Below are 70233 nucleotides of genomic sequence, written 5' to 3' on the forward strand. Positions count from 1 at the left end.
CAAATTTTCTATTTCATTTGATCGTACCCAATTATCTTGTTGATATTAAAGTTCATGTTTATACCTGAAACATGTGGGACTTTACAAAGTCCAAGGCCTAGCTCTGAGTTACAAAGTGACCGGGTAATGAGACGGGGCTGTGAGTGTGGCACCACTGGCGACCCCCTTGACTGATGGTGGCTTTAGAGTGAGCTACTGAAGTCTGGTTGAGGAATTTGCCTATTTTTCAGGCATTTGACCTATTCCACATGGAGGGGGAAAATAAGCTGCTTACAGTCACATTAAGAGAAGATAAAAGATTGAAGGAAGTCAATGTGACTTCTGTTCATGTTTATAACCTCCTTCTGCTTAATTAGGCACTCATTCCTTTAAAAATGGACCCTTTGTTTTACAAAAGGAAATAAGTGATAGAAATCACATTCCATATATTTCTAAATGGTTTGCCCTTTACTAAAGTCATAGGCATGAAATTCAAGACATGTTTATAGTTAAAAAACAAAGTTCCCCCTTCCTATTGGAAAAAATGGGAATTTACAATTCACACTAGTATTTCTACTCTGGGTATGATTATGTGACTTTTTTATTCAAAAGAAAATAAACATGAAAAACATTCAATGCTTGCAAATAAAAAAAAAAAAAGAAGGGTGCTGTAATAAATTCCAAAGGGTTCTATGAAAGTGTGTCGACTGGAGGCTGAGATACTTGTCTAAGCTATGTGTCCTACTTAGCTTCCACAAATTTGACAGCTGGACAGTAGCCAAGAACATTCTCTCAGAAATCTGTGCAAACAGTATGGAGTTTTTAGGAAAAAAATAATAGAAATAGAGCTACTATATTATCTACTTCTGGAAGCAAAGGAAAGGAAATAAAATTGTTGGAGACATATTAGCAGTGCCACATTCATTGCAGCATTATTCATAATAACCAAGATACAGAGGTAACTAAGTGGATGAGCAGATAAAGCAAATGTGGAATAAATATCCAAAGGAATATGACTCAGACTTTAAAGAGACCAGGGTTGTGGCCTAGCACGGAAAACCTGCAACAGGGGCAATCTGTACATCCTGGTTGTTCCTCTTCTCATCCAGCTCCTTACCAACCGGCTCAAGTGTGTGACCCAGATAAAGCTTCTGACGTTGGCTTCTTATGTTGTGGCTGCTTGGCTAGTGAACCAGCAAGTGGCAGGCCTCTTCTTTCTCTGTGACTTTAACTTCCAAATAAATAAATCTTTAAAAAAATAAATTTTGTCATTTGTGACAACAGATGGTCTCAGAGGAAGATATGCTAATTAAAATAATCAAGGCAGTGAAAGACAAATACTGTGATCACTTACATGTGGAATCTGAAAAGTGTGGAGGCAGTGAGTAGAATGATAGATACAGGTGCTGAGTGAGGAGGGGAGCAAAATGGGGAGGTGTTGGTTAAAAGGAATAAAATTTCAGTTGGCAAGAATAAGTTCTAGAGCTGTGTTGGATGACATGGTGATTAGAGTTAATAAAAATATAATGTATGTTTGAAAATTGCTGAAAAAATAGCTTCTAAATATTCTCAATACACATGAAACTTAAGTGTGAGGAGTGATGGATAGGTTTCATTAACTTGACTTAATGACTTCACTATCAAAGCATCAAATTAGACGTCATAATTACATAAAAATTTTGTCTATTTAAAGAGAGTTGAAACTTGAAAAAAGGAAAAAATCTATGACCTAAAGAGAAGGAAAGAAAAAATAAGTCAAAAGTACTGAGTCATAATGCCTTTGACCCAGCAATAACAACCTTGAAAGTTGACAAGGGAAAAATGCTTCAAAATATTGAACAAAGATATTTTATATGGTAGGATTCTGTAGTAAAACCATTCATCAGGTGGTAATATAAAGACATATTCAGACACTCAAGGTCTCAATCCTATACACTTCCCCATGAAACTACTGAAGGAAAAGATACATGAAACACTTAACATAGGAAAGAAGTGAATCCAAATTACCATGGTTAAGCCATTTTATGTTAGGGAAAGCTAAGGACTGTGGTTTGGAAGAGGGTGAACACAAGGGATAAACATGATGGGAACTTTCACCAACGAAGACGCCCCATCAAGCGGAGGCACGTGCCTTTCTTCAGTCTTTGGATTGCCTCCTCTTTTTTGTTACCTGCTGACACTCGGGTTTTAGCTTCCATGTCTCCCAACATTTCTGTCATACATTTCATCTTCTTGTTCTATGATCCATATGACTGTCAACAGCTAACTCCTTCATACAATTGCTATATAGGCAGATATAATGTTAATTTTGGTGCTATAACTACTAACACAAAATCACTTTGGGTTTTATAATCTTTTCCATAATAATCTGTTCCTGATTTACTGATATTTAAATTACTAATACACATTTGAAAGGGTAAAGATGATTTTCTTTTAAAAAGTGCTTCCTCTAAGACAATTAGTCTTAATTGTTCATTTTATCGTTCATGTCCTCACTGTAATTATACTCAAGACCATGTAATATTTCAGTGTCAATTGCAATTTACAAATTAGACTACAATGTAGATATGATCTATTTGTATTTCAGATCTCTGTTGAATTTATTCTTTTACATTATGTTCTAGCTGTTAACATCTTCTAGAAGCTGCTTTGTATTATATGTTTATATAGTCTCTCCCATTATTCATGCATTGATGTCTTAATGCTAAAGTGAAAGTTTATGGGAGGCAATTAGGCAAGCTATAAAGGTGGAGCCCTCATGAATGGGATTAGTGCCTTTATAAGAAGACAGAGAAAGCCAGCTTGTTCTGTTTTTCCACATGCAGACAAGCAGGTTGATAGCCCTCAGTAAAGCAAGAACTGACCATCTTGACATCTCAAGACTAGTAATCTCAACGGTGAACAATAAATATTAACCATCTTAGGTCATCCAGTCTATAGCAAATTGTGAAAGCAGTCTGAGCTTGACATCCTTTTACTGTAACACTTTGTGATCACCTCTATCTTGTTCTCCTATATTGTTAAAAATTAAAATGTAAGAAAAGCATAAAAAATATTTCCTCTGAAGGACTGTATCATAATAGGGGGAATAGGTTTCTGTCCTTGATTTGTTATTTTAATCCAATCTCCCCGTTCTGACCAGTGAGTGATTCTCTGTTTATTTGTGGTTCCTGTGTTGCTTCCAGTTCTTTTAGATCTGAGAGCAGGATATTACTGGAGGCCTTGAATTCTTCCTGGAGTTGGTAGTTCATTATAGTTTGTATTTCCTGGGCTCTGACTAGCCCACGTGGCATTTGACATCCCCCCGTGGCTGGCTGGTTAATTTTGTAGAATTAGCTTCCCTTTTTAGGGAAGTATTTCTCGTAGCCATTAATTTTTTTTTAAGATTTATTTTTATTACAAAGTCAGATATACAGAGGATGATCTTCCATTCGATGATTCACTCCCCAAGTGAGTGCAACGGCTGGTGCTTTGCTGATCTGAAGCCAGGAGCCAGGAACTTCCTCCAGGTCTCCCACATGGGTGCAGGGTCCCAAGTCTTTGGGCCGTCCTCAACTACTTTCCCAGGCCACAAGCAGGGAGCTGGATGGGAAGTGGAGCTGCCAGGATTAGAACCCGTGACCATATGGGATCCCAGTGCGTTCAAGGCGAGGACTTTCGCCACCCATATGGGATCCCAGCGCGTTCAAGCAGAGGACTTTAGCCGCTAGGCCACCACGTCGGGCCCCATAGTCATTAATTCTTAAGATTTTTATTTCTAGAAACTCAGTGTCTTCTTTACCACTATTACAACTACACATTTCTAAGACCTTTTACGAAAAATTTTAAGCATACTAAAAATACTATATTGAATCATAATGTAACCAACATGCAGCTCCATGAACTAACATAAATAGTCTACTTTTGTCTATATTGTCAACTTTATTTTGAATGAAATACAAAGTTATTTGATTTGCTCAGGGTTATTTTATTAATATGGTGATAATGACCTTCTTGTAACAAACCATAACAGATTTCACTTTTCCTGATGATCAAAATTGAAGTAAAAGATATCCAGTTATGGGCCCAGTGTGAATGAGGAGAACTAAGACCATATACCATTATATTATTTTTTAATCATGTAAATATGCTTTAAAAAGAAAATCTAAAACATTATCTTATATATCTAATAGATAAGAATAAATGGCCTGGCGTGATAATATAGTGGTTAAAGTCCTTGTGTTTAAAGTGCCAGGATCCCATGTGGGTGCCAGTTCTAATCCTGGCAGCTCCGCTTCCCATCCAGTTCCCTGCTTGTGGCCTGGGAAAGCAGGAGAGGATGGCCCAAAGTCTTGGGACCCTGCACCCACCCATGTGGGAAGAGGCTCCTGGCTTCAGATTGGTGCAGCACCAGCCGTTGTGGTCACTTGTGAAAGTGAATCATCAGACGGAAGATCTTCCTCTCTGTCTCTCCTCCTCTCTGTATATCTGCCTTTCCAGTAAAAATAAATAAATCTTAAAAAAAAAAAAATAAAAACTAACTTCTTCCAACATGCTCTATTTTCATACGGGAGCTAGGAAAATTCTATGATCAAATAGGATTGAGTATTGCATAAGATGAATATCAAAGCTGTTGTCATTTGGACAAATATGTAATTTTAAAAAATTACCTTTGATCTCATCTGCTTTGCAGTAGCTTTAATCCTGCACGCCAATTAAGTTTTTAAATAGGTATAGTTTAGTAAGTTTTGCCTGCTCTCAAACCGCATGCGTCTCCTTGCAGACAAACCCACTCTCCTTCCCTGCGATACACAAACAAGAGCCACAGATTCTACTTTAGTTTTGCTTAACTTGGCTCAGTCATTTTTTTCAGGTTTAGCTTTTACTCTTTCTTTTGAATCCAGTGATAAAAATTACTATGCATTTTCTTTTCTCTTTTTTTTAAATAAAGATTTATTTGTTTTTTATTAGAAAGTCAGATATACACAGAGGAGCAGAGACAGAGAGGAAGATCTTCCATTCGATGATTCACTCCCTGAGTGAGTTCAACGGCCGGTGCTGCGCCGATCCGAAGCCGGCCGCCGGGCCCTTCTTTTCTCTTAAAAGAGAGTATTTCTAGAAAGAATGAATTCAACCTAATGAGTCTCAGGGGCCCGTGTGTGCTTGTCCTCTGAGCTCAGAACCCAGCTGGGATTCGTTTCACAGGAGCAGCTGTTCCTCAAGTCTGGAGTACAGTGCAGTTTAGTTTACATGGAGTCTTTTTTCCTACGATTCACTTATTTTTATTGAAAAGGTAGATTTATAAAAAGAAGGGGAGAGATAGAAAGATCTTCCATCTGGTTCACTCTCCAAATGCCCACAGTGGATGGAGCTGAGCTGATCCAAAGCCAGGAGCCAAGAGCCTCTTCCTGGCCTCCCAGGAATGTGCAGGGTCCCAAGGCTTTGGGCCATCCTCTGTGCTTTCCCAGGCCACAAGCAGGGAGCTGGATGGGAAATGGCGCAGCCAGGATACAAACCGGTGCCCATAATGGGATTCCAGCACTTACAAAGGGAGGTTTAGCCAATTGAGCCATTGTGCCTTGTATGTGTCAGGCACTGATGCCTGAATGAAAATATTCCTGCTCTGGGAATTCAGAATTCAACAGAGGATACAGATAAGAAAGCAACTACAACCTAAATGTTTCAATATTGCGAATGGAGGTCAGCAGAGCCTGCAGCAAAGGAGGAAGTTAAAATAAACCAGGTTTTCAAGCAACATTATCTTGTACATACAAAAGCTATTTACTCAACCAAAAATCTACTGGAACTGGTAAGTTAAATCAATAATGTCACAGGCTACAAAATAGACATATACAAACAGTAGCATTTTTGTGCACTACTAATGACCTTGTGGAAAAATAACTGTCATTTGTGGAAGCTATAAAAAAAATTTAACTTTCAGGAATATAAAGTAAGAGACTTCTACAATAGAACTTACAAAACACTGATGGAAAAAATTATATAAAAAAAGATATTTCTTATTCCTTGATTGGAAAATATCATTAAAATGTCTATACTAAAGTATGGTACAGGTTCAGTGTGATTTCTATCAAACCACCAATGACATTCTTTACAGAATTAGAAAAAAAGCAATCTTAAAGTTCACATGGAAGCACAAAAGACCCGAATAGCCAAAGCGATCTTGAGCAGGGGAGAAAATCAAGCTGGAGGGAGGGATCACAAAACCTGATTTCAAAGCACTCTACAAAGCTATAGTAACTAAAACAGCCTGGTAGTGGCATAAAAACTGACACATAGGCCAGTGGAGCAGGCTAGAGACCATAGACATGAATACCTGTACATCCAGTCAACTGATTTTTTTAAAGATTTATTTTTATTGGAAAGTTATATATATAGAGAGAGGAGGAGAGACAGAGAGGAAGATCTTCCATCTGCTGATTCACTCCCCAAGTATTTGAAGCCAAGAGCACACAGCCTCTTCCGAGTCTCCCATGCAGGTGCAGGGTCACAAGGCTTTGGACCATCCTCAACTGCTTTCCCAAGCCACAAGCAGGGAGCTGGATGGGAAGCAGGGCTGCCAGGATTAGAACCAGCGCCCATATGAAACCCCAGTGCTTGCGAAGTGAGGACTTTAGCCACTAGGCTATTGCGTCGGGCCCAGCCAAGTGATTTTTGACAAAGGCTAAACACTGGAAAGAAGATAGTACAATGTAGAAGAAAAAAATCAGATCCCCACCTCTCACCATTCAAACAGCAACTCAAGATGGAGCAAGGATCTGAATATAAGAAGCAAAACTACGAAATTGCTAGAAGAAAACATAGAGGAAAAAGTGCAAGACATTGATATAGCCAATGGTTTGTTTGGATTAGACCCAAAATGCAGACAAGAAAACTAGACAAATTGATCATAACAATCTGAGAAGCTCTGTATAGACAGGGAAGCAATCAATACAGTGAAGTTAATAACCAATGAAGTGGGAGAAAATATTTGTAAGCTACATATCCACTGATGGATTAATATCCAGACTGTATCAGAAACTGTTTGGGCAGTCCTCGACTGCTTTCCCAGGCCACAAGTAGGGAACTGGATGGGAAGTGGAGCTGTCAGGATTAGAATCGGCGCCCACATGGGATCCTGGTGCGTTCAACGGGAGGACTTTAGCCGCTACGCCACAACGCCGGGCCCTATATCAGAAACTCTGAACTCAACAACAGCAACAATAACAGCAGTCTGGATAAGAAATGACCAAAAGACCTAAATAGAAAGTTCAGAAAAAGATATACAAAATGACCAATAAACAAACACCTCAGTATCTCTAGCCATCAAGGAAACACAATGAGACCCTTGTCAGATTGGCTATTACCAAACCCTCACCCCCGTCAGAGTGGCTATTATTCAACTAATGCTGGTAATAACGTGATGAAATGGGGACACACTGTTGGTGGAAATGAGAGTTAGCGTAACCACTGTGGGAAATAGTATGGAGATTTCTTAATGAACTGGAAACAGACTTACCATATGATCCAGCAGTGCCACTACTGAGTATATACTCAAAAAGACACAAACTCGTTGTATCAAAAGATACCTGCTCCACCATGTTTAAAGCAGCACCGTTTACAATAGTAAAGCTACAGAATCAGCTTAAGTGTCCATCATCAGATGAACAAAGAAAATGTGGCATATATACACAATGGAATGGTATCAGCCATAAGAAAAAGGATGAAAGACTCATTTTCTGCAATGTAGACGAACCTGGAGGCCATCATGTTAAGTAGGTCAGACAAAGGAGGAAATACTGCATGTTCTCCCCTATCTGAGGGAGCGTGTAAAAAAAAAAAAAAACCCTCAATATGCACCAAGAATAGTGAGGCTAGAAGGAGTGGGAGGGATTGACAAATATTTGAAAAAGGCAGGGAGAAGATGGGTGTGATTGAGACAAATATACTGATATGAGATCTTAATAAAGGAAGTTGGCTGTGGAATGTATGGGAACTCTGTGCTACTCTGAATTTTTTGTTTTGTAAATTGAAACACTTCTAAATGGAAACTTAGTGTTAAAGAAAGAGACAGCTGCTTCAGGTGGGAGAGAGACAGTAGAACTGAGAGGAATAAGGGAAACTTCTCAGAAAAAAACTAACATGTTCTTAGAGTAAACAGTGAACTTGACAATGAGGAGGTAGTCAAGTCTTTAGTCAAGAGTATAGAATGAAAACAAATCAAAATATGTTAATTGTGCAGAATTCTAAATAATGTTTTGAGAATGTGGTGCCACCAAGATTATCACTAGGGAATAAGGTGCAGTTCTGGGAGAAGCTGTAGAAGACAGAGAACTTCTTCTAGCTTATCTCACCCTTGGGCTTTCCATTATCTCCTAACCCAGAAACAGGGGAGGGATTTCCAATATCATTTCAAGTCCTCAGGGAGAAGACACAAAGTCTCTGATACTCAGGATTTAAACATTTCCCCTGAGTGTCATGCAGGGGAACAGTGGATGATCTGACCCTTCCACAGTTGACCAAGTTCCATCATTCTCATTGTTAATCCACATTCTGCAGCTGCCTGGCTTCAGGTGCTTGACAGATAGATGCGGAATATACCTCTTGTTGCATGAAAGGTCAGTCTCCTTTTGAGATTTAACAGGCGTAGGGTCTTGGGAATTTCTGTTGAATCCCAAGTCTCCCTTGAGTCTTCTAGGAATTTTCTTCTCACTCTCTAGTGGTCTCCTCATCCTCTGGGTTATCTTTCTCCAGAAATTACCACTGCTAGCCAATGTCTGGCTTAATCTTCCTTTGGGAGCATTTCCATTGCAAGTTAGTTATGCACGAAAGATCTAACATTCAATAACATGGACTGATTATAAACCAATGACTTCTTCAGCTTTCCACTTCCCTGTATTCAGGTGACTGCCTGAATGCAGGGAGGATAAATTCTAAAAACAAAAACAAAAACAAAAACTTGTAACTTTGTATATTTGTATATAAAAACTACCAGCAAGTAAGTGAAGACATGGCTTCAAATGAAGCATTTTTAAGCCACTAGAGATGAAAGGGACTACTGGTAAGAATGATAAGTCATTTCAGGATATTGGTTGTCTCACAGTACAGAACGTTGAGGACTCCAGGATGATGCAGGGTATTGAACTGCAAAAAAGAGAAAGAGAAATCTTTTAAGGTGATCCCCACCCTGCCGGAGATATCAAGGCATTCAGTGCATCCAGGGGCTGATAGGAAGAATTCCTTCCATATTTAGGGATGGGACTTCTTATCCTGCCATTGTAGATATAGGTTGATTTCAATGGAACATTTCACAAGGAGCAATAGAGGAGTATAAGCAGTCCCCTGTGACATGATTGATTCTATCACATTACATTCTACTTCTTATGTTCTGTGTTTTAGTCCAAATGTACCCGTTTACATGCTGCTGTTTTTCATTGAAGATACTCCCTTCTCCTGTTAATATGAATTTTCTAGTGTTTATTTTGGCCATAACTTTTCTCTAAGCTATGATGTTTTTCTTCAATGTGACTCCTTTTCTGTGTCCCTTCTTAATACTCTGTATGCACCTGCAGGATTCCTCCTGTCATCTTAAGAGGCAGTGAGCTACATGAGAGTATCAATAACATCTTCTTCCTCTCTGAGTTATCAAATAGAGCAGCATATGTAAAAATACAGAGCAAAAGTTAATGACTTTACTGATTTAAAAACAAAACAAAACATTTTCCGTTGCTGAATGGAGAAGAGGTTGACTGAATCTCTAATGAGGAAGACCACGGAACCACTTTATCCTAGACATAAGGTACAAAAATGCCCCTACTTGTACTTATATCAGGGATGAGTGAGAAATGATACGAGCCTAATATTTGCAGGAACTAAAGACGTTAGAGGTGTGCTAGGGAACAAGCAGGCTGGCAAAGAAACGAGTTTTTCTGTAAGAGCAATTCTTTGGCTTTAGATGGCTAAGAAGACCAGTGTGCTCCTGATCAGCTGAGGCATTTTTAAAGATAATTTTTCAGAATATATCTCTGCATTGATTTTTCTAACCTGGGATGCAGTCTTCTGAACTAGAGGGACTTGAATCAAAGGGTAAGAATTTTATTTCTAAATTCATGGTTCTGTCTCTGTAAAACCACCTGCAAGACCAACTCTTAGGAAAGGGCCATGGGTTGGAAGTTCCACTGGGTAGATATGGTCTGGAAAAGTTAACATTCCCCAGAATATTTAACTTGAAGTTGACACTGAAGGAGTGTGAGTAACTGGTTGATCAAATGCATCAGTGTAGTCTATTCTCATATTGCCTTTTTTTCACATGGGACAAAATTTCTTTTTTTTTTTTTTAAGATTTATTTATTTTTTATTACAAAGTCAGATATATAGAGAGGAGGAGAGACAGAGGGGAAGATCTTATGTCCGATGATTCACTCCCCAAGTGAGCCGCAATGGCCAGTGCCTGCCGATCCGATGCCGGGAAACAGGTACTTCCAGGTCTCCCACATAGGTGCAGTGTCCCAAGACTTTGGGCTGTCCTCGATTGCTTTCCCAGGCCACAAGCAGGGAGCTGGATGGGAAGTGGAGCTGCCGGGACTAGAACAGGCGCCTATATGGGATCCTGGCGCGTTCAAGGCGATGACTTTAGCCACTAGGCCACACCGCCGGGCTGGGACAAAATTTCTTTAGAAATGCGAACACTTGAATGAGAACCAGAGTTCAGTTAGACCCTTGAATTGTTGGTGAAAAGGACAACTTCAGGTGATATGTGTACTAACAGCCTCAATTCTTATGACCCATTTCACAGTTGGGTAGTTGAAGTACAAACAGGCTGGATTCACTGATACTCTTGAAGGTTTATAGCCGGTCAAGCTTGCATTCTCATATCCTTTGTTAGTTGAAGACTGTAGACTCAATTTTTTTTGTGTGCTATTGTTTCATTCACTGCTAGTAGCACTTCAAAATTAAGGAACACCGAGAAGGTAAATAACCTTTCCAAGGCAACTCAACCAGGCAGTGGAAAGATGCAAGAATTTAGACCTATAGGGAATCTGGTTCAAATTCTAATCCTGGTAGAATGGGAATTACAGTCTTCACAAAATTAGTTTTCTACTGTTTTTGGTCAACTTGCTGTTAGTGACATCATTATAATACTGAGTTATCACCACTTAAGATCCAAGAATGGGATATTTGAAGGTAGAATTTCCCGGCTTTTTCATTCCTAAGTTTAAGTTATGCTTCGTAAGGGGTTGGTGTTTGGTGTATAAACTGCCACTTGGGATACCTGTGTTCCATATTGGAGTGTCTTACACTGAATGCAGCTGCCTGCTGGGAGAGCAGTAGTAAAGCTCAAGTAAGTGGCTCTCTGTCACTCAGGTGGGAGACCTGGATGAGTTCTCAGCTTCGGGTTTCAGCCTCACTCAACCCTGGCTCTCTCCTTTTCACATGGAAGTTAAAAATAATAATGAATAGTCTTTGCAAACATGACATTGATCAGATGATGATGACTTCAGGTGCTCCAAATCTTAATAGTGTCTGCATCTGGAGAAAGTGGGGGTTAGGTTAAATGTTTCTGGACTGTTTTAACAAGAGCTGCTTGCTCACTGTGATCATGTCCATATTGTCACACAGGTGGAAAAGATCATGGTTGCTGGCTGTAACCAGAGTAATAGTGCAACAGAATTCATCCTGGCAGGCTTCCCCAATCTCAACAGCACCAGTGCGGAACTGTTTTCTGTGTTTCTTCTTGTCTATGTACTGACTCTGACAGGCAATGTATTGATCGTGGGTGTGGTAGGTGCTGATACTCGACTACAGACCCCCATGTACTTCTTTCTGGGTAACCTGTCCTGCCTAGAGATTTTGCTCACTTCTGTCATCATTCCTAAGATGCTAAACAATTTCCTTTCAAGGCAATACACTATTTCCTTTGTAGCATGTATCACCCAGTTCTATTTCTACTTCTTTCTTGGCGCCTCTGAGTTCCTCTTGCTGGCTGTCATGTCTGTGGATCGCTACCTGGCCATCTGCCATCCTTTGCGCTACCCGTTGCTCATGAGTGGAGCTGTGTGCTTGCGCGTGGCTCTGGCCTGCTGGGTGGGCGGACTCCTCCCAGTGCTCGGTCCCACAGTGGTTGTGGCCTCGCTTCCTTTCCGTAAACAGGATGCTGTGGTGCAGCATTTCTTCTGTGACAGTGGCCCACTGCTCCGTCTGGCATGCACAAACACCAGGAAACTGGAGGAGACGGATTTTGTCCTGGCCTGTCTCGTCATTGTTTCCTCGCTGACGATCACTGCCACGTCCTATGGCCACATAATCCTGGCTGTTGTGCGCATTCCCTCGGTCTCAGGCCGCCAGAAAGCCTTCTCCACCTGCACCTCCCACTTGATGGTAGTGACCCTTTTCTACGGCAGCGCCATCTTTCTCTACGTGCGGCCGTCACAGAGCGGCTCAGTGGAAGCTAACTGGTCAGTAACAGTGATCACCACGTTCGTGACACCGCTGCTGAATCCATTCATCTATGCCTTGCGCAATGAGGGTGTCAAGCAAGCCCTGAAGGACGTGTTTAGAAAGGTAGCAATGGGCTCTTCAGGAAATCTTGTACTTGCTAAGATTTTCAGTAAGAAAGCAGGAAGGTGAAAATGAAGGAACTCAGTAATCAGTCTCAAGTCTCAACAGCCCCAGTTTCCACTCTTATCTCCATCATCATCATCATGATCATTGCAAAGTCATCAAGTCTACCCTATCTCTCTCAGGTAAAACTTCTTGATTCTGTATTATACCTAATTATACTCCACGTGGTTGTTGATATATCATGATTCATAAAACCATCATTTTCTAAGACCTTCCTACATGTGAAAGCTTAACTTAAGGGTCTATAGCCAACTTAGGAAATCTAAGGAGGGGGCTTCAGGAAATTTATAGCTACCTAAATTTCATGTGTTTGCACATATATGAATTTATCTGGGAAGAGGCTTATAGCCTTAATTAAATATTTAGATTTATCTGTGTATCCCTTGTTTTCAAAGTTAAAAAAAGATTAAATAGCTCAGTTGAACTTTCCTATTGCTTATGTAAATCAAGAAACTTTAAGAAAAATTTCCTTATAATCAAAAAAAATAAAATAGGTTATCTGGACATTTTTGTACACACTTCACAGAAGAAATTATATTCACCACTAGAAAACAGCAATAACTATTCTTGGAAACGGTAGCTGCCTTTGCAAAGGCACATCACTGAGGGAGTTCATGAATAACAGTGTTTAGTGTACTTTTCTGATTTGTACTTTATTGAAAAAATGTTAGGCATAATTTATTTTGTTGCTTGATTACATTCATTTATTTGTATTTATTTATTTATTTTTTTTGCATTCTTACATCTGTTGTCTTAAGTCTTTGCTTTAGTAAAATTTGGATTGGGCTGAGGGACTTAGTACCACAGAAAGCCTTGGGACCCTGCATCCACGTGGGAGACCTGGAAGAGGCTCTGGGCTATTGGCTTTGGATCAGTTCAGCTCTGTCTGTTGCGGCCACTTCGGGAGTGAATCAATGGATGGAAGATCATTCGGGCTCTCATCCTCTCCATATATCTGACTTTCCAATAAAAATAAATAAATCTTGGGCCCGGCGGCGTGGCCTAGCAGCTAAAGTCCTCGCCTTGAAAGCCCCAGGATCCCATATGGGCGCTGGTTCTAATCCTGGCAGCTCCACTTCCCATCCAGCTCCCTGCTTTTGGCTTGGGAAAGCAGTCGAGGACGGCCCAATGCTTTGGGACACTGCACCCACGTGGGAGACCTGGAAGAGGTTCCTGGTTCCCGGCATCGGATCAGCGCGCACCTGCCCGTTGCGGCTCACTTGGGGAGTGAATCATCGGACGGAAGATCTTCCTCTCTGTCTCTCCTCTCTGTATATCTGACTTTGTAATAAAATGAATAAAATCTTAAAAAAAAAACTTTAAACAAATTACAACCATCGTACCTTCCAAGAAATAGAAATTGTGGTTCAGTGAATACCTTAAAAGAGAATTAGGGTTTCTATTTGTAGTGTCCTTGGAAATCTCAGGGACAAATAATCATTTATTCATGCATGAAAAAAGTTTTATTAGATGTTTTTGCTGAACCCTGTGATATACAAATTTATGCTAAGGAGCAAGCAGGTCCACGAGAGGCCACGAGCCAGAGCCTGGGAGAACACCAGCAACCATGTGAGGCAGAGCAGGAACGTGCGAGCCTCTTCCCCACCATGAGCTTTAAGGGGCTGAGGAGGGGAGTGGTTATTCAACAACAACACTGGTGCCCCTTAGGTTCCAGGTAATGACAGGTGAGCATCATCTGACTCACAGATGGGCAGAAAGAATTACATAGGAGGGAGAGATGTGGCTTCCAAACTCACGACCCTCAACTAGCTAGGTACTTGCCTAGACTGTACCATTGGTGCCCTGTGAAGACTCCAAAGAGATTTCAGAAACTCTTTTCCCTATTTAGGGTGAACAACAGTTAGAACATAATGAATGTGATGACATAGGATAAAAATTCATACCACTCTAACTCTTTGCATCTTCATAGGAATTTGGACTGCATACTCCTGTGATACCATTTACAGTTACTCTATGTGGGCTTCTGGTTAGTTGCCCTGACTTTTCTGTGTCAAGCCCTCTTCCCTTTTCTTGCGGGAACTTCCACGTGAAAAGACAAAGCTCAGTTCCTGTCTCACATGAAAGAAGAATTTTGATGTAGGCAACTTCAGTGCGCAAAGCAAGATTTGTTAAAGATATTAAATATGGAAACCTCCTGCCTGAGCATGAGGAAGGGGGTTTTCAGGAGAGAAATACCTGAGAAAATGATGGAAGTGGGGTCTGTTAAGCACATCCAATTGAGCAGAACAACAGCTAATAGCGACAAGGATCCCATTGGAATTCTATCTAGCTTGCTGAGGATAAAGAGCCATCAGAAGGGTGTGACTGCTAGCTTGCCTTTCATTCTCATGGTAAAACTCAGAAGGGTGGAAAGGTACTTTGGCTTAAAAGGACCTTCTAGGCAGAAGTAAGCCTTTCATCTACTGTTAAAGTGTGCTCCTTTTAGCCCAGCTGATTGTCACCCCTCCATCATAGATTTACTCCTGTCCTAAACTTTGATGGGCATGGCTTTCCCTGGAAATCGCTCCATGCATTGCTTTCCACCCAACCTAACCCGGATTGAAGCTTTCCAATTCAAGGTTGTGTGCACCATGCTTTTAGGTACTTTGAGCAAGCGGGAGTTAGCCCAGGTTCATAAGCTAAGAGAAGATGCAGAACTGACAAGCGCCCTCATTGATGAAATCTTCCTTGAGCATTTATCATGAGGGCATATTTTTAATAAATAGGAAAAACATGTCAAAGAACGATTAAAGCATCACCTCAGTGCAATTAAGGGATGAAGTTAAAAAACACACGAGAGAAGTTCAAAGGTATCACTTAAGGTCATAGTCTGAAGATTTTGGCAGACAGGGGTCACGGTCTTGTGAAGATCAACTGTGGCTAACTCGTGACAAGAACACGATGCGAGAAGGGATTGCTCTCCAACAGACACCAAAATATCCCTGAGGGAAAGAGAAGCGGCACCACTACGCAGGATTGAAAAACTTGAGTTCTCCAGACACTTCATCTGGGCAAAGACAGGGTAACAGAGCAAATGACTGGCTATGCATGGAGCTCACGTGGGCAGTCGAGATACATTACCCCTAGCGCTCACTTGCATTCAAGTCACCGCCACACTCCAGGCAGACAGCGGTTGTGACAGATGTGACTGCTTTGTCTACAAAACGAAACAAGGAACAAACAAGCTCTCCCTCTGTACACCACCACGTACTCAACCCAGATGTTCTAGAGGGGAACTCAGACGCACTAGAGGCAAAGCAAGAGTTTTGCCGCCAGGAGAAGCCTGGGTGGTAGAGGACCACACCCTTGACGGCCTATAGGGCAGCAGCTGGACGCATTGCGGCTCCCTTGGCCGCCTGGTGAAGTGGGCCATGGCCAAGGTGAACGCAGCCAGGAGCCCAAGGCCAGGAGGAATTTCATGTACCCAGATGGCTGAAGGGCAGGGACGGGAGCAGCAGGTGTGTTCCCCTCCCAGGGCAGGAAGGCACAGGCACAGCTAGGGAGAGGCGGCGGTCAGAAGTGAACTGGGAGGATGCTGCCCCCTGGCGGCAGACTGGGAGCTTGTGCGGCAAAAACACACAGCACGTCCTTCGAGCCGGAATCGAACCAGCGACCTAAGGATGCCTACAGAAGGAAATCCCACTCTACAGTCCTCCGCTCTACCAGCTGAGCTATCGAAGGGTGCACACTACTGAGTCTGGATCCCGAGGTTTTCAGGAGTGAAGCATGACTGAGTCTGCAATCCTGTAGATTTTGACCACGGATGACAACAACATACTACCGGCAGGTGACCACAGCGCCTCCTTCGGGGCGGAGCATGAGCCCGGGGTTTGTCGGTGAGCGGTGGGAGCCGGTGGCGGTAGATGGTGGGTCTGCGGCAGTCGCACCTGCTGTCTTGCTGCTTCTCTGTTCCCAACCCGATCCCCACCTGCCCAGGTCATGCATGGGGAACAGGGGACAGAGGTCGGCGCAATGGAGGGGGTGTGTCCTAAGGGGGAGGGGTTGCTTGGGGAGCAGAGGGGAAAACTGGGATGGGCAGCGCAGATCCCTACACTGCCCGCTCCCCGCCCACCAGCACGAGGTGGAGGTGTCTAAAAGTACACCACCCCAACTACCTGACCTTCCCAGTTCCAAGTCCCCTGACCCCAGCCCTCCCACACCCACACTCCACACTCAGAGATCGTAGGCCCATTTCAGGGCGGCACAGGGAGGCTCGCTGGCAAGCCACAGAGAAGGCTTGTGATCCTGGCATGCTGCGGGTGGAGACCACATCTGGGGCTTGGGAAGGAGGGAAAATGCCTGTCTCTGCCGCCAGGGCTGACCAGGCCACTTGGCTCCTCTCCTCTGCAGTTACACACAAAATCCCCTGCCGGAGGCAGCAACTCCTGCAGCAGCCAAGGTTTGGTGGGCTTAGTTCAAAGGCAAAAAGACCAGCTGGAGGACATACATGCGCACCCTGGACACCTTCTTCAATCCGCAGTCTTTCCAAAGCCTTCAGATCCTATCTGCTGGATGCTCAGGGCCCCAACTCCACTCAGTCACTGCCAAAGATCCTGGGGAAACAGGCCAAATCACATCCTCCTGTCACTCCTGCTTCTGACGAGGCACACCTCCAAGCCCCTTGTGATGCTCTGTTACACTCTGCTTAGGAAGAGCCCACAGCGAGTGTTATTCGTCTCCAAAACCCACTCACCAGCTCAAAGCACAGAAGACAGGATTCAAAGGCCCCATGCCCTTGCTCGTCATCAGGGGCACAGCAGAACAAGATCGACAGATTTCTTTCCAGGACCTAGGAGGAGACTGAGGGACAGATACTCCCTGGTGCTCCTGCATGTGCCCACACCCCCAAATGAGAGTGAGCTGCGACCTTAGCACTCAGGCTTACAGAAAGAGTGGTGTACAGATAGAAGCAAGGGAGCCTCGGCGTGGAGACCTCCGGGAACGTTAAACTCAGCTGTATAGGGTTTTATTTTGACTTGTGTTGCTATAGGAGTAGCATGTTCCCTGACCGGGGCGGGAAGGCACAGGCACAGCTGGGAAGAAGTTGTGGGGAGAATGGCTGTGGTCCCTGTTGTGTGTCTGAGTTGGGAGGATGCTGCCCCCTGGCGGCAGGCTGGGAGCTTGTGCGGCAAAAACACACAGCACGTCCTTCGAGCCGGAATCGAACCAGCGACCTAAGGATGCCTACAAGTGGAAATCCCACTCTACAGTCCTCCGCTCTACCAGCTGAGCTATCGAAGGGTGTGCAACAGCGGCTTGGTTCCTCTTCTTTCTGAAGCAGAGGCCGCGTGCCTGCACAGTTCTAGGACTGAGCCATCTGAGCAGGTAGTCACAGCACCCTTGATAACAAAGCACATCTTCTGAGCATGGTAGTGTTGGTGCCTGGTGGGTTCTTGGCATGGCCAGAGGCAGCGGTTGCCAGGATCCCTGCTGTGGCACCTGCTCCCTGTTAATCTTCTCTTCCTGCCTTAGCTCCCTCTCCACAGGCGAGGGTGATGACCCAAATGTATATGAAAGACAATTCCTTTTTATTAATTTAATTTTTTAAAAAAATTAATAGCGAAACAAGCAGCGTTTTCAGTATGAAATACACTCATTGCGCAAATAAAACAGTTTAGTGATCACAGCAGAGGTATCAAGAAGTGGCCTGCCTTTCTTCACAGCTCAAGCTGCCTGCCTTCCTTAGGGCGATGATAAAAACATAAAGAAGATTGAAAAAAATTATGTACTAAAATGCAAATCTCACTAATGTGAGCACTGAAATATGTTACATATAAAAATGCTGATCTTTGAAATGTCATTTTGGTATTATTTCACCAGTAAGAACATAGATCTTGCCAGCCACGATAACTGTATGTGTAAGTAAATAGAGAACTCAGCTTGGGAGGTGACTTCAGGACACATGTGCCAAACCTTCATGTGATGGCCCCACTGTCATGGAGCAGCCAGTCTGCATAGCGCACACACACACACACACACACACACACACACAGACACCTTTAAAACTCATCCCACTAAAAACCCCACACATCTCTCTTCTATTTGTCCCATTGCATGTGCCACATGCTCCTTGGGACACTTGGAAGACTATTTCCATCCCCTAGCCTTAGCTTGCCAGTTCTGGTAGTGATCAAGCTATAATCGCATTTCACCCTATGGGTTTGTGCCTTTTACTTTCTACACACCATCAGTTTTTGTTCCCACTCTGACCTCATAGTCACTTCTCATTCTTGTGTGCCTTTGATAACACATTTGGACCTGATGCACTCTAAATTCCTTTGATGTGGTGTGGTGTTCATACAGCCATGGGCTCACATACTGTTGCTGGCTGGACTTGGGGTTCAAATCATCTCACACAAGGCTAGGGGAACTTGTCAGACTTGGACTCTTGCTTTCATCACTGTGAAAATGCGGTGGAATGCTCATTATTCTGATGAGCCCAACCTATGTGCATTCTCTCTGAGATGACAGACATCATGGGATTTTTGCTCTTTGCCTTAAGCAAAGTGCTACAGCATCCCTGCCAAATGTAAACATGGGGCTGAAGCCACTCACTGACCTCAGAACATCAGGCTTCCTCCATAGAGCAGGCACCGTGGCACACAGTGCTCTGCTTTGCTTCATTCCTATCAAGCAGTGCAGTAAGTCAGGTAATTTGGAGACCCAGTAGATGTAAATAATGTGGATTTTATAAAATCATGGAGTCTTTTAATTCTCCCAGCAAAGTAAGTACCACACCAATCACTTAGCTCTCCTGTACCTGGAAGAGGGCTCAAATAAAGTTCTATGAATGAAGGAATGAATGCAGGAGTGAGAATTGGCATTCAGTTCCAAGGACAAATATCTTATCAGAGGACAATTTCTCGCCCTTCAAAAGCATGTGACCTCCAGTTGTCCCCTTGGCATTGCTAGTGCCTTGGACTATCCCAGTCTTGCGCTTGCTGGCCTGCCCTCCAAGGACTCGAGGGATTTGCATGGTTCTGTGAACAAACACCAACTTTTACAGCAGTCACTTTTGGTTGTTTCACAGAGAACATTACAGTTGATAGGAAAACACAGAAAACTTCCCATACAGAAGTTATTAAGCCTTCTTATTGTCATCCCAGGAAACCCTGTATGCTCCAACTTTTGATAGGATGGAGGGAGATTGGAAACTGACAGCTCATTTCCTCATTCTCGCATCAGATCTCAGCCTCCCAGGGGAGTGCTTTCAGAAATTTCAAATTCAGGTGGCAGCTGTATCCTTGATCCTCCCCATGTCAGCTCCTTTTTCTGGACCTCAGACTCTTAGATTCCAAAATTCCTCCAGTGTACCTGGGGCTTGCTGGGTCTCTTGTGTATGCCAGTCACACGCTCACCCCAAGCCTCTCCTGATGTGTGTGGGTGTTAGTTCTTAGACTACACTTTTGTGACCAAGCTGAAAAGATGTCCCCACTGCTGGCCTTGTCATCTTAGGACCCCTTCTGAAGAGTCCTTACCAGTCATCTCTCCTGGAAGAGAATGGAGATTTTAAATTGGGGACCCAGAACAGATCTATGAGGAGTTCACCTGAAAGACATTTTGGTGCTGTGGTACCCAGATCTTGATGTTCAGAAGTTTGCTCATGGGCTCCCCTGTCTCCACTGGGGAGCAAAGCTGTGTCCGAATGAATGCCCCTGTGTTTCCAGAATCAGAGAGAAATGTAAATGAAAGCAGAGAAGTGTGGATGTGAGTGGATAGGGTGGCCATGGGTCACCTGGGTGGACCCTAGGATCCTGCAGGAGGTAATTGTGGTCCTGGCAGAAAGGAAAAGGTTGTGTTCCCTGATCCAAGCACCCCGTTAGGATGACCGTGCTGAAAGACAGGTTTTGGTGGCTGCTGTGTGTGACCTGTATGGATGCTGCCCCAATCTAGTCGGTTGGCAGCTCATGTGTGTGGGCAAAAGGAGCATGGAACATCCTCCAAGCCAAAATCAAACCAGCGACCTAAGGATACCTACAAGTGAAAGCCTGCTCTATACTCCTCCATGCTACCAGCTGAACTTTTCAAAGATGCACAGTAAATGATACAGGTCCCTTGATTTTCTGGCATGAAGCCAGCAGTCTCTGGAACAGCTGAGGTCCCAGAGTAAAAATTTGACTATTGGGATCGCTTCTCGGCCTTTTGGCTAAGATCAAGTGTAAAATTTGACTGTTGGTGAGCAAACTGGCCCGGCAGGTAGCCTCAGCACTGCCTTCAAGGTGGAGCAAATTCTGTGAGTGAGGAAGCGGCGCACATTTGGTGGGTGCCTGCTAAGTCTGAGGAGGCCGTTGTTGCGAGGTCCCTGCTCAGGGACTTGCACTTTCTGCCTTGTTGGCCTTCTGCCCCCTCCACAGGTAAGGGTGAGAGCCACAAGGGGCACGCATGAGGAAGGAGGTTGACAAAAGGTTTTGGGGGGGCATATAAGGGAACAGGGTGGGGGAAGCGTCAGTAAGGAGGGCTAGTTTGGGGAGAATGAGCACCCTGAAGGTGGTTGCCACCGCTGTCTTCCTGCCAACAGGTGCTGTTGGCCACCTAAGGGGTTGTGGTATCCAACACAGCCCAGGCCAGGGATCCCGATGCAATGGCACCCTTGCACCTGCCTACCCAGCCTTAAAGTCCTAAGCTCCCCTTCAGGATCCTACAGGAGGTTTACTGGTGAGCCATGCTGGGGAAGGAGACTCCTCGTGGGGGGTTGAAGACAACAGGATATCAGTGGTCGCAGGGACCTCTGAGGTGGGGAGAGCAGCCACTGGACCCCTGAGGACTTCTGGGAGCCACACCCACATCATGGCGGGGTCTCTGGGATGTGTCCATTCTGTCCACCATTTGTCCAGAGATTTCTTCCTAGAACGAAGGAGATTGAGGGATACTGCCTACTGTACCTATACCCCAAAGCCTCTCCGGCCGCCTAGAGCCCAAACCCTTCCCAGTGGGAGAGAGTTCAGCCCATTCGCTGCCTTGCACACGTTCAACAATCATTCAGCAGGCTGTGCAGACTCACTGTGTCCCGAGTCAGGGTGAATGCCTGTGCCCTTGCATCAATAGCTGTAGAGCAAGCTTGCTTCTGCTCTTTGCTCTTGATCCCCAGCATGCCCAGCTCTCCCGGAGTTCCTGCCAAGGCTCTGCTTGGGCACACTCCTCTAGCCGCCTCCTTACCAGCTGCAGGGCGAGCTGTCAGCTCTAAACTGAAGGGTCGGTGTCCTTTCTCTCCAGCAGGAGCCTATGCCCTCTTGCAGCAGCAAGAAGAGGTCAGGAGAGGTGAAGGGAAAAGGGCACAGCGCAGTTCTCAGCCTGATGGGAAGCTCTGTTCACCAGGAAATTGTTGGGGTGCCTGCTCACTCCCCAAAGTTCAGAAAGCAGAGCAGCAAAGAGCATGTTCCGAGTCCTTTCCTGTGTACACTGGTAGCTAAGGGAAGGCCATTGGGACCGGCCGGGGATAAGCACATAGTTTATAAAGGACTAGGGCAATGGTAGAGAACCAGGAGGACATGTGGAAATTATAAAGAGTCGATGCCCCTGTTTCCCCAACTGTTGTCATAACCTCCAGGGTTTGACTTTTGGAAGCCTGACCAGATTCCTCTCTGCGCAAGTGGTGCTGATGGCTGTGTGCAGAATGAATTGGCGATGGTGTGTCAAGAGCCACAGTGGGAGAGAGGACCACGAATAAAAGCAGAGGCGCATGGGTGTGCAGGGTGCTGGTGTCCTTAAGATGACAACTCCTGTGGATTGTTTCGGGTTTGCGCTGGAGGGATGGGACTGGAATGTCAGCGCTCCCTAGGGGGAAAGCACTCCCAGCAGCGGAGGAAATGCAGAAAAGTTTTGGTGGTTGTTGCCGGTGGGTTGTTTGGATGCTGCCACCAAGTGGTCAGCTGAAGACTCGCATGTAGCAGAATAAAACAAAGCACGTCCTTCGAGCCGGAATCGAACCAGCGACCTAAGGATGCCTACAAGGGGAAATTGCACTCTACAGTCCTCCGCTCTACCAGCTGAGCTATCGAAGGGTGCACGGTACTGAGTCTAGGTTCCTCTCCTTTCTGGAATAAAGGAGGCCGAGTTCCTGCTGCTGACCTAGGATTTGGTCAGAAACAACCAATCTGGTTTGGCAAACCCTGTGGGCTCAGTAGCTGCTGGTGCGTGGTGGGGGCTGGCCTGAGCAGGGCTGCTGCTGCCAGCGTCCCCGCTGCTGGCCTACTACTCCCTGCTCCTTAGTCCTGCTCTCTCAAAGTGACAGTCCTTCCCAGACAGGGAGGAGATGAGGGGGAAAGACAGACAGAGGGGCAGATCTACTGGGGAGAGAGATGAAGAGAGAACTATGTGGGCACCCCGGGTCCTGTGGACATCTGTAGATGAGCCTTTTGTCACATTGTTTTAGTCAAGTTGTTTTTCGCTTCCTGAAATTCCATTTATGTCTGGAGCTGTGCTTCCAAATGATCCTCCTTCCGCTACCACTCCCCAGTAAGAAACTCATTTAAATTTGATTTGGGATTGTTTGTGTTAAGAGAGTGGAAATTATGTCTGATTATGGTTTTTTGGACATGAGGGGTTTTTTTAATACATGATTAGAATTATATACTTTCATCATAGTGGCACCTCCTTGCTAACACTATGTGTTATCTTTCCAGAAGAGAGAGACAAAAGGTCGGTGCTCTGCACGGTTCTCTGTGTCACTCAGCACTGTCTCAGTACGCAGCCGCTTAGCTTGGAGCTCTGAAAGTGCGGGTTTAAATAATTTTTCACTGTAACCACTCTGTGCTTGGTACTCTTTTATTAGCAACAGAGTATGAATTAGCAGATGGGGCCTGTTGTCTGGTCCTCAGGGGAGAAGCAGTGGCAGCCATATTACCCTTTTTGATAGCCATAGTATTTTTCCAGTCATCACTAATTAGCTCAATTATTAATTAGCTGGAACTATTTAGATTCCTGGTGCCACTCACATTCTTCTGACAATGTACTGACTGTATGCTCTTATTTCCTTTCTCTTGCCTGTTTTACATGTCTCTTTCACTTTCTGAAGCCAATCAATTGCCCACTGACTTGTTGAGTGCGTGTTTATCTTGTCATCATGGGGAAGGAGATAAGGAAAGAAAAGAAACTGTCACCCTTTGTCTCACCCCCATACCAAAACTTCAGCGACTCACACTTGTTATTCAGTACCTCAGAGAGCATGGTGCAGAGTCCTGTGGTGGCCACAGGTGTCAGATGAGTCTTGGAGATGCGGTCCTTGTTTCAGCTGCCAGGGTCTGTAGTTTTTGTTGGAGAATGAGGCACTATTGGCAGCGTGCTGCTAGTAGTGCTACAGCAATTTTGAGTTCAAATTCTTGCTGTAGTGACTGGCTCTTGGCTAGACGCTGTGGTTTGGGCCACATCTCTTGCCACCACATACAAAAAAAATTCTTGGTGGTAGCAGTCTTGGTCTCTTGGGAACAATGAGTTCATCTTCTTGGGACCACAACGACTCAAGTTAGCAGGGTTGAAATGCCTTGCTTACTGGATCTCTCTCTCTCTCTCTCTCTCTCTCTCTCACACACACACACACACATACACACCACATTTTCATTTCCCAATAGAGAGATCCAGAGTGAAGACCAGAAATTCCCCACAGCAAACAGGTAGCTGGGGAGCCACCTAAACGGAGGAGCCCTGCTGAGGTCAAGGCTGTGCAGGGGCGGAGGGACAGTGGAGACCACAGGACCTGCCCCGTGCTCTTGTCAAACGAGCTATCTCACACACTGCCCACACTGCCTCTGTGGTTTTTCTTTTATGAGAAAAGGATGTCAAGTATCAAGTGCCATGCTTATGTCAGTCCTGCTGCGCGAACTGCTGCCGTGTGTGTGTGTGTGTGTGTGTGTGTGTGTGTGTGTGTGTGTGAATGTCTCCGGAAATGTGTCTCTCCTCAGACTTCCTTTCCTACCATCTCAGTAACTGCATCTGTAAAGACTCAGTGGAAAGTTATCAAAACCTTCTCTGGCACCATCATGCCAGAAGACAGGAAGGTGTTGGATTTCTAGGGTTTCCTTGAGCCACTTCTGTGGCTCCTTCTCTTCCCAATCCAGTACATTTGTTACCCACAAAAGCTAACTGGCAGTGGTGGGATCCACACTCCAGAGAGGTTGGAACCTTAATCCAGTACCTTAGACCACTTGGCCACACTATCTGGTGGCAGGTAGATTCCTGCCCACTTTGTCTGATACTAAATACCTCCTTTTACTTTTTCAGATCCTTTAGACTGTGTTCATTGTGCAACTTTAGGCCAGCATCATCATGAGCCTGCAGAGGACAGATAGGCTTAGCAAAAGGTTACTTTCCCCTGGGCTCTGCAAGTTTCCTCTTCCTCCTGGTGTGTGCAAAAGGAACGCTCACCAGAGTGAACAGATACAGAGTAACATTTGTGGTGGTGAATGAGAACTGAGTAGCTTGAGCGGCTGTGTAGAATTTTTTCCAGAGAAGATGAAATCTCAAGGTTTTATATTTTGTGGCTATGATTTTTGGAAACATCCCCATTCTGCTAATGGTAGAGGCAGAGTAGATACCGGCACCTTGGAGTGGGATGCTTTGAGGGTCTTTGAGGGTCTACGCTTTTGAAGTTCACCTTGCAAGCCCACCATCTCGGAGCCTGTTTTTGTTGCTCCAGAACTGGGAGCCCAGAGAGAGCACAGTGCTCACAGCAGAGGACTGGCTCATGGTCTGACTGACTTATGACATTACATTTGTATTATATTATAAAACGACCACATTTACGACAGTTTGTATTGTCATTAAAATGTAAAAATAGATCAATAAACAGGAACACACAGAGTCAGACATACACTGCAGTACCCTACTCCTTTCTTTCACAGAATACTCCCTGAACTTCTAGGGTTGTTCCAGGATTCTGTCCAAATCTCATCCCTTTGTCAAGGCCTTGTGGGTCCCTTGCCAACAGAAGGCAAGGAAGGGGGGAGTGGTGATGCGGGAAGGCCTTCTAGTGGTTTGGGGATTGCACTGAACTGAAAACTTGGTTCAACAGGCTGTGGATCCTTCACTCCCCGATCTCAATCCCACATCAAGTGCTGGCGTTTAGAAAAATTCGAAAACTAGTCAAGTTTACATACATCAAACTCTTTTGCATTAGGTCAAACCTGGATTGAGGGGGAATTCATTAAAATACAGTCTGGCAGCGGTGGGATTCGAACCCACGCCTCCGAAGAGACTGGAGCCTAAATCCAGCGCCTTAGACCGCTCGGCCACACTACCACCCTTCAGAGATACAAGTATCTGCTCACCCTTGTTAAATCATTCTGTCATTCTGTCCTTCCTGCGGTATGATTCTCTGGGTTCTCAACCACCAGCTTCACAAAAGGACGTTGGTGCAGAAAAGCCCGAGAAGAGCTGGCTCTTCCCTTCCCTCCTCCCTCCGTCCCAGGAAAACCTGCACCTGCCCACCCGGGACGGCTCGTTTCACGCCTCAAGCTAAAGCGAAAGATCTCGGAGCCAGACCGTCCGCTCCCAATGCTGAGCTTTCGGGATGGCGACACAGGGCTCGCATCAGCCAGGGACTAGCGCGCCGAAAGCGCTGAAGAGCAACTTTCCGCTGGACCGGGAGAGTCTCCCGCGGCAGGCACTGCGGGGCTTGCGGGGGCGACGCTGGCCACGGCGGCGCTCGGCCCCTCTGCAAGAGCCAGGCTCTCCTCCCCAGCGGCGCCGCGATCCCAATTCCGGACTAGACGTTTGAGTTCGGCGCTTCTCAGTTCTGGAGTCAATCGAGCAGCAGCCTTTGAGCGAGCGTCCAGGGAGCTCGGGCTTGTTCGTACAAGTACCGTGAAGACGAAAATTAAAACACCAACCCTGCCGCTCTGCCTCTCTATTGCGCCTAGGCCACACGATGTCTGCCCTGCAGCGCCGGGCTCCATCCCTGGCTCCCTCCGAGTCAGAAAGAACGCGCTAGGATCCAATGGACCCCTGCCACCTGACGACCCTCTCTGATCCCATTCCTGGGGACCTGTACATGTCCCAGGGAGTCGCTCTTTCCTTGGAGCAGCTCTCCTGGTGTTTTCCTTAAAATCCCACTATTCTTGCTGTGGGTTGGATTGTACCTCTTCAATTTCCAGTAGATCAAAATGTGACCTTATCTGGAAACAGGACCTTCCGAAGAACAATCGTGATAGAATGAAGTCATGAAGCTAGTATGAGTCGGATCTAGTATGACTGGAGTCCTTGCCATCTGTGAGTGCCTTAGAGCCTAAGAAGTCCAATGTCCAGAAAGAAGCACCTGCCAGCTCTCTGCGCAAGAATGGGTAATCTTAGCCACCACTGGTAGCTTACTTGACTGTCAATAGACTTACAATTTCAGAGACTTCCTGTTGACTTCTGTTTGTTCCCAGCTGCACGGACTATGCTTGGCACTTAGAGAAAACAAATTATAAACCTGGTTTCTATTTCTATCCTATCTCACTTGACCTTCAAGTCAAGGTGTATTCCTCTTTTTATCGTGTCTATCCCTGAAAAGCCCTGACTGGGAATGTTGGTTAAAATCCTGGTGCATGGGGCCAGTTGTTCTCTGGGATATGGATCACCTATGGATGTTAGGGTACTCCCTATCTCATTCTGGAGCAGGAGTGGTGCAGCATGCACTTCTTTGGGATGCCGGCCTGGGTGCAGGGCTTCTTGCTGGAGTTGAACCCATACATGTCTAAGTGGGGCTACAATACCTTCTAGATCAGTGACTCCAGGCTCAGGTAGTCTTCAGTCTCGGTCCTGAACTTGTGGATGTCCAGCAGCAGCACCTAAGGTCACTGAGGGTGATGGTGTTCTGAAGGTCAGCAGGCCCAGCTGGTACACCAATGGCTCCTTCCCTTGGGTAGAAAATGGCCTTCAGCATGAGCAGTATGTGGCTGGAGTCCACCCGCATGTCCAGCAGCTTTTGTCTATGTACCCTTGCCTGCCGAGCTCCAATCAGTTGCAGCTCTACCCCAAGACCAGGAAACAGGACAAGGCAAGGGGCGTCCTCTATCCAGCTGATGGAAAAACTTATGCTTTCAAAGTGTCCCAGGAATTGCATCCCAGGCTGCAGTCTCAGACTTTCTCTATCAGGGGCATTGAACCCACCACCCCAGATTGTCTGTGGGGAAGTCTGTGGAGCCCGGGTCTGCAGAGCCACCTTCAACAGCAGCACCATGGCCGAGGAAGGAGATGACGAGAGTGTGGAGAGGACTGGTACGAAGGGCTTGCTGAACAAGCTGATATCCAACCTGGAAACTGCACCTCTAATGTAGGAATTTGGAAAGCAGGTGCTTGGACAAGTTTGGCGGGCACTTTTGCTGGCTCACTGGGAAGAGGCAGCCTCTGCCAGGTGGTAACAGCAAGCTGGGTCTGGGCTGCACCCGGGGGATGCAGCTGCTTTTACACCTGGGCTAAACAGAGAGCCGTAATGATTGCCTGTCTGAGCAGTTGGCATTTGTCCCCAAAGCCTCTGCTGTGTGGAGAGATGCCCACCTGGAAGGCAGATGAGCAGCTGGCTGGAGAATCCTGTGCCCTTGCCGCTCAGTGTTCTTGGGAAGGAGGGCCTTCACCTCTCTCTTGGCATCTCTTTGCTCAGGCCCTGTCCTGTGGTCTGCTAAGGTATAAGGACAGTGAGGCATGTGCTGCTATCCACAGCCAGTCTAGACGGCCCACAGTTGCAACAGGCAGATGCTTGCTGCCTGCAGAAGCTGTGCTTGTACACAATGCTCCGTGTCTTGCCATGGCTTGATAAGTCATTTCTTCTGAGTTATAACCGAGTTAGTTAGAATCTAATGTATTTTCATGTGGAATTGATTCTTTAATCATCAGAAAGCGTTCTTCAAGATCTCATATTCTAAAAAAAAATCTCATATTCTACTTTTCACTGTAAACAATCTCTAACTGGCTGTTATCAGAGTGTCTGGATTTGGTGCCCAGCTCTGCCCCTGATTCTGGCTTCCTGCTAATGTGCAGGTGGCATCTCAGCTGCCTGGGGTCCTGCCATACCTATAGCAGACCTGGACTGATTCCCTGGCCTTAGCCTGGAGGTTAGACAAGTGGATCAGCAAAAACCAGCCTTCCTTGTCTGCCTGCCCACCTTTCCAATTAAAAAGCTAACAATCTGGTCTTTGACACTGTTAAAATACTTCAGTTTTTTTTTTAATGTTTTTATGATATTTTTATATTTTCACTTTCAACGTATCTGTGTTTTTGCACTTGAAAACTGTTTTCTGAACATATGGTACACCTTAAATATACATAATTTTACATGTTACTTAAAAAATAAAGTAGGCTATGTTTTCTGTAAACAACAGACTTTTGGGTCTCATTTTGATTCTGTCTGGCAGTCTTCACATTAAAACATTTGGTGCATTTACATTAAGCTAAATTTCTGATAGGAATGGGTTAAGATTAGTATTTGATTACTATTCCATTAATTCTATTTTTAAGCAATTTCACTAAGGTATTTTTTAATAGCTAAACTTCATTCTTTTTTTTGTTAAGATTTATTTTACTTTTTTTGGAAAGGCAGATATACAGAGAGGAGGAGAGACAGAGAGGAAGATCTTCTATCCAACTTGTTGAAGTCTTAACTTCCTTCACAATGTCCCTCCATTCCTAGAGACCTAATTATTTGATATACTTTGTAAATTTGCGGTATCTTCATGGGCATTATCTTCATGGGCATTGCCCATCCACACCTGGCACACTTTTTTTTCATCTTTTTTTTTTTCATGAGAACTAAAGTTATTTTGTTCCACAAGATTATGACACTGACAGCGTGGTAAAGATCATATTTATATGGTTGGCTTTAAGTGTAGAACCTATGGCAGAATTAGAATTTAGTGTTAGCTGAATAAAGATTAAATACTGTAGTGAATTAGCGAATTCCTGCTCTGGAGCTGAGCCTGGGAGATGTGAGAAAGATCCCCAACTCCAAGAAATCTGACAAAAAGTAGGATGCTGCTGTAAATTGGTGGCAGTTCTAAGTAAAGGAGAAAATTAAGCGGTTGCTGTTTTCTGTTTGAGGCTGGTTCCTCTATACGGGTTTCTTTATTTTTTTACTTATTTTTCAATATCTGAACTGGGGGACATGGAGACTTCCCATCAAGACCAGAAAGAACCGGCAACCTCAACCTGAATTTCAGCACAGTGAAATTAAATTCTGTTTTGTTTTTTCCTGCCACTAGGGAAGGATGGGTACGAATCTTTTTCTAAAATGGAATGACAGCCTTCTCCTGCAGGGCCCTATAGCTCAGGGGTTAGAGCACTGGTCTTGTAAACCAGGGGTCGCGAGTTCAAATCTCGCTGGGGCCTAAGGCACTTGCTTATTATTTTGAGGTTCTACTTCTCCCCAATCCTAAATAACTTCGGAACACCGTCCAAGGAGTACTTCCTACCCTCCAGGCCTCGCAGGAAAAGAACATTGAGTCAAAAAGCCGTTTCTTTTTCGCTCCGGCGCTAGTGCGCAGGCGCTGCTCCGCTGCTCCGTTTCCTGGAACGTGGCACTGAGACCGTGACAAGCTGTGGGACGCGCTGGCCCTGACTGTGCGGGTCCGAGGCGAGAGCCCTGCTGGCGCCCAGAACCAGTGCCCCGGGTCCGTGGCTCCCGTGCGGGGCTGCGGCCTTCGCCGCCAGCCGGGTGCCCCGCGGCGCCCAGGGCTCCCCGAGACGGAGGGAGGGCGTGTGGGCGGCCGCCGGCTGGCCCTCCGCGCGTGGCTCCGCTGCTAGCCCGCTCGAGGCAGGGGAATTGGTACAAGGGTAGTGACCCCGACCGTGGACTCGGGACTGTCCGCGTGGGCCACGCTCTTCACGCCAGCCAGGGCAGCTCGGGGCGCCCACTTCCGGCTAGGAGAGACTGAACAAAGGTTCCGGGAGTTGCCCTTGTGTGCTCCCTTCGATAGCTCAGCTGGTAGAGCGGAGGACTGTAGCACTTCCCTATGTAGTCATCCTTAGGTCGCTGGTTCGATTCCGGCTCGAAGGAAGAGCTGTTGTTTTGGGAGATCGCAGATCTTTCATTGCTGAAATAGAATCGCTTTACCTCTACCCCGTCCTAAATGAATGTTGGACAGGAATTTCTTGAGAGGAAACCCAACTGCGAGTGGCCCCTGGTTGGGGATCCTGTGAGCAGATTCTCCGCACCAATCTGCAAGGTTTAGACCCTCCTAGTGGGAGCTTTGGTATTTTTGGTCACAAGTTGATCCGAGTAGTCAGCAAAAGTCGGGTTTGAGTGCGGCCCGTGACCGCCCGGCCCTACACACTCACACCCATTCCCCCGGGAAGAGGCGCTCTGAAGGGCTGGCTCTGGGTAGCTCTTGCAGCTAGAGCGGCCGGGGGAGCGGGACTCGACGTGAGTAGGTTGGGATGAGACTGGGCGAGCCGGACTCCTCCGGGGAGGCGGCCATCTAGGCAAAGGTGCGGAGCAAACCAGGAGATTCCTACTCAGGAATCGCAAGGCCACCCCCGCCGGCTCCGGCTGCCAGGAGCCTGGCCGCGCCCGGGTCCTGCCTCCAGGACGTGCACTCTGGCCGCTATCGCAGGCCGGCACGGCGGCGCCTCGCGCGTGGCTCCTGGGGTCGGGACCCGCAGCTCTTCCACAGAGCTCGGCTTGGGGTTGGATCCGTGCGCGTCCTGCCGGCTCTGAGCCAAGCCGGGAAGCTGTCCCAGCCTCACTTCCCTCTGCGGCTGGAGGGGTCGGGGAGAGGAAGGGGCGACCGGCCTGGGTCACACTTGGTAAAAACGGAAAGAACAGCGGTGCAAAAGGGAAACGTCACAGCGAAACTTTCCTTGGAAATCTCAGCAGCCAATTACCGAGCAGGAAAGTGCAGTTCAGAAAAAGCAGAGAGCTGCTCGTCATGGTGGCTCGTTGGTCTAGGGGTATGATTCTCGCTTTGGGTGCGAGAGGTCCCGGGTTCAAATCCCGGACGAGCCCTTGAGCTTCATTTTTTTTCTTCTTTTTAAAAATTGCTGCCTCTTTGATAATTAATTGGAAAAAGTTTGGTGCAGCAGTTGTCTCGTACTCCGATTGTCCCGCAGAAGGTAGCAGCACTGCAAATCACGCAGCGAACCGTCTACTGACTGGCCCCAGGGCGCAACTCCCTGTGTTTTCGGCACTGCTGACTTGGGGCCACCTTCCCGCCCGGGTGTCTCCCCTGAGGCTGGGGTGGAAGCACTCCCCACTCCGCCCCTTCGCCTGGCTCGGGAAGCGGATCCAGGCGGGAGGGGCCTCGCGGGAAAAACAGGGCGCGGTCCCCAGGAGTGAGGCTTGCCCCTCCCCGCGCCCCAGCCCGGTTGTGTCCACAAGCGCTCAGCGACGCCACGCACAGCCCAAACAGCACTCGACTGTCTAGGCGCTTCCCACCAGTTCTTCATCGTCGTCCCAGGGAGAGAGGCGGGTGAGACACACAAACTTTTCTTCCCTTGTCCTGCTGGCTTCTGCCGCCTTGCTCCGGGCACCAGAGGGACTCACGTTCCTGCACCTTCGTGGTGGCCTCGCCAGGAGCACAGCGCCCAGGGAACCCCCTTCCTGGCAGGGTCCTTACTGGAATTCTTGGAGAAACTGCCTTGGGGTCGGACTGGAAGGAGAGGAAGGGGGGCAAAGTTCCGTTCTTGCACACCTTAGCATGTCTCCATACCCACTAGATTTTTACTTTGCACAGCCTGGCTGAGATGCCAGCGTGGATACCACTGGGCCAGAAGCCGGACTCACAGGGAGACTCTTCCCCACCCCAAAGGTGCCAGGTTGACCACCAGATTCGGGTAGCAGGCCGTTTGTCCAGGCTGTTTTGTGTTTGTTTGGGGGGAAGTTTAGCTCACATCTAGTGACGAATTTTCGTTTTGCTGGGGCTCCCCACCCTTAACCCATCCTCGTAGCCAACGTGGCGAAATGCTTGGAGATACTTGCCAACCTCCTGTTCTCCGAGCCTAATTGGAACCTCCTGTTTATTTGCTGCGAAGCACAACAGGCAGCGGTTAACAACAGTTGGACAAAACAGGGAATATTTAGGAGGAGCTGGATACCATTTCAGCGCCGGTCCTGGGTGTTGGCGGAATCTCATCAGCCAAGGCCCCCAGCTTGGTGAAAGAACAGGAATCGTGTTAGTCCAAGCGGCAGATGTAATCGCTAGAAATCGCAGGGAGTGAGCTGTCTGAATAGCACAAGGCCAGCTTTCCAGAGGACTCGCTCAGGTCAGAGCAGACCAGGGGACTCCCCTGGCCTCTGAGCTGCAGGGCCACCAACCTGTTAGTGCAAAAGGGGCAATTCTGGGGCAGGTTCTTTAATCCAAGCATCTCTCTTCCAGATACACAGGAAAGTAACGTGGTTTGGGAACTCTTGGAAATATTCCAGGTAGGTTTCCTTTCAACACCAACTGTTACTGTTACCTGTACCATTTGTTTTTGTGCTTTGCTAGAAATTAGTGACCAAGAACAAAAAGTGGTGTGTGAGAAGGCTTGTAGTCCCAAGAATGTGATGGTCTCAGAGGATCCTCCTCTCTGCTCTGCGACTCCACAGACTGATAGGGTGTTGGTGCTGAAACTCTTTAAAAGAATGTACTTCAGCGCTGGAGGGGTGATGTGCAGTTTGGCAGCAGGGATGGAACAAGTGGCTGTTGTGGAAGGAACAGATGTTGAAAGAGCAGACATCAGGCTAAAACCGCAGGAAGGAGTAGGCTTGGTGAGTTGTTGGGAACCTTTGCCAGTAAACGGACTAAAGAGTGGACCGAGGCAGGCTTTTAAACGCTCTTCTTTGAGTTTTCACTTGATGTTGTGTTTGAGCAAGTTGTAATCTCTGCAGTTATTTGCAGAATGTCTTAAAAGGGAAGGAGCACAAAACCCAGGGTTTCTTGAAAAGTAAATGTTTAATTTTTGACTTTGTTTGAAAATGTAGATAGGTCAGGAGGACTTTGTCCGCATTCCCACTCTGTCAATAGTGTCCACTTCCTGGAGGTGTGACCCCTCTTTTCAGGCGAGCTTTTCCTCCTCTAACCATGATGTCTGTGACTGATACATGTCATGCTTAGAGATCTGAAAGAGGTTGGCAGTGCAAAGGAATTTAAAGGTGACCCGGTCCATGCCTTCCTTCACCTGATTTTCACCTTGAATAGTGCGTGGACAGTGTTACACAGCTAGGCAGTGTCTGGCGGGGAGTCTGCTTCCCTAGGCTCCTTGGAAGGAGAATCCCAGGCTCCCTGTGCCCACGTGCAGGAGAACTGCTAGCATGAAGGAGAGGCCTAGGGGAAAATATCCAAGAAAAGGGGAATGACTTGTAAGTTCAAGAAGTCAGAACAATTTTAAAATAGGAGGATTTAAAAAAAATTGGCAGTCATTTTACATGCACTAAAAATGTTGACAAAGATACAATGTTCATTAGTCATACATTATAGTTCCTTGTATTTTGAAACACAGGAGGCATTTAAATGAAACAGGAAAGCTTCCCCCCATCCCAAAGTCCTCTCTTCTATTTCAACATAACTTCCCTTTATCAGGTTTGGAAAAAAAAACCCTGGCTGTTGCATTATTTACTTTGTGGACAGGTTGTGAATCCTATGGACTGTCAACTAATGGTGCAGAGACAGAGAAGGGGTCCCCTATCGGGATTCTGAGCTGCCTCAAGACTGCTGCCTGGGGGTGCTCCAGAGCCTGAACTAACACTTCTGCCTCTGTGTGTGTGTGTGTGTGTGTGTGTGTGTGTGCGCGTGTGTAAGGGTGGAGTAGTTGTATCAGCCTGGACCATCTACCAGAGAGGGGTGGTGTTGCTCAAGTCTCCCAGGGCTCAGGGAATTGGCTGCTGCTTTCCTTGGAGACCACAGAGGCAGGAGGAGTGTTGCAATGAACCTGGCAACTCTCCTCCCTAACAAATGAGAAGCAAATAGGGTGGAATTCAGTGTATGTGTTTGGAAAATGATGTGTGGTTAGTTTAAATAGGTGTAAAAAAAAAAAACCCGAGCATTGGGGTGCTACTAGATGTTAACAGAGACGCCAGTGTGTGGGTCTAAAACACTTTGAACTTGGCCACTTGCCAGTGGTGATCAGAGGCATGTTGCTTTCCAGACTTCAGTACTCCTGAGGCACCAGACTCCAAATAAAGGCAGTTCATGCAAGTTTGCTGAGTCCTGCTCTTATTGTTCCCAACCTTTACTCCTAAAAGCTCAGGATTTGGTTTGGGGTACAGGGAGATGCAAAGAGGACAAGGAAGAAAGTGAAGCCCAGCTAGGGATGTTCCCTTAAAAGATTGATAAACAGATGCTTTTCCAGGTTCTTCCACACTGGCCATCTTTCCTCCTAGATTCCCAGATCGTTATGCATTTCCAGTTATCCAAAACTATTCTTAAGACAGATTCTACAACACATGTCAAAGAATGTGTAAATGATTGAAAGCTATTCAAAGAGTATCACCTCCTAGGGATTTTTTCCCATTAAAACAGGGATCCAATACCTGAAAACTGAGGGTACATCAGTGGGATTTCAAGATATCAGTAAGCTGCAAGCAGGAACCATCATTGTGACATAGTGGCATAGTGGGCTAAGTTTACACCTTTGACACTGTCATCCCATACGGGTTGCTCCACTTCCAATCCTGCTCCCTGTTAATACACCTGGGAAAGCAGCAAATGACGACCAAAGTGCTTGGACCCCTGCCACCAATGTGAGAAACACAGAAGATGCTCCAGGGTCCTGGCTTGGGCCTGGCACAACTCCTGCTGTTGTATACATTTGGGGTTGTGAACCTATGGATGGAAGATGGATTTCTCTCTCTCTCTCGCTCTCTCTGCAATTCTGCCTTTCAAATGAAGTTTTTAAAAAAAATCTTAAGGGCCCCGGCACGATAGTGTAATGGTTAAGGTCCTCGCCTTGAATGCACCAGGATGCCATATGGGCGTCGGTTCTAATCCTGGCAGTTCCACTTCCCACCCAGCTCCCTGCTTGTGGCCTGGGAAAGCAGTTGAGGACAGCCCAATGCCTTGGGACCCTGCACCCGAATGGGAGACCTGGAGGAGGTTCCTGGCTCCTGGTTTCGGATCAGTGCAAAACCGGCCGTTGCACTCACTTGGGGAGTAAATCATCGGATGCAAGATCTTCCTCTCTGTCTCTCCTCTCTGTACATCTGCCTTTCCAATAAAATGAATAAATCTTTTTAAAAATCTTTTTTTAAAAAAAGAATAAGCTATGAGTAGAACATTCCTAGGAACCTTAGAGGTCAGCCAACCTGCTCTGCTTGGGAACCAGGCTTGCCTTAATTGGCACCTACTGCCAAACTAAGTGATGTCTGTAATCCTTTGAGAGCAGCTAAGGGAGCATTCATGGTTTACATCTTGGTGGTAAATCAGACCTAGTACTCTTGGATGTCATAAAGGATAGCAAAAATAATTTGGGACCTAAATGTCAGTCTTTAGGAATCCAGAGACTATGGTGTTCGTTCTCCTCGCGAAGGGTCCCCTCTGTAGACAATGAGATCCATGGACTGTCAAGGCAGGGATGATTAATGGCCTTTGTCCATGGTAGTGAAACTGGAGCCATCTCAGCCACGTTAGAAGAGTTCCTGTTCAGCATACTTTCTTTTTTTTTTTTTAAAGATTTATTTATTTTATTACAGCCAGATATACAGAGAGGAGGAGAGACAGAGAGGAAGATCTTCCGTCCGATGATTCACTCCCCAAGTGAGCCGCAACGGGCCGATGCGCGCCGATCCGATGCCGGGAACCTGGAACCTCTTCCGGGTCTCCCACGTGGGTGCAGGGTCCCAATGCATTGGGCCGTCCTCAACTGCTTTCCCAGGCCACAAGCAGGGAGCTGGATGGGAAGTGGAGCTGCCGGGATTAGAACCGGCGCCCATATGGGATCCCGGAGTTTTCAAGGCGAGGACTTTAGCCGCTAGACCACGCCGCCGGGCCCCAGCATACTTTCTAAGCGTTCCTGAAGCTGCTGTGGGGTGTGAACACGCCTATACAGGGAGGTTTTCACCATCCCAGCACAGCTGCCTTTTTCTTCTTTCTTGCTTAAGTTCACTGCGGGAAGGTCTAGCCCTGCCTTAAAAGGCATCAGCCAGGCTGAGAATGTCGGAAGTTGCCAACGTGCAATGTTCTCTTCCTTTCTGGTGAAGTAAATGGTCTGATGTGATGGTCCAGCTCTTCTGTTCAGACTTGCCTCAAATTTGTGTCAACAGGCTTCTTGGGGGGAGTGTGTGGTTGAGGAAGATATTTGCCCTCCTGCCTCCGACACAATCCCTATCAGCCTCATGCTGAGCTTTTCTTTTTCTTTTGAAAGAAAGAAACACAATTTTAAGTACTTGCACATGATTGCCTGTGTAGAAAGATGGAATAAAATGTATAGACAATTGTAATGAGTGGAGTATTGTTATATGAGAGTGCTTCAAGAAGTTTGTGGACAATGGAATTAAAAGATTAGTTTGGGTGCAAAAATTTCAAAATCATGGGTAAGAGAGGCCTTCAAAAGTTTCATGGAAAATATGTATTATGAAAATTACATATGGATTTCAAAAATATCTGTACCAAATTGAACTTACTCTTCATTCCATTTTTTCCATGAAATTTTGAAGTCTTCCTCATGCATTTCCCTGGATATAAGATAACTATGCAATGATCGAACTTGGTTATACTGGTTTGCCACATGCTTTCTGAGGGTTTTCACAAAATAACTTTTATTTGCATTGCAGTGTACTTTTCCCAGGACCAAGAGGCTGAGTCAGAAGGAGACTGCTCCGTGGCTTTTGTATTTCTCCTGCCCCTCCTCGTGTTTGTTTGTTTAATTAGGGTGACTCTTTTCCCAGAAATATTACAGGCTGTTATGCAATAGGCTTCCTCCCCTCTGGCAACTCAAAGAGCTTTTCAGACACATCTTGATGTGAAGTCAGTGTAAGTCAATGGAACTGAAGTGGTCAACTCGGAACCCCTGCCCTGTGCTTATCAAATTAGGGGTATATACCCGGCACAGTGACTCCGCAAGCAAGGAAGTGGGCAGTTCCTCCAAAAATTGGATGAAAATTGAGAGGAATCTGTTAGGACACGGGGACGTGTTGCTTGAACAGTATCTGAAAATTTTCTCTCACAGATGAAGGGTTTAAAATCTGATTCAACTATTCATCACTGTTTGATCTTGAATTTCCTCACAAATAAAACAGACATAGCCTACTTGACACAGTCCTAAGTGATTACCCAAATAGAGTCATGTAGGCGATTATTATGATTACAGTGATGTTTCATGCACAGTTGTTTTACTAGCAGGTAGCCTGTCCCTGTCCCTAGTTGTCACCTTCTCAAATGCAAGCAAATCGAATGACAGAGGGTTGAGCATTTTTTAAAGCACTGTTCTAGATCCAGCATTAGAACAAAGGAGAACTGAGGGTCCAAGGACACTTGATATCCTGCCACTGACTAAGACTGTAAGATACATAAAGTGATCCTGGGTTCTTTGGCCCGCTGTTTCTATGTAAGCAATGACTCCACTTTAGCTGTAATATCAAAATTGCCTTGATGGTGGAGATAACAAATTTCATAGCAGTATATCAGGAAAAGAAGATAGAGTGTTCAGGGGTAGTCTCTTAGTGACAAAGTGAAAGAATGAGCCACAGCACGGTAGCCTAGTGGCTAGAGTTGTTGCCTTGCATGTGCTGGGATCCAATGTGAGTACTGGTTACTAGATGCTCCACTCCCCGTCCGTTCCTTGTGCCATCGTGGCCACTTGCGGGGTGAACCAATGGATGGAAGATCTTTCTCTGTGTTTCTCCTCTCTGAAATCTCACTTTCTAATTAAAAAAAAAAAGAGTGAAAGAATGGAGAAACCAAGGAAATGTGGCAAGGATATTTCAGGGGGATTGCCAGAAATGCTGAGGTGGAGGGCAGGGTATAATAACTATAGAACCTTCTCTAGAAGTGCTTTCCAGCACCTTTGAAATCTGTAGAACAATCTGCTTAACATCCTTTCATAAAAGCCAGTTCTGAGAATCAAGAGAATGGAAGCACAACATCCCACTAGAAGATCGTATCTTGTTCTGCAGACTTCCTTCACAGCAGTCCTTGGAATTGGCCCATGAGATCAGAGATGGTGTCCTGTGGATCTAAACAACTACATGTAACAATGAAACTTGGTCATAGGCAAGAATAAGAACCACAGACATCAGGAAAAGGCAGCTTTTTGGACAAAAGGCCACACTTATCGAACTTTGTTTCCCGAAACAAATTTCTGCTCCCATTACATGGGTTAATATTTGATCCAGTTGTGCCCAGGGAAAAGGTGAATGACTCTCCTTCTTCAAGGACAATGCCCTTGGTTTGCTCATCTCTGCCAAAACTGGGAAATCCATGGACTGGCTCTCCACCCCTTCAAATGAGCACTAACTATATAAGCAGACCCAGGATGGGTTTCTTGGTTCACACAACTAGACCCTTCAGGAGCAAACAGCTGGATCCCATCTCCGGTTGGAGGGAGCCTGCCAGATTTTTGTAAGATTCTTCCTCTTGGGTAATCCGTTGTTCTATTTTGTGCAAATGATTCTAGCCATATGTGTATTTTAAGAAATCATTTATCCCTCTTTAAAGCTTCTTGGCTCAAGCTACTGAATTAAAAAAAATTAATCAGATTCTAAAGTATAAAATGAAAACATTTCTTTTGGAATAGCCTATACATAGGTAAAGAGAAAATAGTAACACTGGGAGCAACGGGAGATTTAAGGAGAGATTCATAAAGGGTGAATGTCTACTGAGAGGTCTGGAGAAGCCATCTGTTGAGGCACGGGTTCTCCCTTTGCCTGCCCTGTTCTAAGCATTACATGTAGTGTACCAAGAAAAGAGGGAGGTACGCTTTAACACAGCTTCCTTCTTGTCTTCCCGGAAAAGTTAAACATGCTCTTTAAAATCAAATCCTAAGACCCAAAAAAGTACACTTGCAGATCCAAGGGAAGAAAAAAGGAAAGGAAATAAAGCAAAAAAGACATGTCAGATGTTAACATTTCTACTTTGGGGGATGTGGCCCTAGAATAGACGGAATGTTCTTACTCTGTGGAAATGATGACCATAGTAATTCATGGTAAATTGCCCAATTAACTTCCTGGCTGGTATGTTTATTTGGTGGATCTCTTGAATACAACACATCGTCTTTGGGGAGAGGAAGGGAACATTAATTCTTGTGAAGAGTAAGGGATTAATTTAAGAAAGAATGTAAAGTTAATCTGAAGAACTGGAAACAATTCCACTGACAAGAAACACACTGACAGGTCTGATTCAGTAAGACTCGATATTCTGAGCCTTGGCTGACTGACTTCTGTATTGTAAGCAATCTATTGCTCATTTTCTCTCTATTCCACATTGCATGGCTTCATTAAAAAGTCTTTTTGAAGACTTCTTTTATTTTTATTGCAAAGTCAGATATACAGAGAGGAGGAGAGACAGAGAGGAAGATCTTCTGTCCATTGATTCACTCCCCAAGTGACTGCAACAGCCGGTGCTACGCCAATCTGAAGCCAGGAGCCAGGAGCTCTTCTGGGTCTCCCACACGGGTGCAGGGTCCCAAGGCTTTGGGCCATCATCAGCTGCTTTCCCAGGCCACGAACAGGGAGCTGGATGGGAAGTGAAGCTGCCAGCATTAGAACTGACACCCATACAGGATCCCGGCGCGTTTAAGGCGAGGACTTTAGCTGCTAGGCCACGGCGCTGGGCTCCCATTAAAGTTTTTTTTTTTTTTTTTAAAGATTGATTTATTTATTACAAAGTCAGATATACAGAGAGGAGGAGAGACAGAGAGGAAGATTTTCCATCCGATGTTTCACTCCCCAAGTTTTTTTTTTTAATTTTTTTTATTAATTATTATGCATTATGTGACAGTTTCATATGCTCTGGGAATCCCCACACCCCTCCCCACACCCCTCCCCCCTGGTGGATTCCTCCACCTTGATGCAGTATTACAGTTCAAATTCCATCAAGATTCTTTCCTTGCAAACATATACCCAGCATAGAGTCCAGCTACTCATTGTCCAGATGGGTTGAACAGTTTGTTGGGGAGACCATTTCTGGTCCAAAGTCAGAGCTGGTAGCATATCATCCCAGTCAATTAAGAGTCTCAATATAACATTAACAGCAATTTGTAACATTATGGAATTGACAAGGTTTTGCGTAACCAGTATGTTAAAAAAAACAAAATAAAAAAAAAAAAAAAAAAGAAGCAAGTTCTTAACCACAACCTATGATTAGCTCATTGACATTTCAATTTTAGTTCATACACAGGACCAGCTGCTATATACCTTAAAATGGCTATAAGGTACCATTCAGCTGTCTCGTGTCTATTTCATTTTAGTATTTAGCCATTTGTTGTGTTAAAGTATAATTTTGCTGATCTTGGCAGATTTTAGGATAATCTAGACTGGCTTGTAACTCTAACAAGACATTTGTCAGCAGTTAAGGTGCAGAACATTTTTTTGGGGGGGGGGGTGTGCAGGAAAGTCCCCAACACCATGGTAAGGAGTGACTAATCTTTGTGTCCTACCCAGCGAGGCATTAGCCAATCCATGCCAGCTCTTTCCTGTCAGATTTCAAGCTCTACTTTTTGTTGTTTGTCTATTTATTTTAGGTTTTTTTTTAGTTTGTATGATTGTTTGTTTGCTGTGAGGGGTTTTCGGAGCGATCCTGATGGTCATTGCAAGGGAGGGTGGGGGTCCAGAGGTGGAGCCAGGCTCGGTCCAGAGAAAGCTCTCCTCCCTGGTCCAGAAGGACGTTTATTGTTCTTCTGTTTCTGCGGACCGCTCAGGGCTTCTGGTTGTCTTTCCGATGACGTTGGTTTCTGCGCGGTAGTGTTTGGACTTCTTCCATCCCCTGCGGGAGCTCCGGTTAGGGGTGGGTGACCTCAGAGTACTCGGCCTCCGAGGGCATCCAATTCCCTGCACTCCCCAAGTTTTAAATGATAATACAAGTGAGGTGTTTGAGAGTGAGAGAGCAGATCATGGTAGCTGTGGGGTGTGTATGTGTGTATGTGTGTATGTGTGTGTGTGCTGCAATTTGGTTTCCAGATGTCTTAGTAAGTCAAGACTACAATAAACCCAAACCAACCTTAGCTGGATTGTTACAAAATGAATGTGTAAATTCTACAAATCAGAAGCAAAACTATACTTTCAGTTTTCCAGGTTTTTTTCCTAACTCCAAAGAGCAGGTTTTTTTTTTTTAATTTGTTTGTTTGTTTTGTTTTGTTTACTTTGGTGGCAAAATCCTAATGAAATGTAAGTGTAGTGCTGTAAATTTAGAGTGGCCTTTGCTTACACATCAGACCTTAAAGTGATGTATTTTGATGAAATTTGACCACAGGTCTCCCTAGCATCTGTTTCTTCCAGCTGATATCTTGTGACATCAACTAAACCCCTACAGATTTATCTCTAGTTCCTAGGTCACAGGACTTTTCTAGTTAATGAAAGCTCTGCTGTGCTTCATAACTGTGGAATTTTAAACTCTTAGAGCTAGCAACTCTCTGGCTTTAGAGGTGAATGGTTTTCATCCTGAAGAAGAAAATGGAGCTAATCATAAAATAGCATTATTGAAAATTTATTAGGAGGTGAGCACTGTGATTAAAAGCAAACAGTGTGGACCCTGCCATCCTGTAGATCGCATGCCACAATTAAGCAGTTGTTAGTGCAGGATCACATGGGCAGTGGCCTGATTGGGAATGGCACCCATGTGCCGCCACAACAGGTAAGGCTTTGTTTTGAGACTGGTAAGTCATAATTTGACATCTGCACCTAGTGTGATTTTTTTTTCTTAATATTTAAGGTGTGGACAACTTGGACAGACAAATCTGCCATCTCCAACTGCTGTCTATGTGCTGTAATATCTCCATGATCTGTACACTTGGCAAAGACCAATGGTCCCTTAACATTTCTGTCCACCACTGCCACCTAATGACTCTTTTGGGTATGACGTCTCTTACTCTCTACCGGTCTATCAGAGCTCCCATCTGCTGGTTCACTCCACAAATACTTGCAACAGCTGGACTTGAGCCAGATTCAAACTGGCAGCTGGGAACTCAAACTAGACCTCTAGCTAGTGGCAGGAACACAACTACTTCAGCTGTCCTCTGCTGCTGTTCAGGATGCTCATTCTCAGGAACTTAAAATGAGTGAGAACTTAAACCCAGACACTTTAATAATGGATGTGGGCATCTTAACTGGACATCTTAACTACTAAGCTGACTTTTAAAGGTGATTTAAAAGGTTCTGATTCATCAGATTTTTCCACAGAGAATTAAGAGAAAAGCTAGGAACTATTTGCTGCAAACATCAAGCACTTGTCAAGTCTCAAATTTCATACATAATAAATTAAAATTTTAAAAAATTGTGTTACAAATGGTACTTGCTGAGTTCAATTTTTAGTACTCTATCATTGAGTTCACTCCTGTCCCAAGAGAAAGCCTAGAATTTTCTCTGTAGGTGTGTCTGAGTTTCTGTAACATGACTCTCTGGAATGGATGGTTCTGGAGCTTAAGACTAGTAGCTCTTGGAAAATGACGGCAGAAATACTCATTTTCTTCTTTCTTCTTCTTTAGTAGTTACTTAAAAATAACCATAAAATTATACGGTCTTTGCAACAGTTTAGGTACATATATAGATGAAACTAGAAAAAATCTCTAGGATGATCCACATTACTCCCAATGTGTAAAACTCCTAAGAATAAACTTGAATTCCTCTTTCTTCTCCAGAAGAGTTAGTCCAGATATACTTCCAAGATGCCTCTCCCTTGCTTCTTCCTCCCCCACCCCCAAACAGTACATAGTAATTTTCCCATGACCACCTACTTCTTGGGGTGGCAACTCTGTCTTTCTGCACCTCATTGTAATACAGCTCTCAACTTCTCTCCTGACTAATTAATTTGAGTACTTAGATTCCTGTCTTCAAAAGTCCTTTGAGTAACCCATCCCTAAAAGTCCTTGTAGCTCTTACCTCCTCCGTTTTTATCTCATCCCATCTCTTTTACATGAATTTCATATCCACACTTAGGATGGCATTTGGTGTAGGTGATATTTGTGCTCTGAGTGACTGGACCCAATAAGGACTTTTGCAGTATTTTTTTAAACTACATTTATTTCATTTTATGACACAGTTTCATAGGCTCTAGTATTTGTTATTAAATGAGTGAATTAAAGAAGGTGAATTAACTTTTACAATGCTACACAGGTAATAGAGAAATAATAATCCTAAGGGATAAGAAAGAATAAACGGGCTGGAAGTTATGTTCAGGAAACTGTTTCATAGACTTTCTACTTCACAAGATGTATGAGAGGTTAATGAGAAGCACCAAAGGCCAGCTGTTAGGAGTTGGCTGAGGCTACCTGATACTCCCTGCAGAGCTGGGGCTCTGTCAGGTTGGCAGACTTCTGCAGTGCTGCTCTGTGAACCCAGTGCATCCCTTTGCCCTTGGCAGGAGCCTCTGCTGGAAGAGATGGTGATGGCCCTGGGTCCCCTGTTGTTGATCTTCATGCTGGGTCTGGGTGTGACCCCACCGACCCTGGCTCAGGACGATTCCAGGTACCAACGCTTCCTGACCCGGCACTATGATGCCAAACCACTTGGCCGGAATGACAGATATTGTGAAACCATGATGAGGAGACGAGGCATGACCTCACCCTGCAAAGACACCAACACGTTTGTTCACGGCAACAAGAAAAAAATCAAGGCCATCTGTGAAGCTAAGAATGGAAGACCCTATGGAGATAACTTCAGAATAAGCACGTCCGCTTTCCAGGTCACCACTTGCAAGCACATAGGAGGGTCCCCCTTGCCTCCCTGCCGGTACCGAGCCACAGCGGGGCTCAGAAACATTGTTGTGGCCTGTGAAGGGGGCTTGCCTGTCCATTTTGATGAGTCCTTTTTCGTTAGTAACAAGCACTCTACTGATCAGAGCTGAGTGCTCGCCCTTCCTTTGGTTTTTCGCTGCACATGCCAGTTTCCATTGAGTGTCTGCTGCCAGCCGTGGCGGCAACAATCATTGCCACGAACCCAGAAAATGACATACTTGCAGTGTTGCTTTTCTGTTTTACTACGTATGCTTAATAAATGAAAACATCTCTGAAGTCAGCAAAAAGCACTTGAGTTTTTGACTTGTTGATCCTTCTCTACTCAGATCCTCCCTGAGAAAATTGGATTAAATAGAAATGCCTTTCACACTATCAGTACATTCTTTAGATAAGGATGATAAGGTGACCTATAAAGCTTGTCAGATAATAAGCCAATGCGGTTCTTTACAAAAGTAACACTTGAGGAGAAAGCTAAGGGCCAACATACCAACACGTTGATTATATTATTACATATTATATGCTATATAATTCATATATTATTACATTCTCTCTCTCTCTCTCTCTCTCTCTCTCTCTCTCTCTCTCACACACACACACACACACACACTGTCCGTCTGTGTGTCCAAAATGCACTCAGGGTAGTCATCTCTTGTCTTTATGTAAGTTGATTTGACTGTGATGCTGCCGGTATATTTCTTGTCACATCTATTTTACATAAAATTCAGTTGCTTTACATTATTTTCTTTTCAACTCTTTATTGATGAGTGTCTGCCAATCACATGGTCTTAAAGAAGTTGTAGAGAGAGTCCAAGCTTATCCTTCATCCTTGTACACTTAGATTTGCTTTGAAATACAGAAAAGCCTAGGTTAATGGGCACTGATGTATAAAATTTCCGGAAGTATCTACAAGTTCACTGGTTATCTTTCTTTTGCATATTTCCTGGCAACAGATGCTACATATTTTTTCAAATCATTTGTTTATGGGCATAATCACCATTTAATCATTTGTTACGGGCATAAGTCACCAGCTCTATTGACTCCTGAATGTGTGATTAAGGCCACAGGGTTTTCTGTGTTAACCTCTCTTGCTGTTTGTGTCGTCCTGAAATCACCCAATTCGCCAGTTCAATACCCGGTTATAGGCCGCTACTTAGCTCCCTGGAAGAGCCTAGTCACTCTGAGAAAGAAGATTGAGAAGTGGCCAGCACCCTCAGTGTGAGACTCTCCCCACACCAAATGTGTCTATCTGAAAATTGGAAACACTGTTTCTCTTAAGAAAATAAAGAGAATGTTCTAAATTTCTTATTAGAAATTTGTCTTACAACAAAATCTCAAAAGTCTCTCAGAAGTGAGACGTGCCAGTGTTCGATGCACTATTTGGATTGTTTTCCCAAGTTCTTGAAGCAGTACTCTCTCCCTCAAGTGAGACAGAGTCACTCAAGATCATTGGTCCATCGAAGGTCTTCAGGGAAATGCGGAGGCACAGACCATTATGTTGACTACACCACAGTTGCGAAAACTCACACCTCCAGACATCTGCTTGGAGCATTCTCATTGCATGCTCTGCTCTGATGGCGATGAAGTGGTTCATGGGAAATCAAATAGCAATGTGATGGAGATGCCAAGGAGGTGGGAACTAGACAGACAGTCCTACACTCCTAGTATTCTATTTTAATGACCCACCATAATTAAAGGCTGTGATTGTTCTGCTTTAACTTCTTTTAAACGTATTTCTTAGCTTTTCTTACCAGTTAATCACACAAGCCTGAAAAATATCTTCACTCTCTCCACTTACTTAATTTCATTTGTTGGCTAAATCACTCTTTTTATTTCCACAATGTTTATTATATACTACTTTTATACCCTGTGTCTGGGTAGGATGGCCCTTTTAAACACAAACACACATAGGCACACACACACATAGATTAACAAGACTTTAAAAGGACTCAGTGTTAGTTCAGTAGAACAGCCACATGAGTCAAAACGCTGGATCTAAATGTTACTCTGTCCTCTTCACTCCACTTCCCTGGATTCCTAGCTGTAATGTGTTAAAATGAGTTCTTGTGCTTTTCTTGGTATATCTTGAGTTGACGCAAACTGTGGGGTATGAGAACACTTAGGATCAGACACTCACCGAAGATCACACAGCTGGTGAGTTACCTCAATAGACAGATGAACCCATTTTGAATAGATATACCTTTTCTCTCTTTTTACATCCTGACCATGGAAACCTGGAAAGCCATCTAGTCAGTAAATTCCTTCCTGGAGTCATGTTCCAGCTATGTCAGTTATTTACAACTCACCCACCCAACCCCCAAAATGTTCTTGTGCTCAGAAAACTCCATGTTTGCAGACCATTCACTCTGGGAAGTAAGAGTGGGAAATGTGAGCACAGATGAGTGGAAAGACAGTACATGTAAGGGGGAATGAAAAATTGTGGGGGAGTCAAGAAAATGTCAGCTTGCCACTCTCAACACCTCTTCTCAGTGCCCAATTCTTCAATTAAAAAAATTTTAATTGTAATTTATTATTGATTACATGGGTGAGGAGTTGCAAATCCATGTGGGTTTCCAATTACGGTGGAGACAGTTGGGATGGAGGAAGGTAGGTGAGACAAGTGCTTCAGTCTTTGTTCTTTGGGTGGGGGAAGTGCGCCCCTCCATGCTGCCAAATTGCACCAGCAGTGCCCAGTTCTTAATTGTACTTCCTCTTGCCCCTTGCTGTTTCCCTAGGTACTCCTACCATCATGATGGCTCTACAGAGAATCAATTCATTGCTTGTTCTCCTGCTTCTGACCCTCCTGGGGCTGGGGCTGGGGCAGCCTTCCTTTAACCCAGATCGCATGTACCAACGCTTCCTGCGGCAACATGTGGACCCCCGGGAGACAGGTGGCAGCGATAGTTACTGCAACCTGATGATGCAACGACGGAAGATGACTTCATATCAATGCAAGCGTTTCAACACCTTCATCCATGAAGACGTCTGGAGCATTCGTAGTATTTGCAGCACCGCCAATATCCAGTGCAAGAATGGCCAAATGAACTGTCATGAGGGTGTAGTTAAGGTCACAGACTGCAAGGAGACAGGAGGTTCCCGGGCGCCCAATTGCAGATATCGGGCTGCGGCAAGTACCAGGCGCGTTGTCATTGCTTGTGAGGGTAACCCAGAAGTGCCTGTGCATTTTGACAAGTAGATACCATCCTGCAAGGGTTATGGCCAGTGGTTGGCTTTTAGCTTACTCTGCAAATAACCACAAGTAGTGTACTTGGCCTGTCCTAGGCTCTGTATTCTCTGCACATTTCTTATTCCCTATTTCTGTATAAACCATTCCAATGGATACATGGCATCAAAGTGAAATGAAGACATAAGCCTATAAGTAGTCTGGGCTTTTCTATAATAAGCTTCTTTTTCTATTACCAGTCATTTTAGCTGAGACCCTATCCTCTGAAATTTAGTCATTAAATGTGTTTAGGAAGCCTCTCAAGCATTCCAAAGTATTTTCATCTAGGATAACTCCTTTTAGCAACAAAGCATTGTTGTGAATCTGCCAATACAATTATATATAGAAGTTCAAGGTGAAGAGATTTGCTAAGGACCATGAAGTTAGTGGAAAGAGCTCAGACAAAAATCCAGTTGAGTGGCTTACTCACCCTGGGCCTTTCTCGGTCCTCAAAGGGGATGTTTCTTTTTTTAAGGGTTGTCTTTTTGCATTCCTGAAGTCAGCTGTTGAGGGAAACATTAGACCTTTGGAAATTACATACTGTCCAAATGAGAGCTCTGTAGAATTTGTCATTGTAGCTATGGTTGGACTCAGGATACTACAAATGTAATAGATGATTAAGACCCAATTATTCTTCCTGAATAAGTATTTTTCATGTTTTCTATATAATAAAGAACTTAAACTGCAGGTATTTGAGAAGATTGTGTTATGAAGTTGCTCTTTGTTTTTTCTCTTTGAATTCTTCTTTAGTCTATAAACATGCACGTATCACACCATCATAAACTCTGGCCAGACGAGTGTTCATCAGATCCAGAAAACAGAGTTTTTTGTGTTATACCAGAGAGGATGATTCTATCAAATGAGGTTCTCATACCTCTATATTTTCCTGACACTTAGAAATTGAAGAACAGATATTTGATACTTTCATATGCTATATGAAGATGCTAAAAAGGAAGGTGTGTGTTTGTAAGAGAAAATGTTTAAAAATTGAAGCAGCAGATACAGAGAGAAATTTTACACAAGCTTCCGCTTTACTCATCAGACTGAAGCAGAAACGTCTGGGGGTACAGCTGCCTTTGACCCTCCTCCAGGGGCATCCTTTGACAGGAGATATTCAATGCTAACCGTTCAAATCACACTCAAACTTGGCATTTTTCTTCCCTTGAAGTCCATTTGTTTCCTGTTAAAAGCCCTTTCCTCCTCTGCCTTTGCTCCTATTAAGTTGATACAGAAATTACACACAGCTATTTAGCTTTTTCAACTGAATAATGTCACAAACTACAAATCAAAGTTGCTTTCTTTTCTCCTGTGAATCTATTGATTCACAGGCCCCTGACCATTGAACCTGAGTTGATTCAGGCAGAGTTCCCTCCCAACAGCACATCTTTATATGTTTATTTTCAGAAGGATGACAATGGGATTTTTCTCTTTGGCATCACCCAGAAAGCCATGGAGTTGGTAACAGAAGTATAATATGAAAGGTATTGATCGAATCCAAACTAAAAGAATGTGAAGTTTTTCTGAAAATCAAGGTTTTCTTGGGATGGTATTTTAGGAATAGTTTGGCATGCTTTTTTTTTTTAAAAAAGATTTGTTTATTTTTCATTGGAAAGTCAGATTTACAGAGAGAAGGAGAGACAGAGAGAAAGATCTTCCATCTGCTGGTTCACTCCACAAGTGGCTGTGATGGCAACAGCTGAGCTGATCTGAAGCCAGGAGCTTCCTCTTTGTCCCCAAGGCTTTGAGCCATCCTTGACTGCTTTCCCAGGGTATAGACAAGGAGCTAGATGGGAAGTGGAGCAGCCGAGATGTGAACCAGCAACCATATGGGATCCCGAACATGTGTGAGGTGAGGATTTAGCCACTAGTCTACTGTGCCGGGCCTGAATAATATGGCATTTTGACATTGATGTTCTAATATTATGACAGCATTCCTTCAAGAAGCTATTCCATTTGGGGGTAGCACAACTTCAGAATTGCATCTAATCTAAGTTGGAATTACATTCTGTTTCATGATAAAAAAAAAACACTTTTAAGGAATCATACGGAAGAGGATGGGCACTCACAGAGCTCCTATAATACCTGGGATTTATTAGATGGCAGGACTGTCTTTCTAATAAGCCCTTATTAACTACTCTCTCTATCTTTTTTTAAAGATTGATTTATTTTTATTGGAAAGTCAGATAGACAGATATACAGAGAGGAGAAACAGAAAGGAAGATCTTCCGTCCAATGATTCATTCCCCAAGTGAGTGCAACGGCTGGTGCTGCGCCGATCTGAAGCCTGGAACAGTGCAAGGTCCCAAAGCTTTGGGCCATCCTGGACTGCTTTCCCAGACCACAAGCAGGGAACTGGATGGGAAGTGGAGCTGCCGGGATTAGAACCGGTGCCCATCTGGGATCCCGGCGTGTTCAAGGCGAGGACTTTAGCCGCTAGGCCACGCCGCTGGGCCCTAAACTACTCTTGAGTTTATTCTGATAAAGGTATTTAGGATAGAGTCTCTAACAGCCTTAAAATGAGGCTGATAACAAAAACAAAACTAAACAAAATAAAAAAAATGAGACTGGTCAGCAGACCAAGAGATCAAAGAGGACTTTTGAGCCCTACCCACTAATCTCCATAGAGAGAGGAGAAGACTGGAAATATAGCTTTTAAATCTCTTGGACAAGATTTGATGAGCTTCCCAGTTGCAGAGTGAAAGGATGGGCTGAGCCAAAGAGGATGTGAAAGCTTTGCCTCTGCTAACTCTGGCATATTGCCTCTCTAGCCAGCAGGAGGTAATAGCACAAAATGGAATCTCTTATCTTAAAGCCTTTACAAAATTAGAGCTGAGAAAAGTCATAAAGAAGCTTTTACCTCTAATGAGTGCATTCCTGAAATACCCACATGTCCACTTGTAATAAGCTTACCTCAGGAATTTTCTCTGACCACATATTTAAGGCAAGTCAGGACAGTTGCCTAACAGTAATGGCTGTTTCCACCGGTGAAATAATGATGCCAACTTCAATGAGTCTCTGCGACCAATGAGCTTTGTTCTTAAATTGTTCACTTGGATTTCTTTCTTTTTCTGTCTTTAAAAATCTCCCTTGTCTTGATTTCCTCTGACGTGTGCTTAGGTTTTTCTACAACTTGCATGCTCTGAGTTACAACCCTTTGCCACAGCCAAATAAAATCCTTTATTCCCCCCAAAGAGTTCTTGTCTCATTACTTTTTTTTCTTTTTTTTTAAGATGGAGATAACCTGGTGTCTACAAAAATGGAATTCAGGGGTCCTGGATGACGGCTCAGTGGCTAAATCCTTGCCTTGTTCGCACTGCGATCCCATATGTGTGCCGGTTTGTGGCCCAGCTGCTCCACTTCCCTTCCAGCTTTCTGTTTGTGTCCTGGGAAATCAGTAGAGGATGGCCGAAAGCTTTGGGACCCTGTACCCATGTGGGAAACCTGCAAGATATTGTATATTTTAAGAGGATTTGATAAAAACTACTTGAGGTAATGGATATATAAATTACACATAAAGGGTATGTTAATGTCAATGGTTTATCGGTTAGCATGATATTCCTATGTCAAGATAATTAGGGGGAGGGCTAGCACCACTTACAGGTTATAGAGGCCTTCAGTTACGCCTGCCCAGCAGGTGGAGCTATTTACCCTTTCTCAAGCTTGATCTCTTCCAATAGGAATAGTGACAAAGTGAACTCAGGGCTGCTTTTGGTTTGGGGATGTTAATGAAACCAGTGGAAAAAAAAAATAAGTAAATAATGGGTCATATGTAAAAGCTTCGTCTATGAGATTCCACGCTGTTGAAATTTTGACTCTATGGGAACTACAGGAAATCACTTGCTGATATTATAAAACTTGCTGCCTTTCAAGTCTCACTGATAAACCTTTGTCATGTCAGCTGAAATGTCCACTTGATGAACTTAAAACAATTAGTAAATGCAAAATTAGCAGCAGAATCATGAAAACAAGAATGTGGGAGGCTGGTGCAATGGTTTCACTAGCTAATATTCTACCTTCAAGAGTCGGCATCCCATATGGATGCCAGTTCATGTCCTCACTGCTCCACTTCCCATCCATCTCCCTGTTTATGGCCGGGAAAGTGGTGGAGAATGGCTCAAGGCCTTGGGACCCTGCAACCATGTGGGAACCCGGAAGAAACTTTTGGCTCTTCAACCCAGCTCAGCTCCAGCCTTTGTGGCCATTTGGGGAGTGAACCAGTAGATGGAAGATTTTTCTGTCTCTTCTTCTCCCTGTAAATCTGATCTTCTTTTTCAATACAACTAGATAAATCTTTTTAAAAATAAAGATATACAGATAACAGTTTTATGATTAAAAGAAACTCTTATTTGAACCAAATGATAGCATGTCCTGTTAGACTATATGAAATTTCTGTTTTTAACTACTACTCAAGACTTAAGTCATGTGCTAGAGAAAATCTGATTGTATTTATGAAGCATCATTGGTGGGAAAATTTCTTTTTAACTTTTGTTTTTGATGATGTTTACATAGTTGATCAGGGTGGGAAGGATCTAAGGTTAGAGTAAAATGGGTGAGACCATTGTTTCGAAATTTTCTTTTTCTTCCTTCTGTCTCTGGAGAATGGGGAAAATAAGAGCCACACCCAGTTTTCTAGCCTCCCCAGTACCGAGGGATGGAGAATGACCACCCAATATCAATCCAGGTTGGTGGAAAAATGTTAAAGGTGGCCCTAAAGTGCTTAAACACCCTACCCTAACTACTCTAAATTCAATCCTGGAATGCCAAAGCCTAAAACTCCTCATAGTTTTGACAAATCTAACAGATTCAAGATTTGAAGGGTAGCTCAGTTACCTAACTTACAGGGGTATAAATGCCTTTCGGTCTTCTATATATTCTGTATATTCTTTCATTGGCTTGAAACATTTTTCAGTAGAGTAGCCACAGGTTCAGCAATGGCAAAGGTTCTATTTGGAAGAATCATGCCCAGCTGGGAAGCTACCTTTGAACCCAGCAGTGACAAAGGATTCCGTTTCACTGCATGTATTATTGGGTGCTAACTGGCCGTTCTCATGTCTTCATTATATTCATCACTTCTAGACATCCAGACTAGGAGAATACAAAAACAATACTCTTAAAACTCAAGTAACACATTTTAAAACATTGCAATTGTCATTTTTTTGGCCTTATCTCCAACACTTCTTTTAAAAGGCAACATTACACAGAGAGAAAAATCTTCCATCTCCTGATTTACTCCCCAAAAATCTACAAGGGCCTTGGTTAAACCAGGCCAAAGCCAGGACAACCTGGAGCTTCTTCCAGGTCTCCTACATTAGTGCAGAGGCCCAAGAATTTGGACCATTATTTGCTGTTTTTCCAGACACGTTAGCAGGGGCTGGATCTGAAGTGGAATTTTTTGCTCTTGAACTGACACATCCATATGGAATACTGGCACTGCAGGTGGTGACTTTACCCATTATTCCAGTGCCAACCCCTCAATGACTTTGAAATTTAAGACCTACCCCCTAATGATTTCAGATACTCTGACCATTTGCAATAATCACAGGATCCACCATACATTTTGCTTGCTGTTAGATCCTCAATTACCAAAGATGGTGTATATTATTACTGGAAAGATATAACTAAAATTGTGGATAAGAATTGATGCTGTGGTAGATCAACCTTTCCACAGTGTGCTCCTCGGAGATAAACAGATTAAACACCATTATCTGCTCCCTGATGGATTTGTCTTTTGGAAGAGACCTCAAAGAAAGACTCTCTCTAACATCACTAGCAAGGGCTATAGCAGGTGCTGGCAAGCAGTGGGGTTCCACAAGCCTCAGGGAGCTGATCCTGAGACATATACATGCTATTTTAAGAGGGTACCAACTCCTGATTAGACCAGCACTTGTGCCAACAAATTAGAACTGCAGGTTTCTAGGAAGTAAATCAGATGCAATTTGATGTAGAGTTCTTCCAAATTGACCAGGCCATGCCTGTATGTTTTCAGCTTATTCTCTGCCTCTTTTTCCTGAAGGGATGGTGCCATTATTTACATTTTCCAGCCCCTTACCAACAGTGGAAACATTCCCAATCATTGGGTCTGCTGTTTAGGACCCCAATCTGCCCATGGTACTAGTACCCTGTTAGTTTACCTAGAAACAAATTTCCCTGATATTTCAAATTCTTTCACTTTTCCATTTTTTTAAATTGCAAAGGCAGATTTACAAAGAGGAGAGACAGAAAGATCTTCTCTGTGCGGTTTCATTTCCCAAATAGCTGCAATGACCAGAGCTGGGCTGATCCGAAACCAGGAGCCAGGAGCTTCTTGCAGGTCTCTCAGGCAGGCATAGGGTTCCAAGGCTTTGAGCCATCCTCCATTACTTTCCCAGGCCATAAGGGAACTGGATTGGAAGTAGAGCAACTAGGACATGAACCAGTGTTCATATGGGACCCCAGTGCTTGTAAATTGAGGACTTAGTCATTTAGCTGTCGAACCAAGCCCCAAAGCTTTGTACTTGTTAATGACAATTTTGTAAATACAATGCATAACAGAAATGCCGACTCTCCACGTACTCTCCCCTTGAGGCCTTCAGGACCCTTGTGGAGACCCTTTCTCCTTGTGGTCACCCATGCTGATGCGTGAATGTATGTTTATGTTTATGCTTTCACTTTAAATGGATCCTGCTATTATGTATGCACAATACTTATGTCTCCATTTTTGATTTCTTATTTTGCATGGGGCAAGAACTTGAGATGAAAACCAGGAAATGTGTTCCCATAAAAAAGACACAGTCAAGCCTGACTGAACGGTTGATCAATGATGCTTTCAGAGCGGGAGAAAGACAGTGAGAGAAATCATTAGAATTTGACTTGAAGGACAGGGAATTGTGAGAATGCGAGTGTATTTCTAGATGAATATAGCTTTACTGGAACTTCATTAATCCAGCCAAAGCTCCATTAAAAACAGCTAGTGTATTTCTGCTTTTTCTTTGTGATACTTTTATCCTATTTCTCTATGATTCTAGCAATAAAATATAACATCACAACTGTCAAGACAGTCAACATTGGTTTACTTTGTCTGTGTCATATATCCCTTTGACTTTTCAAAAGATTTACTTATTTATTTGAGAGGCAGAGTTACAGAGAGGGAGAGAGAGAGAGCAAGCAAGCGAGAGTGAAAGCGAGCGAGCATGAGCGAGATCTTCCGCCTGCTGGTTCACTCCCCAAATGGCCACAAAAGCCAAGGCAGAGTCAGACCGAAACCAAGAGAATGGACTCAGTCTGGGTCTCCCAGTGCATGGCAGGGGCCCAAGTACTTGGGCTATCTTCCGTTGTGTTCCCAGGTACATTAGCAGCACAACCTGCATTCACATGGGCAGCTGGTATCTATCACATGTGCCAGCTCAACCCATTGTATCACAGCGCCATTCCTTCATGACAGTATGTTAAAGCCAGACATATAGTTGAGAACAAAGGAATAATTACAATGATTCTCAGATAAATACAAAAATTCATTGTATTACAAAGGAACCCAAGTAGCAAATGATCAGTTTTTAATATAGTAGCATATTTATTAATGCATTAAATAGTATAATTTAAATACAAATCCAATGACTACCATAATTTTAAAGTAATGAGCAATGTAAAAAGATATTTGCAACAACTATAAACCAAATAAAAAATTCATGATTTCTGTATTTTTTTTTTTACATTCTTAAATGAAGGAATTGTTGAATTTCAGTTGCAAAGACATGAACTTCTTCATGACACCAGTTCATGAACTCTAAGAATTCCTTCCATGGAGCTCTTGCAGTTCAATAGAGCCCTGATTAACACACCCAGAGACATTGTAACATCTGTGAAAGAAAATCTAACATTACTATTGGCTTTGAGATCAAGTATTAGACCTGTTAAAGGATTAAATATTGATCAGGGCCCAGTGCCGTGGCCTAGCAGCTGAAGTCCTTGAATGCACCAGGATCCCATATGGGCGCCGGTTCTAATCCCGGCAGCTCCACTTCCCATCCAGCTCCCTGCTTGTGGCCTGGGAAAGCAGTCGAGGACAGCCCAATGTATTGGGACCCTGTACCCGTGAGGGAGACCCGGAAGAGCTCCTGGCTCCTGGCTTCGATCGGCGCAGCACCGGACGTTGCGGTCATTTGGGGAGTGAATCATCGGATGGAAGATCTTTCTCTCTGTCTCTCCTCCTCTCTGTATATCTAACTTTGCAATAAAAATAAAATCAATCTTAAAAAAAAGAATTAAATATTGATCAACAAAGGAAAATGACAGTCAGAGAAAGGAGTTAAACATCAAGAAAAAATTTAAAGAATACTATTGACAAGTCAATTAAAATTTATATTCAAAGAATAGATCATCAAGAGCTCAAATCAGAAGCCATAACCTAAGCTATAAAATATGCTGGGAATTTGGGAAACATACTCATTAAACAGTTTCAGAAAATGATGGTGGACTGAGCCACCTGGCTGCTTTGGTAGTTGCTAATTCGTACAGATATGAAGGAATTCTGCTCCCTGCTCTTTAATTTAGGCTGCTGTCCATTTGAGAAGCATTAGGACTTCTGGTTTTGCTCATAGTAAGATTTGTGGACATAGGCTTAGAGCTCATAGCAAGTTTTTTTTTTTCTACATCAGAAGTGGAAAAGCACTTAAATGAGAAAAAATAGTTCCTCTGGAAATATCTGGTATAGAATAACCACATAAATAATAATATTATCAACAATGCATAAGTATAATGCTCTACTGTTTTTATTTTCACTTTTTAAAAAGATTTACTTATTTTTATTGGAAAGGCAAATACAGAGAGATGGAGATAAAAAGATCTTCTGTCTGCTGGTTTACTTCTCAAAGGACCACAACAGTCAGAGCTGAGCCAATCCGAAGCCAGGAGCCAGGAGCCTCTTCAGGACTCCCACATGGTTGCAGGGTCCCAAGGCTTTGGGCTGTCCTTGATTGCTTCCTCAGGCCACAAACAGGGGGCTAGATGGGGAGTGGAGCAGCCAGGTTCTGAACCGGCACCCAAACGGGATCCTGGTGCATGCAAGGCAGGTATTTAGCCATTAGACTATCATGCCAGGCCCTATTTTCACTTTTTAAAAATTATTTATTTTATTTGAAAGAATTATAGAGGTTAGGGGAAGGGAAACACAGAGAAAGATATTTCATCCATTGGTTCATTCCCCTGGTGCCACCATGGCCAAAGCTGGGATGGTCTGAAGCTCGGAGCTCTGTTGCTTTCCAGGCCATTAGCAGAAGTTGGATCAGAAATGGAGCAGCCAGGTGGAGGATTAGCCTGATATGCCACTGCACTGGCCATGGCTTGGCTTTTTTTTTTTTTTTTTAAGATTTATTTATTTGAAAGGGAGATTGGTAGAGGGAGAAGGAGACAGAAAGAGAGAGAGAGAGAGAGAGAGAGAGAGAGAGAGAGAGAATCTTGCATCTACTGGTTCACTCCTCAAAGGACCACAATAGCCAGGGCTGGCCCAGGCCAAAATCAAAAGCCTGAAGTTGCATTTAAATCTCCCATGTGAATGACAGAGACCCAGAAACTTTGGCCATCTTCTGCTGCCTTCCCAGGCACGTTAGCAGGGAGGTTGGATCAGAAGTGGAGTGACTGGGAATTCAACCTGCGCTCTGAAATGGGATGCCAGTGTCTTATGTGGAAGTTTAACCTCTTGTTACACAGCACTTATCCTTAGTTTTAAAAATTGCTTTCACATTACCCCTTATTGTAATTCTCAAAATTACTCTCTGATATTCTGTAAGATACCACAGAATATAATGCCATGAAAACTATGAATTTCTTAGCTTGCTTCTTCACATGTTCTTCTGACTTCTATCTCTCTATATTCTTTTTTTTAAAGATTTATTTATTTTATTACAAAGTCAGATATACAGAGAGGAGGAGAGACAGAGAGGAAGATCTTCCATCTGATGATTCACTCCCCAAGCGAGCCACAACGTCCGGTGCGCACCAATCCGATGCCGGGAACCAGGAACCTCTTCCGGGTCTCCCACGCGGGTACAGGGGCCCAATGCATTGGGCTGTCCTCCACTGCTTTCCCAGGCCACAAGCAGGGAGCTGGATGGGAAGTGGAGCTGCCGGGATTAGAACCGGCGCCCATATGGGATCCCAGGGCGTTGAAGGTGAGGACTTTAACTGCTAGGCCATGCCGCCGGGCCCAATCTCTCTATATTCTTTTAAGTCAGTCCTTTAATTTGATTCTCAGTTGCTTACATGAATTTGTTGGAAAGTGCTCTGGATAAATGGACACATGATAGGCATCTAACATTTCCTTTAGGATCATCCTTCAAGTAATGCAAATGTCTTCTCTAATGCTCTCCTCATTATGCAAAGAACCACAGAGTGGGAGGACATGCGGGATTTACTGTGAGACAACCCATCCAACCTCTCAGCACATGATTGCCCATTATTCAAATAATGCTTGAGTGAACTGGTGTTTGAAGGTGACCTCTAGATACAAATGGAGCACCCTTGTGTTGTAACAAGATGGCCCAGACAAAATTTCCTGGAAAGAGCAGTGCTTAAAAATAGCAATAGAAAATGCATTCATGTATCTCACATGAAGAGATTCTTCCACCAAATATACGTTTACCTCTCCACCTGCATGACTAGTCTTCCTAGCTGATGTGTCATTTAGGCACCTTTCCCCAGAAGTTTTTCAAGAAATTCTTGAGCTGCCTTCTATGAACTCTCCGGAGTCACACTTGTGTTTCTTTGGTGCCTGGGAGTCAGCCTTTGATATTTGGAGCCTTGCTTGAGGGTATTTTCAGAGTGAACTCCAGTGTTCCAGATGAAAAGATAGAAGTCTGCACAGTAACACTGTCCCCACTCTCCCTCCCACACTGCCAACAATCGTTTGAAGCACTGTTACTCCCAATGCTATTCCTTGCTCCACTGCTGCTAATCTCCTGGGCATTCAGGAAAGGGGAAGGACACCGACTGCCTTTCAGATCCACGTCCCCACTACATCTGGTGACCTGAATGCCAAATCTCAACAAGGTGAGTTAAGAGGACTAATGCTGAGGACACTTGGGGGAAAGACCTGGAGAAACTGCAAAGAACTTCCTCAAATATCTAGATATCAGAGTTAAGAAAGGGAATTCACACAATTCCTGGGAAACAGCCAAAAATTTCAACCCAACATTAATCCATTTTCCAGTTTTCCACAGCGTAATGCACTGCAGCAGCTCAAATCCTGGCATTCTCATCAGGTTAGGACTTCCTTGCCAGGGGAGGCTTTTCATGCAGGGGAGACTCTGTTCCGCAGTGCTGTGCCTTCCGCAGGCACTCAGCACTCTCAGAAGTGCTCTCGCACACATGTCTCAGTGGATGCTCACAAGTCCGTGATGGAGCTCTCACGAGGAGTGGGGCGCATTTCAGGACACTCTTGGCCAGGCTTCCACGGGGCCAGGTGCACTGCTCAGGGTAAGTGAGGCCAGAGGGCTGGAATGAAGGGGGACTTTCTTCAGACCGCTGAAGGCTCTTTGCTGTGGCCAGAGTGGTGCCTATGAGAGCAGTTCCAGTCTTGCCACTTCCTCGGCTGGAGCAGTGTCATGATCTGGGGTTCCCTAGTGATGGGGTTCTTGACCAGCAGCTCTGACAAACCAGGACCCTGAGAAGGGAATTGTGTGGATGGGAGAGCTTGTGTGTTTCACAACAGCTTTGGGTGAGCATAGAAGGAAGCGAAGGTCAGAGAAGTCCCACAAGCAGGGTGGGTGTAAGTGCAGGCTGGGCGTAATTGCAGGTTGCACAGTGACTTCAGAGAAGCAAAGCTTCCTGCCTCGGACACAGATTCCAGGCAGTCCTTCATCTTCTACATTCCCTTCACCCATGACAGCCCTTCTCACTATTTTGATGTTAAACTCAATGTCCCTTGTTTCGTGGACACATGGTCTCCTAAGAGTTTGGCTGATAAAAAGGAAGCTATTTAGAGGGGTTTTTGACTTTTCAGGTTGGATGGAAAACAGGTTAGAGAGGTTTACAATTCACAAAATAAACCTCATCTATTCATCCAGGTTTGTGCTTGGCTCCTTCAAGCTGTTACACATTTTTAGTTTTTATGATCTTTGTTAGCTATTGAGTGTTGTCATGCGATCTGGCAGCCTACGAGGACAGGTAAGCCCTAGTGAAAAGTATTCTAACATAGAGCACAGTAGCCAGGGCAGTGCATCAGTAATGCTTTCCTCTCTTTTCCCTGTGAAAACGTAGGTGACCCCCGAGGCTGACATGTCCTCTTCCAAGGTATGGGTCACTCTTCTCGCTCTGATGTGCTTCCAGTGCAGGATGCTTGCACATAGCACTGGCATTTCCAAGAGACAGTTCATGAACGAGTACTACCTCAGTTCAAACTGGAATTTCGACACATACAAGTGTGACGCCGTCATGCTAAAAAAACGAATTCCCAGAGACCAGAACTCTCATGTGTTTGTTTATATCTCATGGTACCAACTCGAACATTTATGTATTCGTAATCACTGGAATGACCGCTACAGAAACACATATGTGTGGACCCCAAGTCCCATCAAAGTACTCACGTGTCATCGGCAGCGTTTCAAAATTGGATACACAGAGAGCAGGAGCTTCAACTATGTTGAATTCCATTGTAACATGGATGGCTATGTCAACAGCATAGAAGACATGAAGCTGGTAGCGCTTATAGACACTTAGAGGATCTACTTTCTCCCTTGATTTTGGTAGTGAATTCAATACTCCCCAAGTGGTGGGCCCTGCCTACTCAGATAACCCCCGCCTCACCCCACAGAGGATTTCTATGTCACTAATTTCCAGTAACTTCAAGTTACATGTCCCAAGATTTCTTGAGACTTAAACTTTGCTTATGTTGTTTTTCTGCCCAGAATGCTCTTACAGTTTTTCAAGAGTCATTTCCTGTGGCATATCTTATTGACTAACTCAGGACTTTTTCTGGATGTTGACATCTTTATATACATTCTATAAAAATGACCTTTCCTTTCCAAAATAAACTGTATAATTCCAATTTGTGTAACTTTATATGCACAATATGTGTTGGGTTATTAGTATGGGTAGTATGAATATGTGTGATATAGACTATGCTTGGACAGGATTTGTGTTATGGATAAGTTTCAAGTGCATTTTATGCGTGTGTCTAATGTATGTGATATGTTTATAAATGGTGGGAATGTAAATGTTTATTTGCTAAATGGAAAATAAGTTGTGACAGATATTGATTATGTTGGTATGCTTAGTTCCACTGAGATTGGTGGGAGCCCCTGGGCCGAGCTGAGTGAATATGAATCATGTAGCATTATTCCCTACTCATACTAGACACTCTAATAAAGCTTTTTTTAATTGTCCATCTTTGACTCAATATATAATTTTCATCTTGATGAAACAAACATGAAAACTGCCATTGGTCGTCTTCTCTTCCTGACTCTAGAAGATGGAGATTTCTTATGTAAAAATGCAGAGAACTTTCATTTATGTGAAACCTAAAAATGCCTAGAATTAAAAAGAACCCATTCTAGATAGGCATTTGGCACAATGGTTAAGTCAGCACTTACAACCCTCTACCTTCTCCCAGGTACCAGTCCTGGCTGCTCTGCTGTAATGTGCACCAGCAGGGCCAGTGAGTGGTTTGAGTACTTTGGTCCCTGCCACCCAGGTGGAAGACCAGAATTGAATTCCAGTTTCCTTCCTTCATCCCGACTCAACCCTGGAAATTGTGAGCAGTTAGGGAGGGATCAGCAGATAGAAGATCTCTGTGTGTCTTCTAGATAAAGCGAAAATAAATAAATAAAATAAAATGTCTGCCTTGCTTAAAAACATACATCTTCTGTCAAGCACAGAACGACAGATACTCTTACTGGGCTCCTCCATTGTATTTTGGATAGTTTAAGCCTCTGTTTTCTAGGATTGCACTTTTACATGAAGACACTGCGAAAGTATGTATGTGATAGCTACGCTGTACACCTAGGGTGTAGGAGGGAAGGAAAAGGTACAAGAAGATGCTGGGCAAAGCAGCCACAAGAATTCTTTTGGCCAAGTGGGGAGAATTCCTTCTGTTGAGTAGGAGAAAAGAGACAGCAAGAAATGCTTGCTTCATGTACTTTTGCCTGAGGCAGATATGAGGATACAGAATGGTAATCATGAAGGCACTTTGTGTTCTTCAGCCTCCTACAATGCTGAATGACTCTGCCCTTGAAATATTTTGAGGAAAACTAAGGTATCAACCTTTTCAATTAGATGCCTGCACATTTCGTTTTCTAGAACTCAGAATGCTATTTAAACTTCAGCAGTCTGACCCTTCTTTGAGGTCCCATACACAGGCTGGTAAATACACTCGCATGCCTCTTGTCCAGTCACCCTGTATTAATTTATTTAAATGTTATACCTTTAGAGGGTGGTGAGGAAATTCTCTGGGTCCTTATAACTTTATCTTCAGTAAACCAAAAGAACAAGAATATGACAAGGCAAGTTTATAGGGAGATGACCAGGAAAAGTATGTAAAATCGTAGAAAGATTTGGTATTTAGATTAAAATCAGCGCCTTTTCCAGGGGTCGTAGTCTCATGATTTATAGTAGTCCTTCTCTTTCTGGTACAGAGAAGGAAAATAAAGTGTCTCTAAAATGAAAATTTCCTTTACAAACATATGTCTTATATTCTACTTTCACTTTCTCAGGTGTTTGTTTTTTTTCTCAAGGGAGTTAGTGGAAAGTCATCTTCATGTTAAAGAAGCCTATTTGAGGGTGTCATTTGCTTATCTGTTGCCTGCTGTCAGTAGCCTTTCACCAATACCTCACTTGAGGCAACTCTACAAGTTGCTTTTACAAGCTGAATGGCTTTTCCTATCAGAACAGCACAGGAGGAAAATGGCCCTAAGCAAACAGGGTAAAAGCTTCGTGTTACATCTGCAGCTTCCTCGGCACCCACCACTTATTTAGGTAGCTACACCTTCATTTTCCTGGTGGCATTGTCCTTCCATCTTTGGGCACAGCATTACTGAGTCCATCCAGGTTCCCAGTCTCCTTTTCTGTGGTATTGGTCATGATGATTCTAGACACCTGGGAATTCTGGCATAGGCCGCAACCATCCCAGGAGGGTCCTTGGTTTCAGAGAGGAATTGAAATCCAGCCAGGAGTCAGCTAAGTGGAGGAAGCAAGAGGGTCTTATTAAAGTAAACAGTCAGGAACAGGCTCCCCTGCAGACAGAGCAGGCTCTGGTGTTGTTTTGGTCTCTATTCGAGGGATCTGACGAAAATATGCTAATATCTGGATAGGATATTCTTATTTCTGGAAAAGAGGTGGTGCCCTAATTCCAGGCAGGTATTTCCCCTTAAGTGATTCTCCTCAAATGATTATTTTTGTAGGTGGTCATGTTGTCATAGCAATTGTAAACTGTCACAATGCAGGGGGAATGATTTTTACCACATTAATGTATTACAGTGAAGGCCTAATCTAGTTTTAGGTCAGACTGAAGCTACACTTGGTATCATCTTAGATCTGACTGTTTTGGACAATTTTTTGCTTATATCTTATTTGCAGTTCACTTCCTGGTGGGACTTGCCACATACTATCTTGATGAGTTCCAAGCTAGGCTAACCAGACTCTCTCCTCCGATAGGAGACTGGAATATGCCATCCTAACATATGACTGTAGCAGACCAAAATATGCCACTCTATGTAGGCCTCTGGAAAGATCCTACCAGCAATGAATTCACATTCCTCTGCTGTGATTCCTCATCAGCATTAGGTATCATCAGTTATTATTATTATTATTTGACCCATTCTAATGCAGGTATATGGTAGTATCTTAGTTTACAATTTTCAAATAATAAGTTGAAGAGATTGAGACTAATAAAGTGACATGAGACTTACTTTTAGCTGAAAACATCTGTGTAGATGGTAGCTGCTGCACACACATACCACCTATACTTCAGCCAATAATCCTGAATATCCAGCTGCCATTGAACCCACTCCAGTAGATTTTCCTGTTTGGAAGACTGACCATAACACTGACCTTGGTGAATTCAGCTCCCATGCTTCTCTGCTGCCATTGGGGAAAGCTTCTAGCTAGAAAAAAAGAAAGATTGCCCAATCACATTGGCAGTGAATACCCAATACATTCTTCCACCTATTCCCACTGAAACCTGAAAAAAAAAAAAAGCCAGAAATTTTTATTTGGTTTGTATTGCATCTCTAGGTCTTCAGCATGTTATTCACATCCATCTGAAAATACACCTTGTTTTTGCTCCTGCTGATTGATCTGCTTTCAGTTCATTCAATTACTCTATCTGCTCAACTTTGGAACCTAAAATGGTAGAGGAAATTTCCAATAATATGATGTTAAGCATCTTTTCATTTAATTATATAATATCCTCGTATATCTTTTGATGACCTCTCTATACAGACAATGTGTCTATTTTTTTCTCATTTGGGTTGTTTGTCTTCTTATTGTGGGATTTTAAGAATTCTTCCTGTATTTGTGGAAAACAGCACTTTGTCAGAGACTTGCCTTTTGGAAATACTTTATTCCAGTCTCACATTCACCTTCTCAATTTCCTTTTGCAAAACAGAAAATTTTCACTTTAATGAAGTTTTATTTACCCATTTCTTATTTTCATGTATTGCAGTTTTGGTGTTATTTCTAAAACTTCACTGAAATCAAAGATAATTCGAATATCTCTTCTAGAATTTCTACAGTTTCCCATTTCCAGTTTCAGTCCATTATCCATTTTAAGTTCTTCTCTGTAGGAGGTATAAGATATATGTTTCAGGGACCTAGTGTGATAGCCTAGCGGCTAAAGTCCTCACTTTGCATCCACTGGGATCCCATATGGGCGCCGGTACATAACCTGGCTGCTCCACTTCCCATCCAGCTCCCTGCTTGTGGCCCAGGAAAGCAGTAGAGGACGACCCAAAGCCTTGGGACCCTGCACCCATGTGGGAGACCTGGAAAAGTTCCTGGCTGCTGGCTTCAGACGGGCTCTTTCTCTCTGTAAATCTGACTTTCCAACAGAAAATAAATTTAAACAAATCTATATTTCAGTAAAATACCCAAGATCTGTATCCATTGAGAGTCTCTCTGTAGCCTTTTTCTACGTATGTCAAATTGTTCTATCACAACTGGTTGAAAAGATAGTGTTTTTTTGTTGTTGTTGTTTTTTTTGTCGTATCTCCTTTGCTGCTTTTTCATGGAGCTGTTTACTGTATTTCCATGGGTTTATTGTCTTTCTGTTCTGTTTCATTGGTTTGTCTATTCCTTCACCAATATCATACTGTCTTAATTTCTGCATATTATGGCAAACTTTCAGCTTTGGCAGTGTCAGTTTTCTGACTTTGCTCCTTTTCATCATTTTGTTGGTTATTCTGGACCTTTTGTTCTTCCACAAGACTTTAATATATAACATGCTTGCCTATATTCCTATCTTGTTCATCAGATCACAGAGTTCTGAATCTGAGCAATGCATACCTGATGCAGTAAGTGTATGTATAAGTCAATAGTACATTTGTATCTTTTGTTGGAATTCACAACATTACCTACTACGTGGTAGATATATATCTGATCTATAAGACCTATTTTCTCTTAAGGAACTGAAACCATGGAGTTTTAGAGAACTGAAGTTTCAGATCAAAATAAAGTGCTTAGTCCCTGTCAGGAAGGGATCAGTTTCTCAAAAACTGAGCTTTTATGTCCCTTGTTTAATGGAGTGTGTTTAGTCTTCCACCATACACAGGGACAGTGACTATTGCTAAGAACAAGTGTGAAAGGCAAAGTCTTGTCCTCATTCTGCGAAAGACCATCTCTAAAACCCCGAGCTCTCTTTACTGGGCCTCAAGATATTTTTTCCACTTCTGTGTACATAGGCTGCTCTGACAGACTTTGGAGAAGAAAGACAAAAGTAATTGAACCTGGGACCTACCTATTGCCTCTGTTGCTAGCAGAAGCTCTAGCAGAGAAGCCTAGTGAAGGAGAAAGCTGGTGGCCGGGATGAGTAGGGTAGTGAATCAAGCGGGAAGGCAGTGGTCAGCTAGATGGAGGCTAACTGCTGCAGGAGGGAAGAAGGAAGACATCAGGTTTCTGATGTGAGAGTCAGAAGATATTCTTTTTTTTCTTTTGTTTTTTTGAAGATTTTTAAAAAAGATTTATTTATTTTTATTGGAAAGTCAGATATACAGAGAGGAGGAGAGACAGAGAGGAAGATCTTCCGTCTGATGATTCACTCCCCAAATGACTGCAACGGCCAGTGCTGCACCGATCCAAAGCCAGGAGCCAGGAACCTCCTCCAGGTCTCCCACGAGGATGCAGGGTCCCAAAGCCTTGGGCCGTCCTCGACTGCTTTCCCAGGCCACAAGCAGGGAGCTGGATGGGAAGTAGAGCAGCCAGGATTAGAACCGGCGCCCATATGGGATCCCGGTGTGTTTAGGGCAAAGACTTTAGCCGCTAGGCCACACTGCCAGGCCCTTTTTTTGTGTGCTAGTTTTCTTTAAGATGTATTTATTTTTATTGGAAAAGCAGATTTATAGAGAGAAGGAGAGACAGAGAGAAAGATCTTTCATCCACTGGTTCACTCCCCAAGTGGCCGCATTGGCTGGAGCTGAGTCGATCCGAAGTTGGGAGCCAGGAACTTCTTGTGATCTCCCATGTGGGTTCAGGGTCTCCAGGCTTTGGGCTGTCTTCTACTGCTTTCCCAGGCCACAAGCAGGGAGCCGGATGGGAAGTGGAGCAGCCGGGATGTGAACCAGCACCCATACGGGATACGGGCTCTTGCAAAGCAAGGACTTTAGCCACTAGGCTATCGCACTGGGCCCACAGATGATATTTTTGACACACAGATTCTGACATTGGTGCCTGGGGCAACCAAGATCTTCTTTCTTTCTACTTAAAAACTACTTTTGTCTATTTAGTTTCTTTTTAAGACAGAAAGAGAGATCTGCTGGTTTGTTGCTTAAATGCATATACCAACTGTGGCTGCAGGAGGCGAAAGCAAAGAGCTCAGAGCCACCATCCATTCTGATCTAGGGAGCTCATTAACAAGGAAGATTGGAGGTGACAGAGTTCAAGTCTTTCCCTTGCCCTCCTTCCTGGGTTCATTTATTTTTAATGTGATTAGCTATTTTTCAAAATTTAATCAGTGTGAATAATACAAAGAACTATGTAGCACTCAGAATAAATATTATTATTTTTCTTTTGATGAATGTATTGAAATAAAGAAAATACAAAAATCGCTGGAGTTCATTTTGTTCCTCCTAACTCTTCATAGATGAAATCACTCATGTGGAGAGTATCCAGTCTTGTTTTTGAAATAGAACGCAATGTTCTTGGGTGTAATTTTAAAATATATTTGCGTAAACACGATCCTGTGTTGCAATTTTTTCCTGCAACTTGTTTTTTCTCTCAATTGTGTTTGTAAGACCTCTCAATATTAAAATGTATATTTCATTTTTAATTGTTGGTGATTTATTATATCCCTCCTTGTATTAACATATCAATGTTCATTTATCAGTCTTATTTTGATAGCCTTTTGAAAGTGCAATAAATATTTTTTGTACATATCTGGGTGTGTTTAACTGGAAAATTGCCACTTGAATTTATCTAGATGTATAATTGCCAAGCCATGTACATTTTCACTTCTTTTTCAAACAAGGTCATATTTTCTTCAAACTAGTTGTAGAAGATTGTATTTGACAAAGTTCCACAAGTTTCCCCACCAGACCCACTCCCAGACCCAGATCTCATGCATGCCAGCGGATGCTAGGCCATGTTACCTGGCACAGTCTGCCCTCCCGTCTCTCCCATCCTGGCCCCAGTCTCGGCCTTTATGTGTGCTGGTGGATATTGTGATCCAGCCTACCCCCACATTCAGTTCTAAGTGTGCTTGCGGATGCTACAGCCTGGACCAGTCGGCCCTGTTCCCTACCCCAGTATCCATGAGTGTTGGTGAGTTCCATGGTCATGCTAGCTCAGCCTGTTACCACTCCCAACTCTTGAGCAAACTAGCTGGTATGGCAGTCCTATGGGGTGAGCTCACAAATCAGCCACAGCATCTGCTCCCAGACCTAGTTCTCTTTCATACTGCTTAGTATTATGGCCCAGCTTAACATGGTCCACCCCCTACCCTGACACTCACTGGCAGGTCCTGTATTTGAGCCCTGCCAGGCAGGCACCCCAGCCATGGTTTTCATGTGTGTCAGTAGATGGTGGTTGATACTAATAAGCCTAGCTCAGGTCTCCCACATGGGCAGGTATACTGGTTTGGCCCTGAAAGATCCTCCAGTTTCCCTCCTCCAAATCACCTGATCTCAGCCCCCTCATATATCTGCAAGTGCAATAGACTGGTTGGTGGAAGTATCCAAGCAGTCACTCCTCACCTGTCACACTCTCCCACACACCCACAACCCCTCATGCGTGTGAGCATGCAGATCCCCAAACCCAGTCCTCCAGCAGTGTGTTGTGCCACCCTGGGGCCCTGCCTATCTGCCCAGGCCCACTCACTCTTGGGTATGAGTCCCCAGACCCTGTCTGCTGGCATGCTGGCATCTGCACCCCACATATCTTTAAGAAAAAGAAAAAAAAAAGAATAGGTAACTCAGAATAGGCACACTGGTATAGTTAACACAGATTTGGCATTGACCAGGCCAAGAATGCTCACCAGCTGTTAATTGCCTTTCTCCCAGCGGTGTTAACACTTACCTAGGTACAATGCAACCTAGGCAGTTGCCCACATCTGGGGGCAAATTGAGTTGATAATATTGTTGTTCTTCTTGGTCTGTATTATCGCTTTGAATCTTTGCACACATTGCTTGCCGTACTTCTACAGAAATATGACCCCTAACAGGAAGATATTGCTCCAGCACCTTGAGACAATAGCTAAAGGCTCAGGAATGAAAAAATGGAATTTGACAATGAGCTCCTTTAAGACTTAATCTGATAGCTTTCTTTTTGGCCTTCTGCGATGCTCAGATGTTATTGAAAGCTTTTGTGGGTTTTTTTGTTGGGTTTTTTGTTTTGTTTTGTTTTGTTTTGTTTTGTTTGTATTGATTGCTTGGTGGTAAACTTTTTCCTTTTAATGTGAGATCAGACCAGTTGGAGCACATCCTTCCCAGTGCAAAGGGATAATCAAACCTGAGGTGATGGTTGAGCAGTGATGCATACAGAGAAATAACTTTATCAAAGGGAGGGTTGTGAAAAATTAACAATGCCAGATAGAGCCACATAGCAGCATCCTAAGCACAATGACAACACGGAGCACAAGAAAGCTCTCACATGAGCATTTCCAAAATGCCTGAACATCTACTTGGTACCTTGTGACCACCTCTCTCAGGAATAGTCTCTGGCTCCAGCATTGCCCAGCAGTGGTTGTCTCTGCCAATAAAACAGTGTCAATGTCTGCAATAAGTCCCTGAGGTCCATGAGTTTTATTTTGAAGCAGTTTATCTGAATTTCTTCTTGATGTCCTTGGGTGTGAGTCTATACAGCCTCAGTTGCAGCCCTTTGCTATTCCCAGACAAAATCCTTTGTTCTGCCCAAGGCATTGGGATTTAGGGTCAAAAATGACCCATGGAATACCTTCACCCTGTATCCAAGTGGTTGGATTAAAGATCAGACTCTGTTTCTGGTTCCTGCTTCTTACTAATGCACACCCTGGGAGGCATCAGGTGGTGGCTCTGGTACTTGGCTCACTGCCACCAAAATGGGAGACCTGATTGAGATCCTGGCTTCAGTATGACCCACTCGCAGTCATCGTGAGCATTTGACAGTGAATCAACAGATGGAAGATCTCTCTTTTCCTCCCTCCTTCTCTCTCTGCTTTCCAAATTAAATCAAAATGAGTAAAAATTTCAAAATCTATTGTTTTATATGGCCTATCTCCAAGTTTCTATATTGGGATTGATAGGCTGATTATGAATTATAACCATCAAAATAAGCTGCTGAAAAGATTTATTCCTCTGAGTTCTCTGAGCTTTTATAACAAACTGTAACACCTACTGGAGTTCATGGGGGATCCTAAAGAGTAGATGAGTAGTCAAGACTACTGGAGACTTGTAATTGGCATCTGATGTAGGGTCAGTCTTGTGGGATGGAGCTCTCAACCTGTTGGCTCTGATACTAAGTCTTGGTAGACAGAATTGAATTAAATCTTAGGCCATCTTTCTTGTGTTTAGAGAGTGGAAGATTGCTTGATTTGGGGAAAGCTTGGACATCTAGTATCAGAAGTGTCATATTAAACTATAGAGACTCAGAATGTGATTTCTAAAGTTACTAGAAGAAGATGGCCAGGGTTGGGGGTGGGGCGGTTCACCACCATTTCTGTGCAAGCCGGCCAAGGGATGGTGGTGGCCCATGGGAGCCTCAGGATGCAGGTTTGGTTAGGGGCAGGGCTAAGGGCATTGTGCTGGTGGGGCATGTGGGGACCTGGGAGCTCAAGTCTAGGCAGGTGAAGCAAACCTGGGAATTTCTCCATGTGCTTGGTCCTGGACGACATGAGAGGAGGGGAGGAAAGAGCCCCAGGTCACCACACTGCCCTGTGAGTTGGTGGACCAGGCCGAGAACCTCAATGGGCTTGGATGTTGGGTGTTGGAACCAAGCTAGCACATGTACCAGGAGCTTGGGACTCTGGTAGGCAAATAGAGCTGTAGGCCAGTACACCATCCTCTGGGCTTCTGAAGGGTAGG

The 70233-nt window shown here is 44.2% G+C and overlaps 4 protein-coding genes and 7 non-coding genes across 11 annotated transcripts; 7 read left to right on the top strand and 4 right to left on the bottom strand.

The window, feature by feature from the left end:
- The first annotated feature begins 11567 nt into the window (after positions 1-11567).
- On the top strand, positions 11568-12611 carry LOC101525425 (olfactory receptor 6S1). Its single transcript, XM_004584889.2, has one exon. It carries the CDS (start codon positions 11587-11589, stop codon positions 12580-12582), a length of 996 nt encoding a protein of 331 aa, XP_004584946.2. The 5' UTR covers positions 11568-11586; the 3' UTR covers positions 12583-12611.
- A 3551-nt stretch (positions 12612-16162) lies between these two features.
- Positions 16163-16257, bottom strand: TRNAY-GUA (transfer RNA tyrosine (anticodon GUA)). The gene is made up of 2 exons: positions 16221-16257; positions 16163-16198 (listed from the first exon to the last, which is right to left on the bottom strand). It is a non-coding gene; the product is annotated as a tRNA-Tyr (tRNA).
- A 1465-nt stretch (positions 16258-17722) lies between these two features.
- On the bottom strand, positions 17723-17817 carry TRNAY-GUA (transfer RNA tyrosine (anticodon GUA)). The gene is made up of 2 exons: positions 17781-17817; positions 17723-17758 (listed from the first exon to the last, which is right to left on the bottom strand). It is a non-coding gene; the product is annotated as a tRNA-Tyr (tRNA).
- Positions 17818-22482: 4665 nt separating this feature from the next.
- TRNAY-GUA (transfer RNA tyrosine (anticodon GUA)) lies at positions 22483-22577 on the bottom strand. The gene is made up of 2 exons: positions 22541-22577; positions 22483-22518 (listed from the first exon to the last, which is right to left on the bottom strand). It is a non-coding gene; the product is annotated as a tRNA-Tyr (tRNA).
- A 3150-nt stretch (positions 22578-25727) lies between these two features.
- Positions 25728-25809, bottom strand: TRNAL-UAG (transfer RNA leucine (anticodon UAG)). The gene has a single exon. It is a non-coding gene; the product is annotated as a tRNA-Leu (tRNA).
- A 3989-nt stretch (positions 25810-29798) lies between these two features.
- Positions 29799-29871, top strand: TRNAT-UGU (transfer RNA threonine (anticodon UGU)). Its single transcript has one exon. It is a non-coding gene; the product is annotated as a tRNA-Thr (tRNA).
- Positions 29872-30448: 577 nt separating this feature from the next.
- TRNAY-GUA (transfer RNA tyrosine (anticodon GUA)) lies at positions 30449-30538 on the top strand. The gene is given in 2 exon segments: positions 30449-30485; positions 30503-30538. It is a non-coding gene; the product is annotated as a tRNA-Tyr (tRNA).
- Positions 30539-31414: 876 nt separating this feature from the next.
- On the top strand, positions 31415-31486 carry TRNAP-UGG (transfer RNA proline (anticodon UGG)). The gene has a single exon. It is a non-coding gene; the product is annotated as a tRNA-Pro (tRNA).
- A 373-nt stretch (positions 31487-31859) lies between these two features.
- On the top strand, positions 31860-48247 carry RNASE4 (ribonuclease A family member 4). The gene is made up of 3 exons (XM_058666138.1): positions 31860-31949; positions 32856-32902; positions 47073-48247. The coding sequence occupies exon 3, from the start codon at positions 47087-47089 to the stop codon at positions 47531-47533; it is 447 nt and encodes a 148-aa protein (XP_058522121.1). The 5' UTR covers positions 31860-31949; positions 32856-32902; positions 47073-47086; the 3' UTR covers positions 47534-48247.
- ANG (angiogenin) lies at positions 31865-44630 on the top strand. The gene is made up of 3 exons (XM_058666137.1): positions 31865-31949; positions 32856-32902; positions 43968-44630. Exon 3 carries the CDS (start codon positions 43986-43988, stop codon positions 44448-44450), a length of 465 nt encoding a protein of 154 aa, XP_058522120.1. The 5' UTR covers positions 31865-31949; positions 32856-32902; positions 43968-43985; the 3' UTR covers positions 44451-44630.
- A 10041-nt stretch (positions 48248-58288) lies between the features above and the next one.
- EDDM3B (epididymal protein 3B) lies at positions 58289-60441 on the top strand. The gene is made up of 2 exons (XM_058665360.1): positions 58289-58582; positions 59792-60441. Exons 1-2 carry the CDS (start codon positions 58565-58567, stop codon positions 60248-60250), a joined length of 477 nt encoding a protein of 158 aa, XP_058521343.1. The 5' UTR covers positions 58289-58564; the 3' UTR covers positions 60251-60441.
- Positions 60442-70233: the final 9792 nt, after the last annotated feature.

Source organism: Ochotona princeps, chromosome 6 (genome assembly GCF_030435755.1).
Source record: "Ochotona princeps isolate mOchPri1 chromosome 6, mOchPri1.hap1, whole genome shotgun sequence".
NCBI classification, from domain to species: Eukaryota; Metazoa; Chordata; class Mammalia; order Lagomorpha; family Ochotonidae; genus Ochotona; species Ochotona princeps.

What these genes read in the sequence shown, in the direction of transcription:
- LOC101525425 (XM_004584889.2), top strand. Translation starts at nt 11,587, where the DNA reads ATGGTTGCTGGCTGTAACCAGAGTAATAGTGCAACAGAATTCATCCTG.
- ANG (XM_058666137.1), top strand. Translation starts at nt 43,986, where the DNA reads ATGGTGATGGCCCTGGGTCCCCTGTTGTTGATCTTCATGCTGGGTCTG.
- RNASE4 (XM_058666138.1), top strand. Translation starts at nt 47,087, where the DNA reads ATGATGGCTCTACAGAGAATCAATTCATTGCTTGTTCTCCTGCTTCTG.